Consider the following 72,089-nt stretch of genomic DNA (forward strand, 5'->3'; position numbering starts at 1 on the left):
TATGGCATAAACAGTATCCTATGTCCTTTTCTTGATTCGTAACTCCTCTAGCTTCACTCCCTACCAGTTATCAGCCAAATTGGTTCAGCCGTTCTCTAGTTACCTATAACCTATAAGTAGTGTGACTAACACGATCTTCAAAGAATTTGATTCTAAGACTCATTGTCATAAAAAAGCTCTCTTGATTAAGTACGTTTTCCTATGTCTGGCCCTAAAGTCACACATAAGTAAGGTTCTATACGAGTATATCATACTTACCGGAGTCTGTGAATAAATCTAGTTAAGCATAAACACCATATAAAACTTACCTTTCAATACCAAACCAAATTTAATTTTTAACTGTCACAACATTAACTGTATTATAAAATATTTCTGTTTACTCTGGAAACGTAATAAGGAAAGTTACAAATAAAACAACAAAATTCCAACATCAATCTTTAATTAAATTAATTAAGTCCATTTACAAATAAATCCATACTTTATTTTATGTTTGAACAGAGAAGATTTATGACAAATAAGTAGGTATATTTATTTTAATTCAAAGTAACAACACGTTAATTAATTATTCAAAGTTATTTACAAATATTTACACTTTTTCTCGAGTTTAACGATAAACATGGGTTAATTGAGTACCTATTTACCATTTAATATCTCATGAGGCCATTTGATTAAAACGTAAAATACTTTAAAAAAACATTCAAGTTCACTCTCACATTCTGTACTTGTAGGTAATTACAAAAATAACGCAATTTTGAATTATTTCATGAGATAATGTATACTGTAAACATATTAATATAAAAATAATATCATGAAACTTCCTCAAAACATAGAGAATTAAATAGCCTCAAGTCCATTAGGTATTCGTTGTAAACATGAGTTGGTTTGATCATTTGTGCCTCGTTAATTAAAGTCGAAATGTTTCCAATTTATGTTTCGAAATGGTAGACTAAAATAGGCTTTTAATATAACTTTGAAAGTCTTCAGTTTCAACTGAAAATCTAAATATCTTAGCACAACCTCAGATTTGTATAACAAATTATATACTATCATGAAGATTCATTACTGTAATAACACCATTCATAGATAAATAAATAATCATTATAATTAGTATGTACAGAAATAAGGTATTATAGAGATTTACATAAAGAAATGGAAAACAATCAACAATTTTATAGATGATTCCAAAACGACAGGTCTCGCAAAATCTCTTAGATTCACATATTATAACAGTAATGTATGTATGTAATATATTTAAATTATATCACATTCGTTTAATTAGGGGGCCGAAATTATGAGTCTATTTATATTTACATCTTTTAGATATTGTACAACTTCATGGGTCGTGAAGACTTTATACAAAATGGTCCAAGAGACGGCGAGCTCCACACTCGCTGCTGCACGAATTTCATCGCACAACCCGTACTACTGCGACGAGTATAAGGGTGAAACTCGCGTGGACTGTAAACGCGCTCGAGGTATGGATCATGTTCCTGTAATCCTTGACCTCGTTCTGCGAGGGATGCGTGAAGGTTCTGTCTGTGACTGTCTTCACGAGCTGCGGGCAGGGCAGGGCTTCCACTGGTATCTGCAGTAGCGTCCTCTCGTTCTCTCCCGCGGCGCGCGGCTTCGTGTCGACCTCGTCTAACTCATCGTGGAACTCGTCCACGTCTTCGGGGTACTCCTTGAGGTCGCTCTTGTCTTCGACTTCGTAGAGGTTGGCGCCGATGTTGTTGCGCTCGTAGAAGTAGTGTGAGTTGGGCGGCGGCGGCCCGGCGGCCTTGCACACGAACCTCTCGAGCGAGGTCCGCAGCCGCACCGAACGCGCCTCGTGCCTGAGTCGATGCATCCATGCTAGGTGGCAGTCGCACTCGAAGTCATTGCCTGCAACAATCCAACAATCACAGTCTTAATTACACATTCAAATAATGAATCCTCCGTGAATGGGGAGGATACTAATTGAATTATCGATCCCCATTCGGTAATTAAAGTATCTGTGACTTTTGTTTCCGCGGCAGTTTTTCCATCGCAAAATTTACGTTCCAATAATTTTCGATAATTACTCGGGGCTTTCGAAATTTTCTGCCGACTCGGTTCAATGGCATCTAGTTGCGGTGAGTAATGGGAATATTTATTTTATCAATTTAATGAGCTGGAATTGAAGTTATGTTTGCTTTACAATTTGGTATGCAAATACGTAAATGTTATTTGTGGCATTCGTAATGAACTGTTATTTTAAGAGCTTTAGCTGGTTAGATCATTATGTGGTTTTAATATTCTGTTTAAATAGGCAATTTAATTAATAATTTTAAAATTACGTATTTACTTCACTTCTATTGCATTCTCGAAATAATTTTGTATAGATGTTACAGGAAATTTATGAAACGTGTGATGAATTCTGCAATTACCCAGAAATGTGTGACGTATATTATAAAAAGACTCATTTCCTAGTAAAAATTTATAAATTTCCTAAAACGGAAGGGAAATTGAAATATATTTATGACAGGAACGTATTAAGAGACCTCAAGATAAGTGCAAAACCTCAGCGAGGGGGAGCATGTTCGGTATACACGCACACAGTCTGCACGTTAAAAACAAAGCGTAGCATTTCTCTCCATACTGAAAATTGATGCATAGTGTATCTGATTAGATATAAGTACTATATTATTTAGTTCACACATCAACACGAGGTCGGTTAATACGTGCCCATCTAAAATACCTATCTATACATTTTTAAATCAATAATCTGTCTATATGCATACAAACGCATAACCTGTACATATAAGATACCACCATCAAAAAACACTCACGAGCAATGAAAAAGTTTCTCCTGCCATTGCCGTTCCATATTTTATCTCACTGGAACTTTTCCTTGCTCGTGAGTGTACTTTACCTAAGACGATATATCATAATATACGCACCTTCCAAATAAAGAAGGCTGTTTTGATTCTTCAAGTTGTCGTAGATGGGCCGCAGGTTGTCGATGGTGAACCGCTGCAGCCTGTTGTTCCGCAGGTCGAGGCTCGCCAGCCCGCGCACGCCCTCGAACAGACCGCCCACCAGCGACACCAACTTATTGTTACTCAAACTCAGCTTCCTCAACAAAGAAAGCCCGTCAAATGTCCTCTGCGCCAACGCGTAAATACTATTATAATCTAACAATAGTTCCTGTAAATTCCACAGCTCGGTAAACGTGAAAGAGTTCAACACAGTCAATTGGTTTTTCCGCAAATCCAAACGCTTCAGATTCGCCAGTCCGTCGAAGCACTCTTTCTTCAAATCACTTATGTTATTCCTATCCAACTCTAGATCGACTAAATTGACTAAATGTCGGAACGCTCCGCCTTGTATTACACTAATGTTATTACTAGTTAGGTAAAGTTTCTGCAGCGACGGCAGTTCGTAGAACGTCTCAGTCACTAGTTCACTAATTCTGTTCTCGTCTAGAGTGAGCACAGTCAAGTTCGGCAGATTATAGAAGGCGTGTCGGTTCAACTTCACTATTTGGTTCTTGGTTAACGTCATTTCCTGCACGGACGTCACATTGGCGAACGTGTAGCTGTCGATCTTCTTTATCGCACTGTGTTTTATGTTAAACTGTTTGAGCCTTCTTAGATACCGCAGCACTTTAGTGGGTACAAATTCTAATCCCCCATCAGTTCTGACATTAAACCCTAAGGTCTCAATATTCATTTGCGAGCCGAAGCTGCTCCAAAAAGGGTCTGATTTTTCGATGCCGCCATTGAAGACCCAGCACTCCGTCTTGGTGGCCTGGTTGAGGTCCTGGCTGGTCTCGCAGTAGCAGTGCACCTTGGAGTCGCGGTCGCTGATGTCGCACAGGTTGGGCGGCGGCGGCTGCCGGCGGGCGGAGGCGCCGAGCGTCAGCAGCAGCAGGGCGGCGGTGCGGAGCCCGGGAGCCCGCATGCCGGCCGTCTGGAAGAAGAGGCTACTGTGAGATGAAGATCAAGGTTTGGGATACATAAAAAAATAAAATGAGGATATATTAGGATTTATGAGAGATATTAATAATAATAATATGTGGGAACATCGCACACACGGCCATCCGAGCTAAAACTAGGCAGATCCTATGATATGGGTGTCGGACAGCTGATATATGTAATACATACATAGATACATATTATTAAACGACAACCAGACACAAGGCAAACACAATGCTCATCACACAGATGTTTGCCCTGGGTGGGATTTAAACCCGCGGCCCCAAGCTTCGGAAGCAACTTCATTACCGCCTTAGCTACTTGGCTCTTAATCAGTATGGAGTATCGGCCGATACATAATCGTTGAATGTGCGCACTACCATACATCTCCATACTGATTAAGAGCCCAACCAAACTATCGGCCGACTAAAAGTTTGCAGTCTGCGGGGGGTCTAAACCAAACTACACTTTGGTTTCTCGAGCTATGTTTTTAACTTATTTATTTTGTTCACCTGTGACAAATGAAGAGATGTATATAAATAAATCATCCTAAAGTACATAAGCCTTAGGCTCAAATATTTGTAGCTGGCGGGTGATATATACCTACATTTTCTGACTCTATTGCTGACTGTACATTGACCTTTTTACATACGAGCTATTTACGGATGAAATTCCAGCCTGTGTAATAATGTTCATTAATGAATTTCATAATAAAAGATAAATAAGGGTTTTAACATATGAATATGTTTTAATTTCCACATATATTAAGCATTTATTTTTGACGTTTTTCCTTAGTTATAATTAAATATAAGTAGGCGGTAAGTGAAATTAAATATAATTCAGGAAACAAACTCCTAGAGTATGAATATTTTCGGTATCTTCTTAAGAACTCTAAATGTAAAAGTTCGGCGACTCCAAATTTTTATAAGATAATATTATCTTTTAAATAAAGTTTGGAAACTTTGTAAATATATCACTCTGATGGACCAGGAAGTTAACAGCTGCTGGCAATCTTTCTTCCCAGAGTTTTTAAAATTTGAAGCTAACATTTTTATTTATATTAACATCTAATAGTTACAAAAAGGGCATACACTGCATGGATTAACGAAATATAATTATGTAACAGTCTTTAAGTTTAGCGACTGAAAGGAGGTAAAAATTGTAGTGAAACACACACTATATTGGCGAGTCCAATGTCCATCCACTACAGAAACAAGATTATCTGTTTTTGGAACAACAGCGCCTACCTCAGCTGTCAGAACACCCAGGCTTGCTGCTCCAATTCACACGAGAGCCTAAAGGGCTACTCTATCTTGACAAAAAACTAAAAAACGAAAGATGTCATGTAATGGATACGTTTAATACAACGTTAGTTGACTAGTCGTGGTTAGCGTAGCACCGATCTAAAGCTTCGATTAAACTCACGACAAAAAAGAGGGATAAGTTTAACGTGTGTCTGTGTATCTGTGTGTAGGTATATCTGTCTGTGGTAGGGTAGCTCCTAAACGGCTGAACCGATTTTGATTTGTTTTTTTTTAGGTCACAGATTACCCCAAGTGTTCTTAGCCTTATTTTATGCGACTTTTAGTGTTGAATATCGGAGGTTTTTAACGTTGGTCAGGTTCTTCGTAAGATAGAGTCGCTCCTGGATGATCTAGAAAAAGGGATGCGCACTCACAAAGGTTCCACTCGAGAGAGTCGAGTACGGTGGCCTGCGCCTAAAAGTATACAGGCGGAGTTTTTAAAATAGCGATCTCAAGCTCACATGCTGCTCAAGCACATCCACATAAATACCACTGCTACACACATCACACACAACACGTCCCTGGATTTATAACAGATGTAGCTGGTCCCTTGATCATCAGGGATCGCTATTTTAAACCTCCACCTGTATACTTTTAGGCGCAGGCCACCGTACATAGGAGCACCCATCATGGGAGTGCTGGGGATTTAATAGAAAATGGCTCTCCATTTCTGAGAAGCTTTGTGTTGGAAACCGCAATGAACCGTTATAATGAGGTTAATCGCTGATCAAAATAAACTATGCTGTACAACTTGTACTTATATTATGTTATGACTCATAGATACTTTATAATATGTAGAGACATAAGACTTTATAATATGTAGAGGTACCTATAATGGTATAATAAATCATCATAGGTACTCATACATCATTTGTGCTTCTGTAACAGATGCTTATTTTTTTATTTATACGCAAAAAGTATCTGAGGCAACTAAAAGTTAGTAAATAATGATAAAAAGATAAATAATCACAATATCTTATTTGTATACCTAAACTTATTTAGTACCCTATTCAGACAAACATAAAGTAGCTGGAAATCTAGATAAAACTGAAGTTACACAATCTAGCTTATCCTTAAATGTATCTCCTCGTAGCAAGGATCTTATCGGAAAATTTTAGCATTTGCAATGCAATGCTAGTTGAGCAGGGAAATACAAATAACTATGTTTATTCAAACCACTGAGACTGTTACATAATTTTCTCTTTCTATTACTTTACTACCATCATCTCAAGGGATTTGTATTGCAGCTGGTTTTTCATTACTTTCGTCGTATTCAGATAATTTAATGTAACAAACTCAATAAACTTAAAGCCCTTTCCGATCTATAGTAAGTATATTAAAGTTTGTTGATATTAAATTTTGTTGCGTTTTAGTATCTTTTGGGAAATCCACATGATGATGATGTCGATTTACGGTGTCCATCTATTCACTTCACAAACCGTCTCATTACACTACAAAGACTAGTCACTTGCAGCCTGGCTGAATTAGCTTCGATCGGTCGATCTTAGTGCAGTGAAACTCTCGGTCATGAGAGCTTTAGTCACCCGTGTCACGTTTCATTACTGAATTCCGACATTCCATTTCAGTCCAGATACTATTCACCAGAGTAAACAAAAGTTTAAATGACATCCATCTAAGTGCATCGTAAGACATCAAAATCTTAATTGTTCACTCGTGTTTGTACTGGTATGTGCGAGTCCGCATTGTTTGAAGTTTACAGCGATGCACTCTATGTATTTAGGTATTTTATACCCAAGTTGTCAAATATGGGTGTCCAACTTTTTTTTCTTATATTATTATGTACGTACTAAAATAAAGTCATCAAAACACAGGAAATTGTTCACAGGCGCGCAAATGTTTCGTATATCTTCTGACAACGGCGATAAATTACAAAAAAAATATTATTTGGATATTGTTGGGAGGCGCCAAAAGTTATCATAGTAGGCACCGAGCGCAACATTTGGTTACCAAATATTCCCGATAAATCAAACTAAGAAACACGACTCGGGCAAGCCGATGTGACGGTTCTAGATGTTCCTCGGTTGGACTAAGTTACGAGATATTTACATAATACTTACCAACTGCTGTGCCTTAACGCTTGACCCAAAACTATTGGAGTTATAAGATGCCGTGAGTATTACAAAATTTGTATGTGAATGTATATCTGGACCAGGTTTGACAAAATTGAGATTAGCAATTCTCTGAAATCGCATATTTTTTTAAGCAGTTACAAATACCATTATGTCATTTTATCAGAGACGGTCAACTACTGACAACTAATCTGACTAGCTCGTACTTTCCGACACGCTAAGCAAAAAAAACAATTTTTATGAATATCTAACTTATAACATCGAACTAATATTTTAATCGTTACGTAAGTAAAATAGAAATATATGCACATATATTTTGTCAACAAGACTCAAACCAAAACCAATGTTGGCATTGTTGGCAACCAAAACAAGAAGTTACCATTACCAGGCTACTCTTCTATCACACTCGACCGCTCGGTCCAAGCCGAGACGACGTGGCATCCGCGCCAAGATTTATACGGATAGCGGCACGAATTATCCTCGCGCTGGTGATTAAATACCATTGTTTGCAAAGTGCGACACTTTGCACCAACTCTTGATTAATAATGGCTCATTTGTATGCGCTCTATGAGGATAAAAACTCCGGCTCTAACCTGTCATGTTGCTGACTGGTTCATTTGTTTCAGAGTTAGCTCTTTGAGTGCATTCGGGTGTTTGTTTCAATTTGAGTGCTCTTTTTGTTTGACTGCGGACTAGATAATTAGATAGGTACATAGAGACTCTTTATTTGTACATAAAGGAATAATAACAAAAGTATATACGAAATTAATACAGGTACAAAGGCGGTCTTATCGGTTATAGCAATTTCTTCCAGATAACCTTTGGATGGATAGACTGAGAGATAGAAATACAATCTACAAAATTTACTACTGTAAATGTAGTAGACGAAAGTCCACTTTTCTCGTACTTTGGTAAAAAACCTTTCTTACTATTTATTGTAAGAGAACATTAATAGCAGACAATACAGCCTAACCTATTTAATGAAGATACAAATTCGGCGATCTATTGTACCGCTTACTCGCTCCATCCCTACTTGCTAGACAGAGATATAACACTAACCGTTGTCTAAGGTACAAATTCTATGCAATCTTGATAGAGTCTGGTATAATTTAGGTTAAGTGCCCAGTACCTCGGCAGGAAGGTATTAGAATTCATGCTTGTATTTTGGGCTAGAGCTAGAGATCTTGATAAATTTCCAATTTTAGTACGTTTGCATAATTATAAGTTGGATGTTGAGCAGTTGTAAGAGTTGGTTATGAAAATACAGTGTTTCAGAGTTCAGTTGTTTATTTAAGGTTTTGTTTCACTTATGTTGAACCGTAGGTGGAATAATTATGTTTTTATTATAACAAGGAAATTATTTATTTATTTATTTATCTTTATTCAGAAAACCAACAGCGTTTTACAGTAGTACTTATGAACTAGTTTAGAAATATTTAACAATAAGGCTAATAATAGGTTTTCCTAAAATAAATTAAAATAATTCATTATGTTTTGGCTCGCAAACTTTTTATACCAATTAGGTACAATTTAGATAAAGCACTCTGTATATTGGTTTACAAGGTATAAAGATACAAAGAAGAATATATCGTTGCTGTATATTAAAAATACTTGATTTGAATCAAACAAACTTCTCACTCAGTGACATTTCAACCACATCATAACCACAAACGCTCACCAACACACACACACACACACACACAGTCACACGGCAAACATAAAACACCCTTTATGTTCAGCTAAAGGTTAAAACAGGCAGCCAAGTGCCGTATATCCCCGTTCATATCTACGAGGCGTAATCAGAAGTGTAACAGTTATGAAAGCAGTTAAATAATTTATGCCGCGGCTAACCACGTCGTTTGCGCGCCTCCCGGTCCCTTAGTTACATGCAGGCTGTAACTGTTACAACGGCTAGCTGATTCATGTGTCACGTATACATGGTGTTGCGAAAGCTGGAAAGTGTGACTAAGGGGGTCGTTCTGAAAAAATAAAATAGAAAACATCCAAAAAATGTCATAGGTACGAAAGAAAGAAAAATTACTTGAGTATTGAGTCATTCCCTATAAGGTTACAAAACTGCATTACTGAATTACAGTGCAGTTGACTATTTAAGGGCTGTTGTATTTTGTTACTCAGATGATGAATAAAAGTAAACGGCTGCAGCACCGATTTTGATGAAACATTTTAACGATCTTAGTAATAACATACCTACCTGACACGAAAATACTCATGTAAAATCTTTAACACTATTTTGTCTTGATCGCGTGGCGCATAAAATCTAAAATTTATAACCTCACATACTCCCTATAATCTTTATTGGTTTGATACGGATGCTGCTACATAATAGACGTGAAACGGGCTTTAATTACTGACCCAGCCCGCATCTCCCGAAGGATATAATTACGATCGACATTATTATTACAAACCGTTATTATCGAAAATATCAGTCTCCGGGTTACAATTAATATATCGTTATACAGGATGATTCGGATCGGCTGATCGTAATTCTGAACAACTATTTGGTAAGCTTTTCAATGTATTTTGGAAACAGTCACGTCACAATCAAATCATGGTATAAGCAATATTTTAGTTGCAAGTTTGTATTTAATTGGCAGGTGTCAAAATAGTTATTCACCACCTGCAAAGATTGTTCGACTGAAAATAAAAATTTTGCAACATCCTGTAGGTATTTCCAGACCATCGCAGCGCGCTATAATTAATGATGACAAAGTTGGATAATAACATGGTAGTCGGTTGGTATATCTGCCAAAGAACCGACAAACGACCGCTCTAAAGATCTCAACTATCTCAAGTAGAAACTATGAAGGGGCAGCAATCTGTATCAAAGGCGTACGGGTCCGCACGTAGAGACGGTGATACCCCATTTACACTCTCGCACGAGTGGCGAGGCGAGCGACAAGGCGAGGGGCGAGGCGCGAGTGTGAACAGACGCTCGTGGCTCGCCTCCTCGCTCGCCTCGCCACTCGCGGCGCTCGCGTCCGGAGCGGTTTTTGGGGCACGAGTCAAAGGAGCTCGCGTCGAGCTCGCGTCGCACGCGAGCGGGTGTTTACACTCTCGCGTCCGCTTCATTCTGGCTTCTACATCGTGCCGCGCAGGTTGTGTTCGTCGTCGTATAATTATAACGTAGTGTTTTTTCCTCAGTTGTATAATGGATTGGTCGCAAGACGAAACATTTAATTTCATATAAGTAAATATTTCAATAAAATAATAATAATAAAAAAACACTAAAACGTAAGAAATAAAAGCAGTACTTACCAGCTTAGATATATTAGTACTGTCATATAGAATAGGTCTAAACCATGTCTAAACCTTAAATTATTTCTTACGTTTTAGTGGTTTTTTGAAGTCGTTTTTTTATCATTATTTTATTTTATTACTTATTTATACTTAGTTTATTTGCAATAATTGACAATCAAAATTAAGAAGCAAATGATACCTATAAGTCCTACTAGTCAGTAGTAAACACGAAGTAGTTGCTATATACCTACCGTTGAGGAGTTCCCTTGACTACCTTCCGTTTCCATCATCAGATCAGCTCAAGGTCACCATCATATTTTTTTTAATGTTAAAAATATAGGTAAGTACCTATGTACTTTCTAAAATTCATTAACTACAATCGGTTAATAGGTACCCAAAATGGAAATTCATAGCCTGTTTTAACCCTTTACCCACCCTTGGAGGTGGAATCAAAATTTGAAAAAAATGGGACCACATGGGATCTCAACCCAATACATAAAAAAAAGAATTTTCAAAATCGGTCCATAAACGGCGAAGTAATCGGTGATCATACATAAATTCTTTATTGTTGCGGCTAAAACTTCGACGTCCTCCATCGTTGCTAGCTCAAAGACAACTGAACTCTGCACGAGAGTGTAAACACCCACTCGCGTCACACGCGAGTGGGTGTTTACATTCGCGCCTCCGCACGAGTGACGAGGCGAGCGAGGAGGCGAGGGCCGAGGCGAGAGTGTAAATGGGGTATGAGAATCCCATACACAGATGTAGTAGTTGATAGTTACTTGTAGTTGTAGTATTAGGAAGCACAGTCACAGAAACACTGATCTTCACTAAAGGTAAGTAAGTTTATTATGGCCGAAGTATAGTTACACAGTTTATGAGTGGTTTTGAGCCTTGCCCGCGTAAGTAAGTTGCGAGTTCCACGGTTGATACAAGACTGAAGTTAGGTAATTAGGTCAAAGTAATATTAGTATGAATGCAGTAATAAGTGTATGACGCGTATGACGTCACGCAAGGTGTACGGTTCCGTACAAAAGGCGTAGTACTGCGTTTGAAGAACGCACTATGGTGGTGTCTCTCAACCTCAGATTAACAATATACGTCGTTTATTGCAGACTACAGCTGCTTATAGCAAAGGTACCACTCAATTTCAATTTCACGCAGTATTATAAAAGTTATACCTAGCACTAAACTGTCTTATGTAGGTACATAAAACCTTACTATGTATCTCACCGAATCAATAATAAAGCAATCAATAAATAAGTTTACAAATTGATGTTTCCTAAATCTCTTCCGGCTATTCTAAGCTTTTGTAATCTACAATCATCAGTATACACTCACGAGCTACAATATATACAGCAACATAATGATAGGATACATGATGTTTAATTATAGCCCTTACGTAAATTGCAATAAGGATGACCGTCAGTATACAGACCCTCTCATATTAAACGTTAACATGACCTGCACAGGGCTGATTCTGTTAATAAAGTATTTAAAATCTCGCTCGACACCCACTGGGGCAAAATTGGAAGCTAAATTTGTAACGTTCTTTGCTAACGGGTTAGTCTTTTTATGCACTAAAAATTAATGAAAAAAGTATAAAGTACCTTGTGTAAATTTCTTCTTGGTTGCAGAAAGCGAAATTTGCTTCGTTACTAGAGAAACTGCTTTTAATAGGATAGAGCTACGTACTGTGCATTTTTTTGTAACAATAAAAATAGCTGGATTGATACAGGATCCGTATTGTATGGAAGTGGTACACAAATTTAATAAAATATTAATATTTCTACACATTTCTCTAGAAGACAAACATAGAAAACGTAAAATAGAACTAAATGTACAACAACAAAAAAAACTTAAAGCTTTATCTTATCTCTAATAGAGAAAACTCAACACTTGATTAAGAAATTGAAAACGAACAACCTGAGTACAACAAAAGTGACTTGTCAAAGGAAAGCGAGTCCTAATGCGTCAGACGTAGACGTCTCAAATAATTACGTGAAAAGCATAATATTTCACCCTAATCGCATTTATGCACGTCAACGCTTGAAAAACATTTGCTGTCTCACTTTGTCCGCGTTTTTTTCGTTCAGATGAATGAGACAGCTAAAATCTGCGAGTACGACGTAAAAAGTTAACAGCCACACTAAATTATGAGATGATGTCGTCGCTCATACGACTTGACATGAACGAAATTGATGTTGCTCCGGCTAACACGCTATGGAAGGTTGAATATTCTGCAATAATAAAGAGACTTCGTTCCATAAACTAATGAAAACAAAGTTTCAGGCACTACCTAGGTGTATATTATGAGGAATAACGATCATTTCAGTAAACCAAGATTAAGAGCAAACAAGAAACTCCTGGATCTAGGTAGATTACCATTTCAAACAAGTTTGCAAAATTTTATAGATGTCACTACTCACTAGCATCTCAGTTGGATTTAAGCACGACGAAATAACATAATTGCCTACCAAATAACTGTCAAATATTACATTTCCTCGTGTTTACATGCAGCCCAGTGTTGAACGCATAAAACGGTGCCAATTAAATTCGTAGGTACCTATGTGTCAGTTACGTTTTTTCGCCCATAGTAAAAGTACATACTTACATTCGGAACCCGGGACTCCGTGGTTTAGAGACAAATTATCAACCAAAGCAACATTGAGGCAGAATACAATTGTTTGTTAATACAGAATTGAGGCAGCAATTCTCTCTTATTTTATTTGTTCGCTAAAATAAAATGTTATTCGTGTTCCAATGCGAGCACTCTTTTATGTTCGTTTATTATTTACTTGAAGCTTTTATTTATTTTCGCGGCTATTGGATCATTCGTTTTCTTTTCATTGGCTCTTCTTTAAAATATTAACTCGAAAATGGGAGTGAAAGATGCTTGCAGAGCTGTGCCTTATGTTACTCACGAAACGACGAAAAATAACTACAGTCACATTTTAATCATGAGTAATTAATTATTAGGAATAGTTGCCTACGTTATACAGGGTGTTGCAAAAAGGGTATGCTAAGCCGAAAGGGGATGACTCAGGGAGTTATCCTGAACAACTTTTATTCTACGCGTTTTGAAAATTCACGAAGTTTTTTTTCCTTTTCCATAGAAACTTTGTTGGTCACGTGACTTTTTTACTATGGAGAACGAATATTGTTTTTCTCGAATTTCCAAAACTCGTAGAACAAACGTTGTTCAGAATGACCCCCTCAGTCACCCCCTTTCGGCTTAGCATACCCTTTTTGCAACACCTTGTATAACGTAGGCAACTATTCCTAATAATTAATTACTCATGATTAAAATGTGACTGTAGTTATTTTTCGTCGTTTCGTGAGTAACATAAGGCACAGCTCTGCAAGCATCTTTCACTCCCATTTTCGAAGATTTTCGATTTTAGAAGATTCGCTTTCAAGTTTGAAAACATTAATTTCTACGTTTTTACCATAAAGATTGGAAGAGCATAATAACAAAGAATGCTATATTTTTATTTAACTTGAATCTAGAATATGATATTTTCCCATAAAAACGAACATTGAATTCATAGAATGTTATCCTTCGTGGAACCTGCAATTATATCCAAATAATAGCTTGTTATCCAAACCCAAATTAAAGTTTCGATATTCTATTGACATGAACTTGATAAGGGTCTATACTTACTTACTTACTCCGCTGGCGCAGCGACCCAAAATGAGTCTTGGCCTCCGATACAAGAACTCGCCATTTTCCTCGGTCCTGCGCTGTGTCCTGCCAGTCGCTAGCCTGGAGCTCGCGCAGGTCGGCTAGCACCACGTCACGCCAGCGATACCTGGGCCGCCCGACTGGGCGTTTACCCGACGGCTGACCTTGATAGGCTCTCTTTGCGCTGCGATCCTCTCCCATTCGTTCCAAATGACCGAGCCAACGGAGTCTGTGCGCTTTGGTCTCTCCGATAATATTTGGGCCCTCCACGAGTTCTTCAATTTCAGCGTTTTTTAGGATCCTCCAGCTTCCATCACTACGCTGCTTTTGGCCAAGGATCTTGCGGAGAATTTTCCTTTCAGCCACCAGAAGCTTGTTTTCTTCTTTAAGCGTTAGAGTCCAGGCCTCGCATCCATACATCAAAATTGGTCTTATTATGGTTTTGTAGATACGGAGTTTCGTACTTCTACTGAGAAGCCTGGACGTCAACACTTTATGTAGTGCTGCGCTGCATCGCAAAGCGTTTTGGACACGGATGTTGATTTCATCGTCCCGGCTGTTCGTGGCATTGATAGTGCAGCCCAAGTATTTGAACTTAACCACACCTTTATACTGAATATTTCCAACCTGCAAGTCAGCTACTCGGTTATTTCTGGACCGCGTCATATTGAGATATTCAGTTTTATCGTGGTTGATTCTTAGACCCACCTTCAGTGCTTCTGTTCCAAGGACATCGGCCATAGCCCGTACTTCAGCGCTGGTTTCACCCAGTAAAGCCAAGTCATCCGCGTAGCCTACCACCTTATGTCTACCATTTAGTTTAATCCCGACTTCAAGTGTTAACACTTTCCTGAGGACATATTCTAAAACTAAATTAAAAAGCATAGGCGATAAGGCGTCGCCTTGTTTCAGTCCAGTGACTACTGGGAATGGCTCTGTCATCTCGCCGCCGACTCGTACTTGCATGTTGCTGTCCCTCGTGGCAGCCTCAATTAGCTCGACTAATTTGGCCGGGATGTCGAAATTCCTCAGTATTGCGTACAGGGCTCCCCGGTCTATGCTGTCGTATGCTTTAGCGAAGTCCACAAACAGTGCATGCACGCTCTGGGCATATTCCCATTTCTTTTCCATGATTTGTTTTATGAGGAAAAGTTGGTCGATTGTGCTGCGGTTGGGTCGGAAGCCACACTGATAATCCCCGAGAATCTTTTCCGCGTAAGGTTCCAGACGTTTTAGCAGCACGTAGGACAGGATTTTGTATGCCGTTGGCAGTAGTGCAATCCCTCGGTAGTTTGTGCACTTTTTCTTACAACCTTTTTTATGAACGGGGCAAATGACGCCTGTGTTCCACTCTTGGGGTTGTTGTTTCGCTTCCCAGATCTTAAGGAGAAGTTCATACAACTTCGATTGCACTGTTCCTCCACAATACTTCCATATCTCAGAAGGTAAGCCATCTATACCCGGGGCTTTGTTGTTCTTAAGCCTCATGATGGCTGCGCGGACCTCTTCAAAGCTTGGAGGTTCCACCTCGCTGTCGTTATTATGGTTGGAGTGGGGCACTGGTTCTACCAGTGGAGGACAGTTAAGCAGATCATGAAAGTAGTTACGCCACTGATTCTTAATGTGTTCCTTATCCGTGACCAGGTTCTCGTCATCATCTATCAGAACTTGAGCCGTGGGTTGATACCCTTTCTTGCATGATTTTACCTCCATATAAAACCTCCGAGATTCGTTCGCTCTAATAAGAGTCTCCATTTCCTTTACGATTTTGTCAAGGTGATGTCGCTTAGCTTCTCTAATCACTCTCTTTGCTTCAGCTCTGACTTTTTTGTATTCATCTTCCCATTGACTACATTGTTCTGCCAAGTTCCGGAGTTTCCGCCTTTCTTCTACGATGTTCTGACATTTCTCGTTCCACCATTTCTTCCTCCGCATTCTCTTTTTATGGCCTAGAATGTTTATTGCCCCACTTTTCACTGTGTCCCTAATGCTTTCCCAATTTTTATCTATATCCACTTCCTCCACATTCAAATTTCTAAACCTGTTATTTAATTCTAATTGAAATTTATTTCTACATGCTTGATCTTTAAGTTTATCTATGTCGATTTTCTCTATTTTTTGAGTACGTTGGAGTCGCTCAAGCTTGATTTTAGCTCTAACATTTATACCCAGTAAGTAGTGGTCACTGTCACAGTCCGCTCCTCTAAAGGTACGTACATCTCTGATGGTATTCTTATGTCGGTCGTCTATAAGAACATGGTCTATCTGATTAACAGTTCTCCCATCCGGGGATTTCCAAGTACCTTTGTGGATGTCCTTATGAGGGTGCATGGTACTTTTGATCACCATACCTTTAGAGGACGCAAAGCTAATTAGCCGTATCCCGTTATCATTTGAGATTTCGTGTTTGCTGTGTCGGCCTATTGTCGGGATAAATATGTCTTCTTGTCCCACTTGTGCGTTAAAATCTCCTAGGAGAATTTTAGTATCGTAGCAGGGGAGTTTCTCAAAATTCAGTTCGACGTGATCATAGAATTCGTCTTTGCTGTCTTCGTGTGACACTTCCGTAGGGGCGTAAGCGTTAATAATACAGTAGTTATTAAATTTCCCTCTGATGCGGAGAATGCACAACCTGTCTGAGACCCCGTCGAATTTAATTACACTACCCAATAAAGTTCTTGAGACCATAAAGCCAGTGCCCTTGGTGTGTTGTCCAGCGTCACCACCGCTATAGAAAAGAACAGTTCCATTGTCGACGTTGCATTCTCCCTTACCCGGCCACCTGACTTCCTGGAGGGCTGCTATACCTATATTGTATCTTTGCAGCTCATTGCTGACTTGGTACATGGCTCCGGGCCTAAAGAGAGAGCGCACATTCCATGATGCTAATCTGAGTTCCATGATTCCTCGCTGTGCGTCGTTAGTTTTGGGATCGGATCGGTTATTTTCTTTTATCGGTTTCGTAACAAAGTTGTTTTACATGGGAGGGCTGTTAACCCGCCGCATAACCTCCAAAATGTTGGTGGACCACACCCGTCGTTGGTCAGCGAGTCTATCAGACTTAGCCGGTTAGCATAGCTAGGCTGTACTACCGACCGTTCCCCCATCCGCCACCCGAGGGACGCTCCTCTACGCCAGACGGGACAGCGCGAGGATAAGGGTCTATGGATCATATTAATTATATTATTATTAGAGGAATTTAATAAAGAAATTTGTTAGTGAACACTTATGACAAATTAGATAAAATTCAGGGTAGTATGAAATTCTGTATTGTTTATTTTAACTATTCTGAAATATTTTGTACCTAGCTCATTATGATTCAGGTCTGTGGTGTAAATGTCTTACACGGTAGCTAGTAAGTAATTATTTGTATACAGGGTGTTGCAAAAAGGGAATACTAAGCCGAAACCTACATGTGCAGCATGGTATATCTAAGCCTGAAACTGAAATCAGAATTTGAAAATTCGCGAAAAAAAAACATTTTCCATAGAAACTTTGTTGGTCACGTGACTTTTAACTATGGAAAATAATTTTTTTTTTTCGCGAATTTCCAAATTCTGATTTCAGTTTCGGGCTTAGATATACCATGCTGCACATGTAGGTTTCGGCTTAGTATACCAATTTTGCAACACCCTGTATACATGAAATCAGAATTTCAAAATTCGGGAGATATAACATGCTGTACTTCTAGGTTTCGGGTTAGTATTCCCTTTTTGCAACACCTGTATAGGTATTTTATTCTCCAACAAGTTTTTAAAAGTTACAGAACAGAAAAAGAAGAATCGGTGGGCTTATTCCGAAAAGTAAAATTTTCTGGCTGCAAGTAGGTACTAGGTACAAATAAAAAATGAACCTGTTTATGGGTAATCTAGGTAGCTTAAATCCATTTGCTAGACGTAATAAAAGCTAAAATGTTTGATTTTAAAATAGTGAACTAAATTAGGTGCTTATGGTTTTTCATATATAAAAAGAGTCGTTTCTGAAGCGTAAATTATAAAAAACGTAAAAAAACCTCGTCCTCGAAAATCCTTTAACTCGAATATATATAATATTTTTTATCCCAATTTATGGCAATATTGCTTCCTCTCTTAACCAAAAATATTATTTAACAATGTAAACGCTCTAATGTTACTTTTAAAGGTTTACCCTGACCTAAAATATTCTAACGTGAGAGTAATTTTGTTATAAAATTCATCTCGAAATTGTTATATCGTAGAATTCGTAGACAAAGCCCCGACATTATTGAGGTCATGTAAGTCGAGGGTCGTTACTTTTTGGGGCTACAATATTTTCCTTATAAAAGAAGAGAAACGCATTGGAAAAGAAAACAGTATGGCGTTATATCACAGAATAATAACTAGTACCAGTTATATCGTAGTCAGCCATTTTTAGTTTATAAGGCTTTATTGTATTTATGTAGATAATATTAAACCTGTTTGAGTTAAAATTTGGTATACATATGGCCTAGACCCTGAGAAAGAACATCGGCTAGGTACTTTTTATCCGGGAATTCCCACGGAAAACTTTTTAAGGCGAAGCGAAGCTCGCGGGAACAGCTAGTACGTAACGTTGATAAATGTAGCATACCAAAATAACGTAAGTTAAAAACTGGACAGTCAAAAGCAAAAGTAACGGAATGAAATGTAGAATTATGTGATGAAGTTTGCACACTTTTGTCCCTCTTTTTGAAGTACACACTACACATTGTACTGCAATTTGTTTTTATGGTTATTACTTGTGTACACAAGGTAGAAAGCAGTTTTTTTTTTCAAACATAAAGTGAAATTTCAGGAATAGTCGACTACATTTTTTTAACCTTACGACGAACAGAGGGCTGTATCGTATACTTGTGTGTGTTTCGGTCTGTGGTAGCTTATTAGCTCTTAAACGGCTGAACCGATTTTATTTTATTTTTGGTCATAGGTAATGTTACTCCGGGTGTTCATAGCTATGTTATATCGACATCGTTTTTAGCGTTAGGTTATTTCTTAATCGGTATTGCAATATACAATCTACAACAGATAATGAAAGAGGGGCAGTGGTGCGATCACATTGTTCTGAATTTTTTTTAATTACATAGGTAATATGATAATAATATTTATTATTGCGTAGGTTTGTATAATATTGTATAAATAGCGTCAAGTGAATAATTTTGAATAATTTTAAGTGTTTATTAGTGGAGGATGATTGCGTACAAAGAACAAACTTATGGCACCATTCCTAATCACAGGAAACGGATTAGTATTTTACATTTTTTTATACGTATTTTCATACACTAAGGGCTGCTTTTTCAATAGTCATATATGTGTTATCTAAGGAATAAAATTGTTGCTGTCACATCTGAATGTTTGTATTAGACAATGGCAGCAACAATTTTATTCTTCAGATAACACTTATCTGACCATTGAAAAATCAGCCCTAAGTTGTATGTCTTACCACACTTTATGTAAAACTCGCAATTATTTTCCTGTTACAGTCCAAGAATAAAATATTCATTATTATTATTTAAAAAAATATACGTTTAGGACAAAAAAAAGGGATCCCGGGAATAAACGCTTGGGGCGTATTTTTTCGCACTTCTTACTTTAAATTTGCTCATTACCGCTCCATTCAGAGAAGGAAATCTGTTTAAGAATAAAATTGAGCCGAAATTCGACGAAAAAGAGGCGCAGGTGGCTATTACGGCAACAACGCGTGTATTGAGTAGTTCTCTGTGGGACTATTGCGAAAACATTTCAGGGTGCCGAGGGAAAACTGTGGAGAATATGAAAATAGTAAGTAGGTACTGATGTAAAGGTTATGGTATTGTGACTCTTGTGCCTATGACTTGTGAGTCATAAGTCGTCGTGTACAGTAACTTGTGACTCATGCTGTGATACTTTACTTATAAATTGAATTGTTAATTTAAACCCTGCGAATCAACAAATTGGAAAACTTGGTCTGAAACAATTCTCAGGACACTCTGGTTTTCGGGGATAATAAGGAAGTAGTTCCTGTTTAGATATGGTATATACATATTTCTTTAATACAATACATAAAGCGTATGAAAACACATCGTGTAAGTACTTACCCCAGAAGCAATAAATAAGGAATTACGAATGTATGTTTTTGCGACTCGGCACAATTTGTCACGACAGCCGCCTAATGGGAAATTGATAAGAACAACGTTCCTTTGCTTCGTTGTTTCTTCATATTTTCATCAGATATTAGGGTTATTTATATTATATTACTATTAATATTATGTATAGGAATCAAAATCTTAACTAAGTTTATATTGTCCGATTTTAATGAAACACAAGTTATGTTCAGCTAAGAACAATATGCATATTTCTTAAGTATACATACCAGTCGCCAATATAATCGTATCAATATACATTAGCGAAATACCACCTCTATGATTTTTACTCTATAGTTAAGTATATCTCCACTAATCGGCGGTTTGGTGGCTATTGATTTTATTAATTTGACAAAGGTCAATAGATGGTCGTTGTGAAAGCCCTTTTATTTGAGCTGAAATCCATTGAAATTAATTGGAATTGTTACAATTAGTGAAACTAAATGTGAATTTAATTAGCGTAAAAAGATTAAAATATATCTGTTATGAAGTGATAATTATTTTCTATTCTGAGTGTGACCTATGTACCTAGATATGACATGGTATAGTAACATGACTGTGTAAGGTTTTTGTTTTCAGTAAATGGTGTTGAATTGACCGTGGCAAATGACATTTTCAAAATGTAAAGTACATAATGTGTGAGTTGGAAACTAAATAGGTTAATAAAAAATAAATAAAAAATGAGTGAGTTATAACCTAAGTATGTAGGACTTAAGTTCATGCTTATGTGTATAATATGTAAGAAACTCGTCCTTAGATTCAAGAGATCAAAAGCTGACAAAATATATTTTTCTTACGCAAAATATAATATTAATAGTGTACCTACCTACCTACTTTTTTTAAAGTGAAACTAACGATCTACTACTACTAGCACTAGTTGCAAATGAGCACAATAAATTTACTCCAGACTTGTACAAGTCAGGAACCCCTTCCCACAGGCTCCTATCGATCCCCATTAACTTTTAACCAGAGCCACCTCAAGCAAACTTTCTACAACTTATCAACAATTCCTGCCTAATGAAAGTAAAGCTTGCATTTAACATTAAAGTTCGCCGAAGTCGCAATTCTATCGATGATTACGAAGTAATTAACAGGAAACAGCTTATTCGAGCAGAATTTTAAACAGCTTAATATCTTGCGTTTTAAAGCCTCGTTTGCAACGTTTAGTAAGTACTGGCTTTAAAATATCTTCAGAACGGTATTGTATTTTGAATAGCGTAAATTAACAATTTACTTATTTGTATTTGAACTCGTGACTCAAGTAAAAATTTCACAATTTAATTGATATACTGACTGTAAGAGGTCTATGTTCATTGACCAATAGTCTTTAATTATGGACTGATGAAGGATAATACACATTAGATAGAGCAGGGAAGTATTTATACATTTAAGCTTAGTGTTAAAGAAAAACACACAAAAGTACAGTCACAGTCAAATGACAGTCTAATGTTTCTTACCCAGCTCACCTGGCAAGTGGCTAGAAGAATGTAAACGAGGCTCTACTCTAAAGTCAAAAGTCACAGGGAAGCCCATTTTCTCCTTTATCTCTAACGTGAAGGTAATCTTAAAACGATGAAATGTTTGGAGCAAAAATCGTTAAGATCGAAATCATTTTGTAAAGACTCTCCGTCTTCTCAGAACAAAAGCCCTCGGAATAAGATATGCTTTTGTTATTTTGTTTAATGGCTGCTCATAACAATACATTTGTGTAAAATATTGGACGGCTCTTGATCTATATCGAATTTAGTGAATCAAGTTGTTGTAAGACAATGTTATATTGAAGCTTTGGCTCTATAGATTTTGGAATGAAACGACTGCTTACTTACATTATGCTTGTACAGTGTATACTTACCTACAATATAATACACTGACTAGCAGTGAAAAAGTTCCATTTACAAAATAACGACACCAAATAGGTAATTATAGCCTAAAATGTTTAAAACAATATTTACGTTTTATTTGGTAATATTCTGATGCGCTGTTAATATAAGTACCTAATTATTTCAGACGGCGTCATTAAGCTAGCCTTTTCTGTTTATGACTAACTAGCTGTTCCCGCGCGCTTCGCTTCGCCTTAAAAAGTTTTCCCGTGGGAATTCCAGGATAAAAAGCCTATGTTCTTTCTCAGGGTCTAGACCATATGTATACCAAATTTCATTCAAATCTGTTCAGTAGTTTTAGCGTGAAAGAGTAACAGACAGACACAGTTACTTTCGTATTTATAATATTAGTTATAGCTGTTCCCGCGCGCTTCGCTTCGCTTTAAAAAGTTTTCCCGTGGGAATTCCGGGATAAAAAGTAGCCTATGTTCTTTCCCAGGGTCTAGACCGTATGTATACCAAATTTCATTCAAATCCGTACAGTAGTTTTGGCGTGAAAGAGTAACAGACAGACAGACAGACAGACAGACACAGATACTTTCGCATTTATAATATTAGTCAGAGTTAGATGATTTGTTGCTATTATCACTGGAACTTTATCATTGCTCTTTGGTTGGTAAACGATATTTTGTACACTCGAATTGCTTTTGGCGACGAGGGAAGGGGGGGTACACATTTATATTTATTTCTGACTGTACACCTAAACACGAAGCCTAAATTATTGAGATGACGAAGGTTCTTTAAGTGGATGTCGTCCGTTTTCATTACAAGAGATCCCTTTGGAGGCTGAAAGGCCCTTCCGAGTTTGTGCCAAGCCTAGTGTGTGATAAGTTTATAACATATCGTCATATAACATCGTTTTAGTAGTATTATGTTAATATAAAATGACATGTAAATAATATTATACTACGTATAGAGAAGTATAATTTTAGTTTAGCGAAAAATTTGCACTGTGCATGTCATTGCGAAATTGATGTACGATATATTAGTCTTGCCAAAGAGACATATCGTCTTTACTTTATAATATTATCATATATTGAAATTGGCAATAAAAAGTTAGGGCATAATGTTGTATGTTATAATTATGAAAAGTGGCTTTTTTATCAGAACTATGGCTTTATAATAGAGCGGTGGTAGCTCAGTCGGGTAAGCGCCCGCTTCTCACGCCAGAGATGCGGGTTCGAATCCCGGCGCTGACATGTACCAATGAGTTATTTTCTGAATTTAAGTATGTATACCATCGCTCTTATGGTGAAGGAAAACATCGTGAAGAAACCTGCATATCTAGATTTAGCACATCTATGAGTATGCAGAGCTGACCGCCAACCTCCAGTAGTGGAGAGGCACTAGAAGAAGAAGAAGAAGATATGTGAACCCACCAACCCGCAGTGGACCAGCGTGGTGGGAAATGGTTTAAGCTTAGGAAGGCAGTTTAGACCTTGGGGATATGCACAAAGGTTCCATTCGAGAGAGCCAGGTGCAGGTACTGTTACCCCCACAGAGAATAGAATAGAATAGAACAGAACTATACTAACTATGAATACTAAATGAGCCAAAGTCAATTGTCTCTATTTACTATTTAACTTACGAAACAGACCAACCTCATTCTGCGTCAAAGCCTTATTTACACGACAATATTCGTGCGTAAATTAGAACACGTTTCCGTTTCCGCCCATTACCTTCACGCAAATCTACTTTCTAATTACATTCAATTAAAAGCTAAAGCCGCGTGCCAATCATTCTCTTCGTTAGGCACCGATACTTTCCCACCCGATATATAAGAAACTGTCATTTCCGCGTGCGGTTCGCGTCTACTTCAGGATTTTACATGAAAATTCCGTATAGTGTTCAGGTATATGTATATGTAGATGTATTTTGTAGGGTTGGTGAAACACAAGTGTAAAAATTTACATAATTTATGCGGTATTTGGTACGTATAAAATCAATTTGAAATCAACTTAATTTGGTACCCGCCCCAATCAGAATATAATGAAATCGAATCGAATTTGAATCGAACCCAGGACCTTCGGCATAGCAGTCAGGGCCACTAACCATTACGCCATTCGGTAAAATTGTTAATACATAAGGGTTTGTCCTGGTCTATGGCAGAGTCATTGAAAAATAATAATATACTCGTGTGTAATAGCCACATTTTTCAAAAACATTCAATTTAAAATTAGAACAAAACGTTTTAATTTGTTAACGTTTTTAGTTGGTAATATCCTGATGCCATATTAAATTTAATGTACTAAACACAATATTGCAGAAGGCGTCATTAAGCTAGTCCCATCGGTTTAGGAGTTATTTGGTGCTATTGTCACTGGAACTTTTTCATTACTCGCGAGCGTAATAATATTATTTTGTACCTATCTTTTACCAAATTAGTTACCAAAATCTGTGTAAATCACGGATGGATTGAGACAATAATAAGAGAATTTAACATTACAAGTATTATACATTTATCCTTCAGTTGATGGGCGAGTTAATAATTGAGATGTCTTTGAATAGATTTGCTCGTGGAATCAATATTAATACGCCAAGGACAAATTTAAGAAGATTAAATCTTCTTAATTTTATTAGATCAAACAATTTATTGGCAAAATGATCTACGACTGGCTTTCCCGTGAGCTTTAGATTTTCTTTATCTGTTGTTTTTGCGTTATATAATAACATAAGTACGTAATAACAGTCCTACATGCTCAAAAATGTTTATCCTTTTAAGGCGGAGGCTTACAGAATCTGCTAGCAATTATTCGTTAAGCATCTGTTACTTACAAAATGATTCTCGACTTGAAATTCACTATAGATCTACACCTACATCCTAATCCTCACTAATATTATAAATGCGAAAGTCACTGTGTCTGTCTGTCTGTTTGTTACTCTTTTACGCCGAAACTACATTTACACTACTACATCTACACTACCTAAATTTGGTATACATATGGACTAGACCATAAGAAAGAACATAGGCTACTTTTTTATCCCGGGATTCCCACGGGAAAACTTTATAAGGCGAAGCGAGCTCGCGGGAACAGCTAGTACACAATATAAAGCACAGTTAAAACGCGGAATATGAGGGTCCCTGCAAAATGGTTCATGTTTTAATGAGAACAAAGGAAAATGAAATGGTCCTCATGCAGTCCAACTAAAAACTTAAATTTTCTCGGTTTAAAAACTACTGGAAGCTATTTTTTTATATAGTAAAACGCAGTTAGTATATTACAAATAAAATACTCTACGTAGGTACTTATAATAAGGATGTATCGTCAATATTTGATAGGAATGAATACCTATATTATTATAAACATTTCAACAGTCCAAGATATAAATCTCTGCTAAGTATATCAAATTCTTTTGACATTTAACTAAATCACGTTGACATTTAAATTTCAATTTGTGAGAAATCTGATATCACTTGAGATTATTGAGAACGACAATAATGAACAATAAAACGTATTAAAGAAAAGCTTCATTATTAATGCTCCATAGCAGGTTACGTCACTGCGTAATCATGATCTATGATATATTTTTTATAAAATAAATAATAAAAAAATAAACTTTTTAACAAACGAAACTTTATTGCAAGAACACCGCTAAATAGAAATTAACTACTTAGAATCTAATGAACTTGTTCCGAAATGCGAGCCGACTTTCTTATCGCCTTAAAAACCCATGCAAAGTAGTAGTAATGGCCGCCGTTTCACCCCCCCCCCCCCCCCCCCTCCTGCGCTCTTGACTGTTTCATTTAGTACTTGCTGAAAGAAAGCCGGGTAGGTAGCGGCACTATACGGATTTCTTAACTTCCTTCCCCGGGATTTTAGTAAATAAGTGCGCTGACCTGGATAAAAACTGCCAACCTGAATATTTCAATGGCTACACGATTTTTTCTCACCGAAAATGAGTTCGTTAAAATTTTCAGTAGAAGTACAGTAGCTACTCGCGTGTTCGTCAGTTGTAAAACATCTTTTCCAAGAATTTTGAGGCTAAAAGAAAGCAATTAGTTTTTACACTTACCTACTACATACTACAAAAATGGTTTTTGGGTAAATTCCACTGTCTTTTGTGATCCTCCAGGACGTAGGTAAATACCGAGAATACCCCGAGGATAGATTTTGCCTGTTGTTTTGGTAATAGTTGAAGCGAATAGTGAACCTACCCTCGGGGTAATATTGTAATATACGAATTTGGGTGAATAATGTTTTTACTACGAACTGTCAAAGACGGCATTCTAAAGATCAACGTTTATTTCTGAAAGTTATTACAGTTCTATTTACTTTTGTCCTATACCTATTGGACAAGCTGTTACTTGCTACTTGATACAGATACAGTCATCAAAAGAGATGTATAATGTATATGCCACCCCAGTGCAAACTGTTTGATCCTAAAGAGTAGTAAGTGGAATCTCTGTAGGTTTAGTGCCAATTTCTCCATAGTCGGTTATCTAACCGACAGGGATTGATTTATAAATTAAACGTCATCTCCATATAAAAGTCATGACAGATGTGTCAAAAGTCAACCACTTCTCCCTGGTTATGCTCTAACCGACTATGGAGAAATTGGCACGTCTGTGGATCATAACATTAAAGTGCTAGTGCTGGGGTCGCCTACATGTATATTTTGCTGACTGTACCTTTATATTTTTCTTCACTAAGATCTTAATTAATGAGTAAAAGAAAGACGCAGCCGAAGTAAACAAAAATATTAATGAGGAAAAATACAAGGAGTGAAAGTATCTAAGTCTAAGTCATTTACTTTGACTTAGATACTTTCTGAAGATACGAGAATTTTTAAAATTTGATTATTTTTATGTATTTTTTTTAACTCCTATGTATGCATCTCAAAATAAAAGCGCAGAAGGTAATGTTGGTCTTTACGATAGTGTCGAAAATCATTCGATTCCAGATTCTTAAAACATTATTATCGCGAAGGTCTAACGAAATAAAATTTACAATTCATTACATTTTGAATCTGAAAATCTTTGTCAAAAATTGCAGTACACTGTTGAGTTAAGAACAGACTTAATTTTTTCTACCTAAGTATAATAAGTGGAATATATGCCTTTGTTGATATACCTAACTTATACTTTGACTACATACCTACCTTATATTATATTAGTGCCATATAACATAAATAGACGCAAAATAAGCAGGAAGTACACAAAATACGATGACTCCTACAGAATATTAATAATAACGTCTAACAACTTAAGTCTCTGTCGACGACGAAGCAAATTGGACGGAATATCAAAGCACAAGATATAAGTAATGAAATGTCCGGGAGAGAGATGCAAAAAGAATTGGAACGGAAACGAGCACGTTAATGTTTGAGCAACGATTCAAAGATAACGTTATAAAATATCCGTTATATACCTAAGTCCTTAAATCACACAAAATTTATGTTTTCATAAAATGTTTATAGTTTTTAAACAGGTTTCTTTGACATTCAATATATTATACAGATTAGTGGTCAGGTAAATATTTTTTTATTGCAAATTATTTTTTTATTAAAAATAAACTAAGAAATCCTAGATCTTCCGTATAACAAGAAAATGTTCTCTTTTTAGGCAAACATAAACAGTAAAACTCAATTTTATTTTATTTTGCAATGTTTCTAATAAAACGTTACTAAAAACCGCTGATTGTATCGTAAACAAACCAATGATTAATAGAATCAACCCTCCCGATGCAGGGCTTACAATTTTAATTGAACAATGCGTCAAAAAAAGAGCTGACTCGAAAAAATGTGGCATTTTTAGCAAAAATAAATCAATGTCAGTCAAGATCGGAGTCGGAGCGATTCCGGACAAATTTGTGAAGAAATCAGTCTTCTGAAACCACAATAAGGTTACGTACTCTTTTGTGCCCTCAAGTACTTTTCATACCTCGATTTTTTATTGTGAAAGAAGTTCCCTTAAAAAAAGCTTTTGTGTGCTTTTTGTAGATTTTGAGTGTCTTATCATTTTTTAACAAGATCTTTGAATGAATCTAAAATTTAGATCTTTTGTTTCTTTCATTGATTTAAATAATTCAGGATCTATTGTTACCTATCGTTATCATCATCCCGTAGTCATCCACTTAATAATAGTAACTCTTGGTATATCTAAGTCTGGTTTTCATATCTGTGTCTTGTTTCCGAGGGGCGGAGATAAAAGACTATTTGCATAATCTTAATTAAGTACCATTTACTGCGATCTAATTCAAAGCTTAAATACACAGGTTCATTTTTCAACTTGGTAATGGTGAAAAATATAGCCGGAGATAACATTTTGTTCAGAGAAAGGGTGCCTAAATGCTCTAATTAATGTTTATGGCAACAGCTATTAAAAAGATGAGGTTTCTTTACATAGCGTTTATGATAATTTATTGCGGTGTTTTATTTAACAGTTATACGGCGTGAATTTTGTCTCTGACTTCCTTGAAGTGAGATGAGGGCCATAGAAGTGAGTTTTTGGAGGTATACAGGACAAAGTACATAAATACTTATTATGTATGTATATGCTCGCGATTGTAATCCCGAAGGGGCAGTCAGAGGTGACTCGCAAGTGAGACACCCGCTACTCGTTGTTCAATTCGCACTCACATCATCGTTCGCGAGCCTCATTGCTCTGGGTACACAGTTAGGTTTTCTTTGTCGTAAGACCACGTGGTATTATTGAGATTTGAGCTCTTAACCATTACTACTACTGCTACAGCTAACACAGAACAATGTGATTTTTATTATTTTATGTAGGTACTAAAACAAAGAAACTTTAATTAACATATGAATATTTCTTCTTTATAATGTTAAATTTGGGGAAATCGGAATGGTTGAATCTAGTAAGTACAAAGATTTAATATTCATCACAAAAATGCCGTTAACATTCTATTATTTAGCTAGCGAGATTTAATTACATATACCTAAAAACAAATGCTTATTATGCCATACATAATAAACAGAACAAAGTACGAACTCCGAACAGAATAAAACAAACATAGGATATGATAATGGTTGTCCAAATTTGCTCTGCAGTATAATTAAATACGGGATATGTGGACCCCAGCGGTGGCGCGGCCGGGGGGTCACTGTGGATGCTGATGCTCTAAACATGACTTTGTCGATAGAAGGAAGACGAATTTTGCCAAAACATTGAAATAAAACCATATAGTTTCTAGCACAACATTGAAACATTTGGATTTTAGGCTTGATAGACATTAGCTCTTTTTCGAACAGAGAGTAGTTTGTAAAAAAAATACGTTCATCAGAAAATTTTATGTTGTTTTGAGGAAATTGCAACATTTGACTTTGACTATAACCATTACCAGCTCCTTGACATGGGTAAGTCATCGCTTCCACTCGTTCAAAAAGCAGACAACTTTAACGATTTTACCTACCTATATAATCATAGCAGTAAATACCAACCAAGTAAATTTTTGAAAAGTCGTTGCTTTTTTGCCAATAGCATGGCAGCTCTCCAAAATATAGTGTTTGCAAAGCCAGAGTAAACCCCCCACTCCAGTTCCGCGGTCGAATCCGGAAGATTTGCATTTAATACTTTGTACATTTTAATTTGAAGTTTTTAATGGAGTTACCGATAGAATGCGCGCCGGAAAGCGAATGTTGGATTAATGGATTTGCTGTGAAATATTGCGAAGTAATAACGGGGTTGGGACGCAAGTTGCGAAGCGGGGCAGTTTGGGACAAGTTTTTAAGATGTTTATGTTCATTGTGTACCTATTTTGTTACATCATTATTTTATTAAATTTATATGTTTTGGGATAAGTACAATAATGTGATATGGTTCGCAACCTATCACGTGAGTACAAAAATGTGCTGCGAAAAGTGGGTGACTCGCTTATGAGTCACCTCTGACTACCCCTTCGGGGATTACAGTCGTGAGTGCATAATTGTATGTTTGTATGTATATGTATTTATTATGTTGTAAATTCTAAAGTTAATCCAAGGGACTTTAGTTTTTAAGACGTTTATGTTTAATTAAATAATTATGTTGTACCTATATTCGTAACTTTTATAAAACTTAAAATGCAAGTGGTATCTCGAACAATGCATTTTTATTACAAACTAGCCTATCTAGTCTAGTAGTCTACTGAATACTGATATATTGTATTTTCATTGCAAGTTAGTTGTCAAAGGTGCCAAGTGACATACAAGTACGAAGCACGGTATAACAAGGAGACTATCAGATGCACCCGACGCCCTCTCGATACTGTTATTGTTAGCGTGAAGATTTGCAGATCCACTTTAGACGATAGAGGATGGAGATTTTGTATATACGAGTATGATGTGCAAGATCGGATAGCGTTGGATTGTCTAATGTAGATCCAGCTCATTACAATTAACAATTAGGTAACCACCACCAGTGTACCACTTTACAAGTGTGACAAACTAGATAATGAAGCTGCTTATAACTAGTTTTTACACATTAATGGTCTTCCCCCGGTGACTGTCTTACCCCACCTTACTATAATTCTGCATATCATATTATTTAAGTTCCACTTATCTAGAACTGGTCAGTTGCGAAACCGTTTGTTAATTTCCTGTGAACTATCACCTGCATTGGGGATGATACTCCAGGCTAACCAGGTCGCTTTCTTCTGAAAATCAATGCTGTTTTAGGATTGTCTTTGCTTATGTGACGGTAGTCGTAAGGCAGCTGTACATTTTCTTGCCAAACAAACTCATTCAATTAGCACGAAAAGTAAGGTTTGAAAGCGCAAACGAACGTTCGATAACAAGCTTCTACTCGGAAAGAAACTTATAGAAATTTCTCCAGCAGATATGCATAACAGAACGAAACTTGGTGAAAATATAAACATGCATACAAGTTGGAGACGGCGAAGGCTCCCGTTCAGCGCCGTGCTAGTTTCAGAAATTCTACCAGATGTTCCGCTGAAGAAAAGACGAAGGTAAAATTTTGTGTACATTGGAAACAAACCTTAACGTTCAGAGTCACAGTTCGAGTCACACTCTTATGACATACGAAATACGGTAGAGGATTTACAGTATTAAGCGCAGATAGTTTCCTACTGTACTTACATTTTAAAAGTGAGGCAGCAAACGAAAAGGTGTTTCGTGTTTATTTTAAAGTGCGAAAAGAACACAATGCAAAATATTTTATGTTGTTGTGTTAGATGTTTACGCTGAGGAAGTTCAGATAAAAAATATACTTAGGTAGTGCGTTGTGCATAATATTATGTACAATCATCATAAAAACTGTAAATAAAATAAATATAGGTATATCTTATTTTTTGTTTCATATGGAAATTTGTTCCGTTTGACCAGTAGATCTTATTATGGTTTTATTTATCGGGAGTGTCACTTTGTACCTTGAACACCATGTATACAAAGCTGTTACATACATAAATATGCTTTCTAAAGTACCTAAATCAATTCGAACATATCCCAAAACTACTAAACCGAATGTGTTACCTATACCTGGCCTATACCATTAACCCAGTAGCGAAATGTAATGTTCTACCCGTGTAGACTTGGAACAAAAAACAATTGAATGTTACGTACCCTAGGGGCTTACTCTGGCTCTCTATCGCAAACTTGTTTGTATAAAGATTTTTGTATTCAAATTGTATTGAACTCACACTAATTATTTCGTGAATGTTACTTCGTTTTGACTTCGCGAAGACCCCACTCGCGATGACAATTTTGAGCTCGATTGCTAAATGTGCACATAATTATTATATGGGTAATGGTATTTATGTCGCTTTGCAGAAGGAAGGACAGACAATAAGCCATGCACAGACCCCAAAAGTCATTGTAACCCACGAGTGCCACGATACAACACAACCAACCGTATCAAGCGATCCTTTCACTTCATATCACTCAATGTCTGTCTCGATCTTTCGTTTCAAAGGAACGATTCGTAACCATTTTACAATAGGGAGGTAAATGTGCTCTTTTTGTTAGCATAGAATAAAATAAAACATAAGTGATATGCTTATGCTTTCGGTGACTTTCTTCAGCGAACTTTGGTACTTTCTTCGGGTTTTTATTTTCTGCGTTTACAAACAGAATAAATAAATACAATATCGTGAAGTCTGAGTCAGAGTGCGCCCACAACGCACTAAATGTGCGGTAGTTAGGGAATATTCCCGCGTTACAGCGCCCCCTGGCGAACACGGTTTGGCTCTCTCGAGGTAATCACCTTCCCACCTTGTCTCAGTAGAGCTGGGTAAGTGTAAGAAGTGACGGGAATACTTCCGGAAATTATTGGCAGTTTAGGGAACGCTCCCAAGTGAAGGATATACAGATGAGGTTTTTGTCTGGCGATTTATGTGATGCCATATTTTTTTTATTTTGTTCTAATTGTATTTTGTAATGCTAACTAAAACTCTTCCTTCATTAGAAGGAGACCCGTGCCCCAGCAGTGGGGACGTGATGGGTCGTGATGATGAATAGGTAATTCAATAATTTTGTACTGCAATGTTTGTTATTTACTTACCTACATCTTGCGTGTAATATGAATACAATTGTGTATAAAATTACACTCAAAATACAATTCGGCATCAAGTGAACGGAAATTTTCCGGGAATTTTCTCGGCAACAAATGAACAGAGCTAGAAACTTTAAACCGAGCGGATCAGTAGGCGCACTATTGTTCATTTCATGCATATTTACTTCTCCCGCTAATGGGCATGGAACTGGGGCTCCCAAGTAGCTATTCACCGTTCACTGTATTCACGCTTTCCACTGAATTGAGCGATACAATGTAGCGAGGTACGGCCGTACATTATTATATTTCGTAAGTAATAAATTATAGGGCTGATGTAAAGTATTGTGGAACATTTTTTGTAAGAAAGGTTGTGCGTAAGGTACTCCTAATTGGGTGGGCTTTATTATGGGTTGTTGTTGAAAATAAGTTGTTAGTTATGGCTATTTTGCATGAATATTATCGTTCGAGGAATAATTCGAGATTTTGTATGAGGTTTCTAAACATAATTTATATATTTTTGTATTTTATGATTTAATTTAGGTACGCATATAGGTACCTAGGTATGTAGTAGTTTACAAATGTCTATTGCGAAGAATTGTGCTATTTCTCAACGGTCAAAAGTATTTATATTTGGGCAATGTTAACATTATCTCTATAATAATTATGTATGCGTATTTTTAACCCAGTCTCTAAAATACAATTATTTATATCAACTAGGAAACTATAGAGCTTCCACTATATTATTGTATTTTTGACGTTTCCATATATCTGGTAAGTAAAGTTGGTTTTCCTTTCCAGTCGTCAAATATGTATGGGATTTCGAATGTCAAAAAACCAATAATATAATGGACAGAGTACTACTTTTCTGCGAGTTTTGCTTACACACCGCTGCGTACCTGTCATTTCTTACAAGCACAGTCACAGGAGGTGTATTCAGGCAGATTAATGATTCCATTCGCACGGCGCGGCGTGCGGGCGGAATACTTCCAACAGAGTTCCCCCAACGCCTTGAATGGCGGCCACTCGTGCTTGCCTTTCATACAACTCTATACAGATTGACAGCCGCCAGTAGAGAGCGCTCGAGCGCTGGAACGAGTGAGATGTCGGCGTCACCGGAATAGGTACACTCCGCTGATTGGTGACATTCAGCCGATGCGTTGAAAATTCTCTGAGTAAATTACCTACTATGGAAATATATATTACTAGTTCCCGCGAGCTTCGCTTCGCGTTAAAAAAATTTCCCGTGGGAATTCCGGGATAAAATGTAGCATTTGTTCTTTCTTAGGGTCTAGACCATATGTATACCAAATTTCATTCAAATCCGTTCAGTAGTTTTGGCGTGAAAGAGTAACACACACACACATACTTTCGCATTTATAATATGAAGTTAAGATGTTCCGAGTCGTTGTAGGTTGGGAACATAATCATTAATAGATAACTGTATCTATATTATTAAAGTAAAAAATATAATTGTCATAGAAAATAGTTTAACTAATGTGCAAAAGAAATCTGAAGAAACGTTAGTGGGTCAAATAAGAACGGAATTATTTCTAAATACATACTGAAAAACCATTTATACCGTACCTTTTTCGAACTAACATTGCAAACCACATAATTTCACTTTCGAATTACTCAACAACGAATAGATTTCCAATTATCTTGCGCAAGGCTGCATTCATTCGAACGTACCTATAGCGTTTTGAGACGTAGACAAAAATAGGGGAAAAATCGTCCTATGGTTAGCGGAAACCAAATAGATCGTCCTAATGAAATTCTATTGGTGGCTTGACGCACGGGCTTCGACTACTGCGCCTTAGAAAAAGTAGGCACAATGCCAAAGCTTATTCATTTATTCATCTAGCTATAAACTGGTCTTACCAGGTTCATATTAGATCTGACACAGTTTCTTATGCGATGGATATTCTAGGGGTTGAAGATATTTTAAGTTGGTTAAATTTTGTTTGAAATAATTGGTCACATGCGTGTATTAACGTTTCATGGCATGATGCGTATGTACGCTGAGTAGTTACACATAAAACCAGTTTAGGTATAAACAGAACGAAAATTATGATAGTAATGTACCTACTTATGTAAGAAGATTATGTAAGGGTTGTTGTAAGTATGATAAAATTTGTTTTTAAATTAACCCTCACTATTTTTTATTGTATTTTCATGGCAATATTGATAAAGATTATAATATACTCTATACTCTATATTGCACACGAACCGAAACCGTTTCACAAACATAGAACAGAAAATTTATAATATACTAGCTGTTCCCGCGCGCTTCGCTTCGCCTTAAAAAGTTTTCCCGTGGGAATTCCGGGATAAAAAGTAGCCTATGTTCTTTCCCAGGGTCTAGACCGTATGTATACCAAATTTCATTAAAATCCGTTCAGTAGTTTTGGCGTGAAAGAGTAACAGACAGACAGACAGACAGACACAGTTACTTTCGCATTTATAATATTAGTTAGGATACCTACTTACAATCGGTGGAATAATTGAAATATTATTTACAAAATAGCCAATTTTAAGCAAACTTAAGCAGAATTTAAGCAAACTTTTACAAACTCCACCAGATCGCTAGTCCTCCAGAATCAGCATCCAGCACATTAACTATTCTGCGCGGGCGGCAAGCCCCGTTTATTTCTATGTTTAGGCGCACTTTCTATTCTTACTTGTACTTCAGTAATAAAAACGTCCTGCTCTTAGATACTTTACCAATTGGGTTACTCCGCCTAATGCTTTGCCGAAGATCAATCTATGAATAAACTTTGTAGGTACAAATTGTTTTCTGGGAGAATGAAAGAAATCTTTTGCAGTGCACCCTGGACAATCTTAGGAAAGTTTATTATTTTCCCGTGAATTTAAACCTGATCTATTGTGCATTTCGGTATGTAGGTACAGATGATTTTTTAAGTAGGTATAGTCAATTAATCCATGACCTAATACTAGCATCCTGAGGGTAGTTTCTTTATTACTATCAGTATCAGTATCTTCATTGCTCACTGAAGATACTGATACTGATAGTAATCTCACTGAGAATTTCTTTTAACCTGCTATGTTTCATTGCCCTGCTAACGAGTCAGAGCTTTACTGATAAAACTCCTCCCTAAATCGGTAATAAAGTCATAGATTATTAACACTACTCGTAGAACCACACACCACATATCAAGCGTCTCTTTGAAACTGATTTACCTATCCCTTCCCTGACAAATTTATTCCAAGCTAATTGTAAATCAGTGCTCGTATTTTGTGTAACACAATCTCCTCCAAGCCATTAAGCCTAATCCACATAAATATTCATAAGTAATGCGATAGGATAGTCTGAATAGATTTGATATTAATTCAACAACAATCTACCTTTTACCTAGTCTGCTTATAGTCGGATGGCTGATATTCAAGCTCATTTAATATTTATTTAGCAAACTAGAACATGCGTAATCGAATATTTGCAACAATATTGGAATAATTAAGTGACAAATCAGAGAAAACTCTGGGAATATTTCCTTTTACTTTTTTCCTGAAACTAGATGTAGTATTCAACTTATAACTTATGTATCTTCCTAATGCTAACTCAATTAACCTTTTGCATCCCAAAGTCAATAGATAGGTTATGTATATTTCACGATACATAGTCTAGGTTTTAATTGTGCCTGATTTCACGGGATTCAACCGCTGAAATCACAATATACCAAGATAAGCCAACACATCACTTAAACGCCCAACACCCAATTAAATAACTACTTCCTTAACACGTTTCCAATCTTAAAAATATACCACGGACACTTACCAAGAATAAATACAGGTATAAGTGAAATAATATCAAAGGCAGCCTGTCGATACGCCGACCACTAGATCAAAGGTGCCGGCAACTGGCTGTGACGCCAGGTTGAGATATTGGAAAACGTGCCATCATGAGGATTATCTCTTCACAAGGAGCCTCCTGTCTTGAGACCTCAGTGTTGCCACAAAAAATAATTTATACCTAATAAAATAAAATAAAAATAACGAAATCACTGTTTAAACCATTTTTTGTTGTTCCATTTATTATAGTAATCGATAATCGATCTAACGGCACCACACTAGGTATGTAGGAAAAAATATTCTGATAACATATAAATTGTGAAATACTTATAGCAAAATTATGTGACAAAAGAGATGACTGTGTTCATAAATATAACTATGAGTATTATGATGAGGTAGGTACCTGTATGTATATTATACTTAGCGAAAAGTTGTGTAAACATGCCAACATCTGAGAGTCAAAAAGTTCATCTGGAACACTACGTAACATTATTTAACAAATGTAAAAATTTTGATTGTATTTTATTTTACTATGGCAACACCGACGCATGTCATCTGTTTTTGACCGTAAATCGTGTCTTTGAAGAATAAAAAATTTTGGAATTCCGGACACAAAATCGTGGCCCAGTTTTACTGAAAAGTTTAATTTCACTATTACGTAGGTACTTTTTTTTACTATCCACGACTCTAGTATCTACTAAGAATGAAATAAGTAATGAACATTCATTAGTTATGAGTCAAATTCTTTGAAGCAGATGGTACCTATATACCTAAATAAAACATACAATTTCTTGGATTTTTTCTCCATGTGCCTATGTTCAAAATTAGCAAAAAATCAAATTAGCTTACATAAAAACACTTTACGTAATTAACACAACATTAAAAATAATTTCTTCGTTATTCATGTCACTGTTCTATTCTTCAGATACGTCCTCATTTACATACAAAACCTTACACTCCTCTTTTGTTTCAGGTACGTTCGTAAACCACAATCACACTCCAACATCAATCCGGAGCATTCATTTAATTAGACATTTAAACATACTCGAGTGAGTACCAACCTTATTACGTAGAAAGCTTACGAAGAGTCTACCCTAATCGCCTTACATTTGAACTCCCTTCATTTAGATTCAACCACATGTAAAACGAACGCCTCAAGATAACCCTGCTTGAAACGGGACTTTAGACGACTTGTGCTTTCATTGCCGAGCTCTTGAGTACGTATCTACTTCACAGTAGTAGTGTAACCGCAATGGATTGCGAAGATAAAGGAAGTGTCGTTAGGTGAGAGGATGTGAGGTTTTTCTTTTGGAAGTGATGGAAATTTGGTTCTGAAGTGCTCGGGTGAAGGTTGTTTTAAGGAGGCGGGTGTTTCGTGATTTTTAACGCGTCAAGGAATAGAAGAATGTTTTTTTTTCTCTTGTCCTTTTTAGTTACAATAATAGACATATGTATTTATTAAGTATCTTTTAGTTTTTTTTTTATTATTCATAAATAGATATACCAAAATATAGCTTGTAGAGCAAAAACTTTGAAAAACTTTCTTTATTTACTTCTATGATCTCTACCAAACGTAAACCACATGACCAGCGTATTCCACACTTGAAAATTTGACGATGAGTTTCCAAAATGAACATACGGAAATTTATACAGCACCTGGTTTTTTTTATCTAAAACTTTAGAATTTTTACAGGTTATCCATCTAGAATATTACTTTCATATTGTATATCTCTCGTACATAACAATATATCACCTGTATTGTATATAGGTACAATACAGAAAATGTATGAAAATCCGTAATTCTTTACAATTTCTGGGAATGAGTGCGAAAAAACAATCGAAAATATAAATTTAAAAATATTACCATTAAAAAGGTATAATCTTCCTTATACAGAAATAATAACCCAATTAATTTCAAATTCGTTACGCGATTCATCAGAATTTCCGTAGCCAAATATTTTATAGGATTTCATCGAACATCCCAGGTCGACCAATCCTGATTTAATATTCCCGGACAAAGGCAGATAATAGGGATTTCCTACCGTCCTATTCAGCTTACGCGCCGGTTCACTTTACATTGTCCCTTTAAAAATGTCATGAGATTCATTGTAAATCTTCAGCGAAGCATAAATAAATAGAATAAACTGTTTGAGTGTTTATAAACATAACTAAGTATACAGTTATTATAATACGTTTTTTTAGGGCTGCATAAAAAACGTAAATCGCTCGTTCTCTGTTTCATTTATTCATAATTTTAAAATCATTGGTTCAGGATTGGCATTGATACATAATTATGTGTAGCACGGAATCAATACATAGGTACTTAAATCCGTAGTAGCGCTGTAGTAAAACAATATGCGTATTTGTATTACCTATAGGTAAGTTAAGTACCTATTGATGAAAAACATTCCTCGCTTTCGGGGGCTTAGATTTGGGAGTCAATCTACAATGAACGGGTTCCATCCGTCGGTTCGCTATTCAATATCGTATCATTGGCTCTCATTGGTCCATTTTCCTTCGCTCTTTTCTGACATATTTTTGTCAGTTCCACGGTACCTTCCTTTCGTCTGATAAATATATTTTATTTGCGATCGGCTCCTTTCATACGCAATTGTGCGTTGTTGATTTGATATTTATATTTTGACAGTGAGCTGACGGGGCGTATTGGATAAGATATCTTAATCGCGCGGCTGTAGGTTCAAATCTTGGATTGGGTAAACAATATTTTCTTGAATTTATAGATAGGTACCTAGTTAAGAAGCTGCATAAAGTGAACTGGATAAATAAGTATGAAAAATTTACAGTAAACTTACCTACAATAGACAGTGATACCACATAAGTTTTTATTTTATTTTCCCCGCTTTCTCAGGTCTCGCTTTGGCTTGTCAGACTCTATTCCATCTTTTCCTAAGGTTTTTCTTGTAATCCTAAGGTTTTTCATTCTTGTCAAAAAGTATGCTGCTTATTTGGAATATATTGATAAAAGTAAATCATTTGTGAAAGAGTATTTGAAAACGTTTCGTGGAAATGTAATTTGGATTCAGGCTTTTATTAGAAACCGAAAATCAGAAGAATTGTAATTACCATTGAGTATATCTATCTACACTCGAATCCACATGATTCTATGAGGCTATTGAGGGGTAAGAATAAAACTCAAAATATGAATTTAAAGATATACAAGAGATGGTGATATATTGACTCCCACAATAGGCAATGAGTAATCTATGTATTTACATCGTTGTGGGTTTCTAACTTAAGATAGGTTATATATAGCAACTTAGCAACCCACATTAAATACCCATGTTTAACATAAAGCTATTGTGTGTGGGTTAATTTTTCTTCATGAGAGAACAACTAGGTTGATTCGAAGTAATCCTGCGTGAACTAGCCCTATTTGGTTCTGATTAGGTCGAAAATAGATTGGTTAGTTAAGTTGTAATATTTTACAATGCAAAACAGGCACTTTTGGTTTGAATAGGAATAAAAACACATAATATATTATAGTTAAATAGGTATCAATAAATCAAATTTTTGATGAGTTTTTGTTGTTGGTTGACTAATTGAATAATGTAGGTATGACTGTTGAATACTTACAGAATTAAAAAGAGAAAATGCAATATAAGTAGGTACAATCTATAGGTACCTAACAGCACTATATTTTTGGTAGGGTTATAATATGTATGACATTCGTGTATCTATTGAATCTTAACTGTATCATTGTTTGCTTGTCCATAATAAGGGAACTTTGAGTCAAAGGACAAAGGTTGTTTACTGAGGCACATTCTGACTTTTGCCTCGTTTCTAATTGTTTTCCCTAAGTACATACCCATTCGGTCGAGCGGTTTTGAGGCCGTTATTGACGCAGACTCCAAATGGACGTCACCCTAGTGGCTGAATATGGAGTCAAGTTTTCTAATATGGCATTTTCAATAACATCTGAGACTGTTTTTCTGGAACTGTCTTTGGGTATATAACATAACTGCGGGTTCCATTTGTACTCTATGAGTCAAAGTAATAACTCACATTTTTATATGTATACATTGCAATTGGAATGTATACATTGTATACACGGTAATTATTATGTTTATATCAGTGAAATCCATGCTGGCCCGATTTCAAAATATTGACTCGTTATAATAACGTTTTTAGGCGCAGAATTGACTTTTTGTACCTCTACATCTATCTGATTGACAAATACCCAGTTTATTCCTCCTAATTTATAATATTCAGGTAGGTATATATTATATACTTTGGATTTCAAAACGAAGCAGATAATCAAATGGATCATAAATACGAGCTATTTATGTAGGCTCTCATTCGAAAGTCATTAAACACGGCAAAGTTTTGTCCCCGTTCAAAGTCAATCTCGCCTTTAGATCATCAATGTGCCTAATCTTTCGGGACGAAGATTATCTACAACATAAACTTTGATCAAGGTTTGCTACCCTGAGTTTATTGGCTTTGGCTTGAATTGGTTCTTTGACTCACCCATGCTTTGTCTTCTATGAACATTGTTGCAAATAACTCAGAGAGGTTAAACTTAAGTTTGGTCTTGGGCAACTTCAATATGATCCCTTTGCTCTTTCTTATGGAACCTCTGCGAGTGGGAGAAACAAAGGTAAGTATATGTTGCGATGTCTCATCGCAGTATCTCTGCATATGCATACCCTGGGTATTCGATGACTGACAACATCTGATTGGCTAATCCTTTTATCAGGATGACCAGCACTCCAAGAAGCTATGTATTAAATACACTGAGGAACCTAATTTGTGTCAATTTTATTGTTATTCCTATAGCTTTAAATCTGACATATAGCCATACCAGCTAACGCTACACAGGTTTGTTATGGACGTAGACAAACGTCACTATATCGCTAAACGAGTTTATCGATGTTTATAACGAACCCGTGTAGCGCCGATCTATGATTGCACAATAAGCACCTAAAGCCATACTACCACCCCTATTTTCTGATAACAGGTTAAGTACTGGACAGTTTCCGTCCCCGCTGCCACTGCGAAGACACAGAAAGACATAGCACAAGATCAAACAGAGCGACAATCCGGCCGAGTGGCATCGGCTCATTATTTCTTCGACACAAAGAGCCTTTGTCTGCTGCATCAGATAATGAGTTGCCTCAAAACACTCCCTAGATGGCGTTGGACGGAACAATCGCTTTTTGTACCGGAAATAAATAGGTAGAAACGTTAGTCGATATTTTGGAGAGGTATTTCTATCATGTACTTTCATAAATATATGTTAATGTAAATATAATAAGTACTATATTATAGTACGTACAATATTAACATATCCCCAAAAAAAATTGCAATACTTACGATCCAAGAGGACTGAAATCACGAGTAACATCGGAATATTCACTCGAAGCGCGTTCTTAAAGTTTTGTGAAAACGTGCATTTATGGTATGTACTGGACATTTCTAAATGTGTCTACAGGTAGATTTCCTAAGTCATAAGAGGGATGACAAAATACCTACTGGTTATAGATTAGTTATCGATAAAACCTAATAGTAGGTGTCTTAAATCAAACATGCGTTTAAATGATATATTTGGTCAGAGGCGGCGTCGTAACCAGCCTAAACTACTTGCTCTCCTGGTCTTTCTAGAATATCTTGCCTTTAATATTAATATTTTATAGACGTTTTCAAAACCTCATAATAATATTTAGGTTTAATACCATGAACCATTATTAAAGTACCGATCTTAATTTGTGAGTCATAATGGCTGAATTTGAAAGAGAAGACTCATCCAAAATACAGAACCTCAAAATCCCTTTAATAAAATGAATATTTGGCTTTGATTTCAATAAAATATATTATTAATACGTGGTATTATAACTGTTTCTGGACCTCGAAACTAACAAAACAGCAATACAACCCTGTCGGTGTTATTTATGTTCCAATACTGAAATCATTTTTCAAATAGGTATTTCCCTGAACCTAAGTCTACAGGGACACTAGACGGTACCTATGTACTATCGGGGAATCAACCTAACGTGTTGCCTTCCTTGAAAGTTAAAACCACTTGAAACTAGCCCATGTGTGTTCACTACAAACCGGCTACAAACGCAAAAGCATAGATTTCCGCGATGGTACCTACGGGTAGACGTTACGTAAAATTGGGTTTCTTTTTGCCGTAAAACCCACAAAATATATATACTAAGGCTTAGCTTAATCTTCAATAACTCAGCCGTTTTTCTTACTTTTCGATAATGCCGTAAATTCATATATAATAGTTTTGGATATTCGCGAAAAATACCTATATTAAGTTCTTTAGTACCTACCTAAGTACAAAAAAGTCACGTTACAAACATTGTAAGCAAGAAGAGAAGCTTTTTTTGCTATAGAAAAATCGTAAAACATAACTTGTAAAGAGTGACGAATTCCGTGACCCGCGGATCACAATACAGTTTCCGCAACACCCTGTATAATTAGCTGAAAGAGCTAACTGACGCAAAAGTCGTAACTCAAAGTTATATTCACGAGTCACATCTCCTGACAGACGGGCGCACAATTACTCCAGATTAAAATTAATTAATTCCACACAGCCCCTGCCGGGTGAAATCCACAAAAATGAAGTATTCAAATTTAAAACTTACACCCTTATCGCAGTAAAAATTTGAATTAAACGTGACGTTTTTGTCGTAGCTCTTCTCAGAGAGCGGGCGTTTAAAACTTTGTGTTCGCTTTGAAAATGCTTTATCTATGCGTTACGTAGAAAACTCACCTCTCAGAAATATGTAACTACAGTTACAGGTTTGAATACTTAATGATTAATGAATCAGCTCATAAATTTGGGTTTTTACTTCGTATTTTTCTTGATTTATCTTTTGTTTTTCACAATAAATAGTGATTCCAAACTCCCAATGGCAAACGTGCAGTGTGCACTTCATCAACAGAGTTCCCAATTAAAACCCACAACAAATGCTATGACGTGCTTCGTTCGCAAATGTATTAGGGCGTGCACACAAAAATGGCAACTAAAACCGTAGACTAGCAACTATGTCCCTCTCGCAAACAATTTGACAAGTTTCGTCACTTTACTACTCCCGGGTGGTCCCGACTTTATTGTAACAAAGAATTGCCTCAAACAAACTAACTAAATTATCTGTTTCGTTTAATAACTGCGCAATGCGGGGTTATGAGCATAAACATATTTTGTTTTATTTTACTAAGCGTTCATAAAAGGTTGGCAGTAAAAAAGGTTGACGACAGCTGAGCCTGTGATGAAACGGAGGACGTATTTGCATTGAGGTTGATTGCGTACGGATTGTGGATCATTATGACGGTGCCATTGGGATGTATACTAAAGACTTCTTCATTAAACTGGACTTATAATTACAAAACTGATGCGCGAATACAGATTAACTATATTGATTTCGGGTAGCAAAATAAATTTTAAGCAATTTTTTGAAGCGTCCGTAGTCGAGATGGCGTCAGTGATCGTAACTGATCACTGACGTTCAGCAACAACTGGCACGGTCCGCCATTGGATGGGTGACCGATTTCAAGTAGTTCTTTTCTGGACGCTTCCGTACTTCGGACGGCACGTTAATCCGTGGGTCCCGGTTGCTGCTTCGGCAGTAGTCGTAAAGCCTAGTCAGAGGCCTTCGGGCAGCTTGAAAACATCTGATAGTCGGGTTGCCCACTTACGCGACGACTTCATTGCATTGTACTCATTCAAAAACGGCGATACGGCTCGCGACTTATCACGTGAGTACAATTTTACAGCGAAAAGCGGGTGACTCGCGAATTTATTATAGAAAGGGTGGATTGATCCACCCTGGATTGACGTAGATTTAAGATGAGAAGCTGATCCAAATTGGCGATACAGATAAACTCGATAAAACAAACATAATAATATAACGATTACAACCTACACAAGAGTAGCTAACTGAACTGAGCGACTGAAATGATAATTAACTTATCTAATGACAAACATAATAAATTTACTTGATACTTCACCGGATAATGAAAAATTATGCAATGAATCAAAACATTTCCACAGGGAAACCGTTAAAAACGCCTTCATAAATCAATCTTAAATCAAATCGATTCGATTGTGTTTGGCAAACGAAATTGAATCGGGTGCGGCAAGGACTTTTATTGACATTTCTAAGCAGTTGAAAATAAATGAGAAAACTTATGCCCTGAAGCTGGTTTTTTCATGAATTACGGATTCATCCAAGTCAATGTCATCAAAACGAAAGGTTTCAACAACGATTTTCCTTTCTTTTTCGAAGCCGTTTTTCGTAGAAAGCTGTTAAAGAGCCTTAAAATTTACAGTTTTTGGGAAAAGAAACGTAAAAAAGTAGATGCCTCTCCTTGTATTTTACTGTCTTTTTTTCGTTTTGATCGTCCATAATTCAGACCAGAAAGATCTAAAAATATAGAAAGTTACGTAATTTCCATAAGTGCTGGTTTCTATCTGAGTATTAAATTTCTTCATACTCGTATATTTACTGGTATTTTATCTTCGGGCGTATATTATTCCACACTTGCTTTTTACGCATGCTGTGCATCGCATTATTAGAATTTCCAATATAAATGGTTTTTCAATGCATTAAATAAAAATAATAGTACTTAATATTATTATTATTATTACGTGTAGTAAAATATTACAGAAATCATTATGACCCAATAGATATACTTAACTGGTTTTAATTATTGTATTTTCATACCAACTATGCTACTCTTTTTAGAATTTTACCACCGTATAGATAAAAATAATGCTTTCATTTCAATTATGAAAAATATTGTTGACATGGTAATTATTGTATAAAAATGAAACTTTTCACATATTACAATAAAGTACTTATAACTTTTGTTGTTATCCCGGAAAACAGTATATACTGAAAATAAAATAACAAAGCTCAGTTTAAAATACAATCCATAATTCTCCATAATTTGTAAATTTCTATTAAGTAACGTCAAAAATGTCAACTACACACAGAATGATTAAATTTCCCGGAGAAACTACTCGTAGTTTGTTAACTGAAAATACAATGATTGTTTTATTCAATATTTTTATTTAATGAAAATGCATGTTAACCATCGTAACTTCGGCCTGTGATTATTATTAATTCACAAACATACACACCCGAGAATATTCCAGACAGACAGGTGCAGGCACCTACACCCCCACAGAGAATAGAATAGAGCCACAAATTCCACGCTTGGCAGGTCTTTTGGACACATTTTGTTTTAACCCAATTCGCGAGATCATTATTTATTTGATACTAAACAAATATTAAGGCCAGGGATTGAACCCAGGCCCCTCTACACAACAGCCAGAGTCACTTATCAATATGCCATCCGGTCATCATTGATACAAGACAATAATCAGTCTCCTTCATGTTCTGCTATTAGTGTTGTATAATTAGGTAGTTTTAGGAAAATTCAATATCTACGAATATAGTCTGTAGGTACATGCTGTAACCCAGATCCTATCATGAAGAATATAATTATTATGTCGTTAACAAATTCTAGTCAAAAAGGTTTTAAAAAAATATTCATTAACGTTCTTGAGAAAGTAAAAAGAACACTCTTTAATGAAAGGTAAATGAAAGCTTTCTTGAAAAATAAGTCAAAACCTAATAATAAGTCAAGCCGGGACAACACTCATAAAGCAGAGGCTGGTATAGCGAAGACATCTGGCATTTTAGTTAATTATTTTGTGTTTTGGCAGATGGCTCCCGACGAAGACTATTTGTTCAAATCACAATTAGGACTCCCGAGGGGAGCACGGGAAATGTCGCTTAGTTAGACATGAAATGTAGTGCAAAATAAAGATTTGAGTGGTAGAAATATTGTATTATGTCCTACCAGGCGGTCTAGGTGGTTACAACGCCGACATCAGTGCCCAGGGTCTCAGGTTCAAATCCCGGCACTAGCAGATATTTGTTTAGTGAGTGTAAGCATGTACCTATAAGTTACTTTTACAAATTTCCTAATTTCTGATGTGATTTAATTTTGATTTTAATAAAAAAAATATACCACAAGAATATGTTCAGAGTTCTAAACTTATTTGAAATATTACAGCAAGACGCATTGGCCGGCGGATCAAAAGTGCGAGGTGAGAAGTTATAGAAATTCCAACCTTGCGTCGATGATTGTTGAAGGTTGCGGGGAAAAAATTAAGCGTCAAGATTATGATGAATTACCTCCTGAAATCTCATAAGCAGGACAGTTCAGGGTCAACGTTTTTGAGGTGCATGCGTACTTGGTCCAAAAGTGTCCGTCAACTATTCAAATACATAATTTTTCTGTATTTGAAATTGAATCAAAACTCGATTTTTTACAAATAACAAACGTCAAAAACATAACCTACTATAGCAAAAACATAGCAACATAACATAATAAACAAAAGTAATAAGTAATAACACTTTAACGTAACAAATTTCTCTAAGCGGGTGGGCAGTTCCTACTAGCAGCAACTAATACCTACTAGCAAGAACCTTCAACCTATTTTCAACTTTACCTCCTACGTTTTAACGACGAAATTGTAGCAAGAGCTACAAATTCGCTGGGTAGCCAAAAATTCAGGGAATTGCTGAGTAACTTCGGCAATACAAATAAGAGAACAGATTTCGCTAATACATTTAGACATTTTTATGGTTATCTCAAATCTCTCGTACTATCTGGGTAGTAGGTAAGGTAGTCATTCTAAAGTTTATTGTGGTTTGACTACTTTGTATCTAGTCGTCAAAGTCGAATTTTGTTACTATGTGATAAATTTAATATGTTACATACATATAGTTTAGTATGGTGGCCATATTTTAAATAATTTAATTTAATTTTGAAATACTTACTTACATATAAAAAAAATATCTAGTCTACAATGAGATACGGTGTGGTTGAATAGTCTAATTTTTTTTTTTTTTTGTTGAAAGCCATATGTCTAAAGCAGTAGATGATAATGATGGTCATAAATATGATCGTGTTATCAAAAAAATTCGATCACCAGTCAGATGCATCTTCCTTGAATAACAAAATGAAGGTAAAATCGTATTCAAGAGATTACAGTAGCCGCAAGACCGTCTGCTCTCGTGCTTTCTCGACGTGATGTGTGAAACCGCATTCGCTTTACCCCTTGGACTGTAGGGTTGTCAGCGATTACCTATTCTTAGCTAAAATCTATCATTTTCTCTTATCAGTACCAACTATGGTTTAAGTACATCGAACTGCAGATAGCTTGCTTGCTAGTCACCTCTGACTCTCGGACTACTCTTTAGGGGATTACAGTCGTGAGCATAAATTATTAGGTATGTATGTTGCTAGTTCGTAATTAGAGGGTCGTAGCCCTGTTTCCAAATTTACTCCGAATTATCAATACAACGCAGGGTACAAAGCTAAGGCATAGCACCTATCTAAAACATTGCGCCATTACGGCCTCAAAACTCATTACCTAACAATTAAATTTAACCTAAATACATAAACTTACTCGGCTAGCACATTTCGCCACACGTTCAATTTATCGCTATATTAGACCTGCGCCAGCCCTGCCTAGCTTATTTGCATGACTGTTTGTTTTACTGGGTTCGACCTGCCCCGGTCCTTTATAAGTACGGGCGAAATAGTCACGGGAATATCGTAAAATATGTGTAATTTATGCGCTAGCTTTTAGCCTTTTATGATTAATCAAGTAGAAGCAGCCAAAGTTATGAATGCTAATCATATGCCACCAGATGCGACATAACAAGGTTGCCTGGCCTGTGCATTTGTTACCTTTTGTCACTATCTCATCTCTACCTATTCAAATTCAAATTCAAATTCAAATGGTTTAATCGACGTAAAATTTTACAATTATTTGTCGATAGTCATCTACCACCATTTCACAAAGGCCCCGTCATTGAGAAGGAAAGAAATGGCGAAAGAAACTCCTCGAGCATCTTTTCAACTTTTTCCTTATAATCTATTACAATTTTTACTTATATCTAGTACCTACAATTTTACTTAAGTACCTATATCCATTTCATTTTTTCAATAGCCTTAGCTGAGGTGGACAAGACCACGCGTTTTTGTCGTTTAAATAATCATTTATACTATAGTAAGCTTTACTACATAATGTAGCTTTAACATAATTCTTAAATTTTTGCTCAGTAAGGTTTATTGCTTCATTTGATAATTTATTATAAAAACGTATGCAGTTCCCCATGATCTATTTACTGTTTGTCAGATCTGAACTTTAATCAGTGTGCGATAAATGACACGTGCTCATAGAATAATTGATCGCATTACGTAGCGTCGTATCGCGTCGTTACATATTAACGAAGTAGAAATCGAACTAGAGTATTGGATATTGGAATGTCGAGAGGCAATTTAATTATTTAGTCTACAGTCTGTCTTGAGAATACTTGTATTTTACAATGTAATACAGTATAATGTTTTGTACCTAGTGTGATGATAAAATAAATACGTTGATACATTTTTAATCACCGAAGCGCATTGTGTTTTCATTTGGATGCTGTTTTATTTAGGGTGGTGACTAATATAATTTGCCGACTAAAGACTGTGATACCCGGTCATGTCAAAATAAAATGTACATTCCATTTCTGAGCTACATACAAAAATATGTGGCTACAGACTAACAGACACTCGTCAAAACTACAGCTCTTCTCTACTACAGTCAGGTTTAAAACCAAGTATTCATTTGTACATAAATCTATTGATATTGAAGAGCAGACTTCGGGAGTACGGACACAGAAGCAAGAAGTTCATACAAGTCGGTAATCAATTTACCACCTCCCGTGGATCATTTGAAGCTCAAACGAAGTATTGAGGAGTTGCTCTAAAGCGAATGAAAAAAGAGCCAGCAGAAACGGAGCTGCATTGGCAGTCTCTAGGATTGTAGAGGTATGATGTTGATGTGCAGAATTAGTTACAGGGATCTTGCCATGTTATTTTTGATTGAGCTATAATGCTACATTATTATAAGTGTTCTTTTTATTATCCCATTATAATACCATAGAAAATCCATTGATAATACGGTTCGGCACTGTACTTATCCAATATATCCACGAGTTCAATGCCAAAATACAACAATAATTCTAAACAAAAGCTCGCCAAAATGCAATCTCTTCGAATGTAAGCATTTCAGCTAGTTCATGTTGAAACAAAATGGTCTGTCAATAGTAATATTGCCGTCCCATTACCCACATGTTGTAGTAAAACCGTGATTTATGTTCATGTGATCAGATAGACGTAACGAGAATTGACGGGAAATGACTGATTCCGGAACGCGGTACATTTTTTACGAGATTTTTCGGATGAAAAATTATGTGGGATAGCATTCATCGTTCTTTTTAATATTAAAGGTAACAGACTGCAAGTAAGTATAAAGTAAGCACCATAAATTGTTATTATATTTTTCTTGTTAGGTACATAGGTTTGAGTTACATTGTATTATGCTTGATAATTTGTATTAATATGGAGCGGTGGTAGCTCAGATGGGTAAGCGGCCGCTTCTCACGCAAGAGATGCGGGTTCGAATCCCGGCGCTGACATGTACCAATGAGTTCTTTGAATTTAAGTACAATGTATACCAATCGTTCTTACGGTGAAGGAAAACATCGTGAGAAAACCTGCATATTTATATTTAGCACATCTAGATATGTGAACCCACCAACCCGCAGTGGACCAGCGTGGTGGGAAATGGTCCAAGCTAAAAAGGTAGTTTAGACCTTGGGGATATGCACAAAGGTTCCACTCAAGAGAGCCAGGTGCAGGTATTAATAATATAGTGTATTCTGTACTGGTTATAATGTACCATTTCTTTAAATAATGACGAGCAGAGCTGCTGTATAAATGTTACCGACTATATACCGAAGTTTGTATACATGGTAAAAAGAGAAAAAATATTAAACGTAATTCCTTCTATGTACCTGCACATTATTTAATCATATCCATCTTGAATGTTTGGTTGTACCAACAATTGAGTAGTTAGTTAGAACAGAACAAACACTGCAGCTCAGGGCAGGTATAACCAAATCGGAACGAGCGGGGTCATTTTAGCTTTGTGACAACTGTATTCGTAGTGCTGCTATGCTAACCTCGTCTCTGTCTCGTTATTTTAACAGACTGTTTCCATCAGTTGGTTTTCCTGTAGCTAGAATAACCTTTTTAGTGAGTCAAGCTTCGAGGCTGTATACAATTGAATTTTGCAAGTTTGTCAAAACATCTTAGCAACAATACCGAAGCGGAGGTAATGCAATCTCTTTAGGACTTTAACCTGTCTAGTAATTGACAGATGATAATTTATTATACTCGTGTAAATTGCAAGCGATTTTAATTTAATGAAATTAGGTCATCTATGCATATTGTTTATCTTGCTCGTGATAAAGAAATAATTTGGTCAGGATTCTTAGAAATAAGTACCATGGATGCATTAATTTGAACTCACCCTCGTTACAATATTAATAATAATTGTAGGTTGGAGTAGTATTTTTTCTATAATAGCCTATTTCAGTTTTAGGTATCTGCCATTTCTAAACTTATAAACAATCACTTACATTTCCTTAACAGATATTCCTTTCAAATAAAAACTAAGGGTTATCAGGGTCAAACAGTATGCTAGTGCCGCGACGAGTGCTAGCAAATCCGTTACATTTAAATTTCAAATTCCGAATGGCCAGCCAGGTTCCAACGCTTCTTGTTATTTCTGCTGACATCAAAAATCGTGAAGCGCTTTCTTCCATAAAAATCCCCTACGCTCCAAATTACTTTGTGTACAAAAATCAAATCTATTTAGTGATGAAGTTAAAAAATCTTTTAAGGGACATTTCTGCTTTCCACTAATGTCGTGACGTTAAAAGACACTCTCACGGGAATAAATCGCTCTTTAAAATTACAGCAATACATTTTAAAGCAAGTAATTTAGTTTTGGAGTCTCTTAGGTATGGGACATGTACCTAATCGGGTATTTACTAGGGGACCAATTCTAATATCGCAAAAAATATATACGTGTCTTATAATATACAGGGTGTTGCAAAATTGGTATACTAAGCCGAAACCTGCATGTGCAGCATGGTATATCTAAGCCCAAAACTGAAATCAGAATTTGGAAATTCGCGAAAAAAAAAATCCATAGTAAAAAGTCACGTGACCACAGTCTCTATGGAAAATGATAATTTTTTTTCGCGAATTTTCAAATTCTGATTTCAGTTTCAGGCTTAGATATACCATGCTGCACATGTAGGTTTCGGCTAAGTATACCCTTTTTGCAACACCCTGTATATTATTATCTACATAATTCATTAAAGTAGGTATATTTTTACAAACAAAGAATTACGGTACCTTAAAAACCGCATTAGTATAATAGTGTTAAAACACAATACAAGTAGTTGCATTCGACCGTCGCACGAACTTGGTACTTCCTGAGTGTATTGTAAAAGAGCTTGAAACTCGACAGACGTACAGAATGTACCGGGATTTAGGAAATGAGACAGTATTGTCAGACGTACACCGATACGTACAAAGTATATATGAGTACATAGAGTCTGTATGTGACTGTACATCGAAAGCGCCAATTTTGTATATTGTACAAGGAGTTTCCGAAAACGTGTAGGTAACTTAAGGATGTTTTGTTGATTTTTCGCATTTCTATACCACGATCGAAAATGATAGATTTTACATTTCTTACTTTCTTTCTAGTTACTTTCAAACGATATTGAGACATAAAAATAGAGATACGAGATATAGAGTCATGAAACTGGCGGTTAAAGTTGACTTGACTAAGATCATTTATACCTAAAAACAATGTAACATTTAGTTTGAAACGAATAAACATAGGTAGTATCAATTGTATCGCGTACCTACATATAGAATATTTTTATTAATATAAACATACTATTTTCAATATTTTTTCGATAAGGTTATAACATTAACCTATAAACTGTAAACATCAGTGAAAACAAAATTCCCGTTAACTGTATAACTCGTATTTATAAACGAGTATTTCCATGATGTTACAGGCACGTCTTTCAATACTCGGGATAATTCCATTAAGTCCTCCTGTACACTCAATTGAAACAAACAAATTCAATTACTATTAATATATTTACAGTGAATTGGATTTCCAATAACATACTCCTCTATTGTAGAGGTAGGTATTTGGTACAGTATTTTCATACATTTTATGTTTTTTATTATAACATTATTTTATTATTGACATCACATTCATCCATGAAATATTGTCATCTTACAGGTTTGTATGGCGCGGAGCTAGTACAGCTACTTACCGCTAGGTGGCGTGTCTACTGCGCCATACAAATTTGCGTTTCTATTTCACTTATCGATAGGTGAAAAAACTCGCACTCGAGGCCCAGTAGTCCTGCTATAGTGTCTGTGGAAAACAAGTTAAGTAGAATATTTACAAATTGGCATAGATTGATAAGGAAACTATACACCTTCATAGCTTACCTCTAATAAAACACTACAAACTTTATATTTGTTCGGCAATTATTCAAAACAGTATCAATAGAGCCAACTTGGCAACTAACAGTCTTGTATAAGTTGCTGCGCAATTTCACCCCTAAATCATACGAGATAAGGGTGTCAACTGTACAGTTTTATCGATGCAATAACTTAATGCCTCCAAGTTTCTTAGAAATTGTTGATCTAATAGCTTTTGGTCACACAATATTGTTCGTTGGGTCTCTACATAAGTCTGTCGGCCGTTGCTTTTGGATACAATATGGGCCGTTTCGAACGATCTTGTAATATACTCGTAGTAGCCAACGAGCATTTGCAATGAATGGTGTTTGCAAAATATATTAAGTATAACGTATAGTATAGTCTAAGCGATTTTGGTTGTACGGTGGCCTGCGCCTAAAAGTATACAGGCGGAGTTTTTAAAATAGCGATCTCAAGCTCACATGCTGCTCAAGCACATCCTCATAAACACCACTGCTACACATATCACACACAACACGTCCCCGGATTTATAACAGATGTAGGTAGCTGGTCCCTTCATCATCAGGGATCGCTATTTTAAAAACTCCGCCTGTATATATATATGTTTTAGGCGCAGGCCACCGTACATTCAATTTGTGCTTAAGTGATAGGTTGCAAACCGTGTCGCCGTTTTTCACAAAACACAATGTCATCTAGAACGCAGCATTACAGTAAATATTGTAACTAGGTATACATATTATTTCTTTGTTTAGTTTTTACCTACATAGGTTGCCTGTAAGAGATTGCTCTTTGCGATAAGGGCGCTTATTACACATTGCTTCTAGTTTGTAAGTAGTATATTTTTTTAGTTCGTTTTTAAAGTTATATTCTATTATTTCGTTGTGTTACTTAGGTTGTATTTAAAACTGTCATATATTATGTACAACTACTCTACTTCAAAAGTTACTTCCTACAAAATAGTAAATGTTGAAAATGTAACTTTATGTAGTACAATGTTGGTGTAACTATGTCTTGGATCGTGCCGAAGCACAGACTCGAGAGCTTATGATTTATCTGCACTGAGTCAGTCAATACATGTACTATAGCCGTAACATTGTACACTATGTACCTATTTACAATTTAACCCTTACAAAGAACAATGCACCACTGCGATATAAAACGCATTACATCCAAAATATTATACCTACTTTCTTGTCTTTGATAAATCAATTTCGTAATACTGAGATCGTGTAAATCTGGCTGCAGGCCTTTGGTCTGCTTCAAATGCTTCATGTTCAGACAAGAAGTCAGTTGGTAACTATCAAATTGTTTGTTGATTATAGTTGATAACTGACTAATTAGGTACGTGAGTTAGTGAATCGTATGCTTATAGATAAATCTCATAAAATTTAATATGAAAATGTCACGTTTTGTCAGGCTGAATGCCTGAATCAGTGACAGAAACTACAGAACTCATCGCTCATTTCGACCTCATTACTTCATGCTTATTGCACGCTTGTAATAACGAAAATTACTTCTACAAGGGCACTTTTACAAGCACTACATAAATTCCCCATTAAGTTGGCGAGTCGTCTCTGAGTCCTCACTTTACACCCCTGGGAGGTCATTCTATATTACGAAAACTATATTTCAGAGCGCTGCTGCACGAGCCACGGCTCTATATCGTTGTATTAAACGTGCCGCTTGCACGACAGCTCTCGTTCGTTCGTTTTCGTCAGAATAGAGTAACCCTACTGCTTGCCACGTACGTGGCGCTAGTATATTATGATAATATTCTATTTGCTGCTTCCTCCCGCTAGGTAAGCTACTGCTGTCCACACACTTTAGTTGGAAACTAGCGCAGCGCGGCTCACGCTGGTATATCCGTTGTAAAGTTTCGATTTATGGAATCAGAGCCGTGTGATGAACAATGGCGCTTGTTTCATATTTGTGTGCATGTTTGTGACTAACACGCTCTTTTCTTGCAAATTGACGATCATTATAAAACTATAGTAATGTCTTAATGACTTTTGTATATGTTTAACATCCTATACCTATATGTATTGTCGTTCGTTAGCTTTTATGAGTTATTCAGGTTCAGCTATTTAGGTATTATCATCGACACATAGCAATGCTGTCTACCGTAGGAGCCAACCTAACCTAACCTAACCCAACCTCATTTTTCCTAAGCAGGTCAAACCAGTTTTTTTCTGCAACTTGCACTATAAAAAAAAATAAAATTGCTTAGTCACGTCAGCCAGTGTCAGTTGCCAACACAATTAAAAGAAAAACTACAGTTTTGAAAAAGGAACGCTCTGTTTGGCACTCGGCTCACTAACTTTTGAGTCCCAGACGCGACGTGCCAAAGAAAAAAGGAAAACCTATGATTTGAGTGAAACCCTTTTGTCAGCTGACTAAAACTTTTGTTGTCATCGTGATTGGTTATGTTTCTTGTAAAATTATTTGTAGTCGTACATAAATATAATGGTTTTGGGAATATTTTATATTTTGTAATAATATTATAAGATGAGTTATTAAATAGTCAGTCAATTTTATATTATGCTATTTATGAAGCCTATTTGTTTTAGACCTTTTTTGTAGGAGAACCTAAAAAGTAAATATAATAAAAAACTAAAGATAACATAGGTCTAACAAGTTTCCACCTTTAGGTAAAATATTATTAAAATAATTTTAGGCCGATAAATTAAAGGTAGAGTTTCTAATAAAATATATCGGGAGTAGGAAGCTCCTACATGACAAGAGCACAATGATCTAAAATTGCTACCACCGCGACCTACAGTCGCTTCATTTCCGCACATGCGCTACGGACAAGCAATAGATTGGACGTTTTAGGACGTATATTTTCTCTTGTATCTGTCAAATATTACTCGAAGAAGGGTTATTTTATTGGAATTTTTGTTTATTGCACTGGTATATTACATAATAATATATATGAACCTGATCCAGAGAGAAACAAGATAAAACATAATTAATTTCAATGGTCCTGAAATTACAACGTAGTTATAATTATGTATGAAACCGGCGACCTGGCTCACAAACAAGTTAGGCATACCTATCTCTGACGACCGAATGGCGTAGTGGTTAGTGACCCTGACTACTGAGCCGATGGTCCCGGGTTCGATTCCCGGCTGGGGCAGATATTTGTTTAAACACAGATATTTGTTCTCGGGTCTTGGATGTGCCCGTAAAATGGCAATAGGCCCGCCCCCTATTACATTGGGACTAACATACACTCTGGCGAAAAGTGGGTGCAGCAATGCACCTCTGCCTACCCCGCAAGGGAGTACATTAGTACAAGGCGTGAGTGCGTGTGTGTGTGTGTGTGTGTGTGTGTGTGTGTGTGTGTGTGTGTGTGTGTGTGTGTGTGTGTGTATCTCGTGAATATAAACGTACTCCCACTACTCCATCGGGGATTACACTCGTGAGCATATTACACAACACATTTTGCATGCATAATAATTGTAAATTTTGAACAGTCTCAACTTGTTGAAGATTTAACCGTCTCCCTTAGTTTTCAGAACAATGATTCCCTCCCACGAATAATATGCAAGAGAACAACTAATCTTATGTGAGTAACTTGTTACCTTCACTAATTTACAAGTTAAGCCTGAAGTTGGAGCTAGCGGAGCAGCCTCCAGTGGGTACATGAGGAGGCGCTAATGAAGGATTAACTTAAAGGATTATAGAGTAATTGATGGTTTTATAAAAAAATATAGATGACTTTAATATTACAGCATTAAAGCAAACATTGTATGGGATTTGAAAAGGTGTCTGTTTATTACATAGGAATTTTATTAGCTTCTACTCTAACTGCAGCAGTAACAGAAATTCACTGTTATGCATTGGGAATTTAACAGCGATAGTAGGTATTAAGTTTGTTTTATGTGTGTCTAGTTTTGCAGTAAGACCGCCACGAGCCATGAACTTAAATACTAACATTCTTCAAAGTATTTTCACACAATACTCTACTCTCCCCTTTTCTGTAGTTTCTTAGTTATTACTAGGCTTCGTAATGTATATTTTAAAAGACAACGGGCTTTTATAAATATCCTTTGCGATGGTAATTCTATGAAACGGGAGCGTTGCCTCAACCGCGGGGGTAAAGCCAGCTATCTTGCTTATTTACTTACAAAATAACAAGCTATGTTTATTTAATACTCGCACTATTGCTTCAGTTTAGTTGCTCTGCTGAAGTTACTGATGTGAAGTTATAGTGAGGAAAATAATTCATACCTATTAGCATAATAGTGTTAGCAATTCTGTAGGTAGGAATTTCGATTTAGACACCTATTATGGTTGGAATTTAAAATGACGTTTATTTTTTGTTTGTATGCGTGTGTTTTTATGGAATATTAAAATGATGAGATTCATGATGTTAGGTACTGATCCTACGGAACTATTTAAAAGTCAGTACCTAAATAGTCGGAATCTCACCTGATTGAATACACCATACGTCAATATGTCAGTTTTAATTATAGCTAAAACATCGTTTATGTAAATCATGAAGGCATAGAATGAAATTTATGTCAATTCAATTTCAAAAGAAAGGTTTATAAAGAATTTCTTTGCAATAACTTGGCAATGTTACTTTATATATATACAATTCAGAGGAAGCATTGGAGTGAAAATGTAGTTCAATTGTCAGAATAAAATAATAAAAGTAAAAAAAAAAACATGCATATAATTTTATTTAAATGTAGTCAGTGCCGCGAGCACAGGATTCGAAACCTCCGTTTACGTTGCGTATCGTAAAATGTCAGGCAAAGGAGAATGGCCATTTCTCTATGGCGCCATGACCCAGAGCGGCCATTGATGAAACATACACTGATGTGTAGTCCGTGACTACAGCATATACTGGTATTAATTTTATTATTATGAGACATGGGAGAACGAAGATATAGGTGCTGAACGATCAAGTCTTTCTACTGTACTAGATGTTACCCTCGAGCTAAAAATTGATTAAAAAGTGTTTCCGTGGGAATTCCTGGCTAAAAAGTATTTTATATGTTACTTCGGGATAACGGGAACTTGAATAGAATGAAATAATTTTTGAAATTGGTCTCTTTATAAAAATAGGTTTCTGAGTGTGAAATGTGCAAAAATAATTATGATATTATTTGCATAAATAAAATCATGTAATACATTTTGTGATCCGCTATGAATTGGGAATCCCTTGATTTAGATTATAAAACTTATTTGTGCGTGTACCATTCAGCAAAATCTTATTTAACGAAAAAAATATATTTAATTAATTTACTTTTGAACCCTAATATCTCAAGAACCCCATGGTTTAGATTTTTTAAAATATTTTTCCCTGATAAAAGACATTTTTATCAATAACTTAAAATAGGTTTGGTGAGTGGCTGCTAACTTTTGCAAAGCGGGTCAGGTTTCGCCATTCTTCTTTGTTAGTTCCAAAAGTGGCATTTGTTTTTTCCATGTTAAGTGGAATTTCACAAAACGCTAAACGTATTTAGTAGCCTGTCATAGTCTGTCAGTTAGTACAAAATGTATTTAAACTTTGATGTATCATTATTCTTTTCTATGTTTGTGAAACTGTTTCTGTTTGTGTGCAATAAAGAGTATTTTATCTTTATCTTTTAAATACGTTTAGCGTTTGGTAAAAGTGCCCCTTAGTGTAGTTTCGAAAATAGTATCAAATCCTGTGCTCGCATCTCTGTTCGCAAGGTTTCCCGCGAGGCACGAGGTAAAATATGTTTGGGCTTATGGTTTTAACTATTTTTATTAAATACCTATATTTGGAGTGAATTGGCCGAAGTCGAGCTAGCTTCAGTGATCGTAACTGATCATCGATGTTAAACAACACATGGCACGGTCACTCATTGGATGGGTGACCGATTTCAAGAGGTTGTTTTCTGGCCCCTTCCGTGCTTTAGGCGGCAGTTTTAAGCTGTGGGTCCCGGTTGCTGTTTCCAGTAGCAGTCGTAAAACCTAGTCTAGCCTTAGGACAGCTCGACAGACATCTAGCAATCGGGTTGACCACTTAGCCGACATTTCTTTCAGGACAAGCTTGCTTGTGTTGAAGTCTACCAACCCACACTAGGCCAGCGTGGTGGACTAGCCCTAAACCCTTCCTTCAAGGAAGGAGACCCGTGCCCCAGGAGTTGGGACGTGATATGGGTTGTGATAATTATGTGTTCTTTTTATTTTCATCGAGTAGGACTTAATGTTTCACTTATTGGTAAGGGTGTACTTAGGTAGGTTTTTCAAATGAGAAACAGTGCCTACAAGTAAGGTAAAGTCATTAAAGTTATTATTGTGACGATGTTATTATAGTGTTACTAATTTTATTATAGTGCTATCAATTTATCATAATAAATGGTATTAATTGCTAACCTACTACTTACTTACCTACATATTTTGGTGCGGTCCGATCCAATACATTTTTGCCGTTCAAGCCTTTTGCCTCTCATAAAAAGCATTTTCGTGTACTAAAAATGTACAAAACTTAAGCTTATTCATTACTAGCTGTTCCCGCGCGCTTCGCTTCGCCTTAAAAAGTTTTCCCGTGGGAATTCCGGGATAAAAAGTAGCCTATGTTCTTTCCCAGTGTCTAGACCGTATGTATACCAAATTTCATTCAAATCCGTTCAGTAGTTTTGGCGTGAAAGAGTAACAGACAGACAGACAGACAGACAGACAGACAGACACAGTTACTTTCGCATTTATAATATTAGTTAGGATTTTATACAACAAGTACGAATAGAAACATTTTAAATTACTTTCTGTCCTGATTCTCGTTTCCATTATCCTCCTAAGTAATCCCGTAAAACACTTGAACCTTGTTAGGGCAAGAGCTAAGTAAATAAATGTTAACGATAATTGAAGTTGAATTACTCGCCGAAAGCTCTGCCTTAATTGAAATAAATTTATTTACCCACCACAGTACATACATACACATATTATACCCTAATCCAAAAGTATTACGTAAAACTTATAACCATAACTAAAACTACGATGTAGAATCACAATAGTAATAAAGTAACCGACCAAGTCAGCAATAAGAACAAAAAAAACACAGAAAAGAAAATTCCAATATAACAAAAAAATAACAAACGTCAAAAACCGTCACATTCCAATTTCGAAATCAATAAATCACTCTACTCACCGGATGATCAAAGTCACATAACAGTCACAGCACTTTAATTACAGACGGTGGGAGGGAACAAAAAAATTCGCGCGGCTTTTCTCATGAAACCGGGCGAACACACGACCGCACTTCGCCCCGGTCCGAGTGAAACTGGGCTGTGCGCAGTCTCGGAGGCACTGCCCCGCTATTCCTTGCCAATTATTATTTTGAATAAAAACATGACAGATTTGGCCCGACCTTTGCCTGTCAAATCCGTTATTGAAGCCGCGATGGCCGGTCGTTTGCCGGTATTGTTTAGTTTTGTTGCTTTTGAATTTGTCGCTAATTTTTTGCGTGCGTTCGATAGTAGCGGAGTGCAGTTGCGGTGGTCGCGACTTTTTCTATTGTTTTGTGATTCAATTTGAAAGCGTTGCAATTTTTGTTACTGAAACGCGATTTGTATTAATTCCGTTGTTATTCTGTGTTTGAACTGCGTAATTGAATAGAGTTTTCTATTATTATTCATGAAGGCAACGTAGATAGCGGAAAACTGTTTTGTTCATATGATTCTTCTTTTAATTTTAACTCCTCTGAGTACTAATAAATATACCTGTAGAAGAAGAATCGACGACAAAATTACCTACATACTTTAAAAATGTATTTTTATTTTACCACCATGTTATTATTGACATGTAATATCGTTGTGGATTTAATAATTATAGTTAAAAATATTATGTAGTGCGACTCCTTACCCACAGTCAAACCATATTAACATTTGGTTTTGTGGGATGTATGTAATAGCATAAGTTGTTTTCTTTGAATAAAGATTTATTCTATTCTAAAAAAAAAAAAAAAGTATTTAAGAAATGTATTAAATATTTAAATCTTCCTCCTGTATAGGTATCTAATTTAAGAATTATCTCACTAAATATCAAACTGACAGCAAAGGAGACATAAATATAACGGGAATACGTGAGCAGCATCAATAAGGGCATATATTATTATTTTATGAGCCGGAAAGCAAGATGGCTGCGAAAAAAAGTAACGTGTATACGTTTCACATATATTTAATATAACATTGTGAGCTTACATTAAGGTTGAAAGGAGCTTCTTAGAAAATCCGAAAGGATAGATTTTTTCTTATCATATTCACGATATAATATTTCATATTGCTCAAATCTAATATACATAATATATATCACCTATAGTATATATAAGATTAATTTGTGAGAACGTAATACCTATTATGTTTTTGAAAGTGTTGTAAAATAACAATAAATTATTTTTATCACAGTCTGGATGTTTTTGTCAAAAAATAAATTATAAAGCCAATTGAATGATTCACTGCAAACATTATGTCAACGTAGGTAGGTAGGTACCCAAATATAGTTCTATTACTATAATCTGACGCAGCAAAGTTTTTTCTTGATACAAATTTAAGTTTCAACAAGTTGCTACAAATATGCTACGAATGCTACAAATACGCTACGGACGCTACGAATACGCTACAGACGCTACGAATATGCTACGGACGCTACCAATATGCTTTGGAAACTACAAATAAGCTACGGACGCTACGAATATGCTACAGACGCTACAAGTATGCTACGGACGCTACGAATATGCTACAGACGCTACAAGTATGCTACGGACGCTACGAATTTGCTAAGGACGCTACGAAAATGCTACGGATGCTACGATTACACTACAAACAAAAGTCGGTCAATATTTTGAGTCACTATATTATTTTTTAAATTCGTTTTTTTTACAGGCAATGTAGTCATGTTATTTTCATAGTGACCAGCAGTGTCGTTGGGACATGTCGGTCGTCTACAACAACCTCTCGTCTCCGACTGCCAATTTGCACCTTTATGCTAAACACAGCAGTGGGAGGTAATACAGTTGTATACGTAATGCCCACGTCATTCTCTACGTCTGTTATGGTCAATTTAGCGGATTTGAGATACATTGTACGTAGTTGAGACCATAGACGTGAATACATGTATTGAATAGTCTTCACACAAAATTTGAAACATGGGAAACCAATGTTTAGTGCCGGGAAATAACTTTTAAATTTGAGAAAATCGTATGAATCTCGTTTTGTTTTTTACTAATTTTGATTTGAAGTGGTAATTATTGACTAGAAGGTTGACAAAGATTTGGTTTCTTACGCACAGAATAGCGCGAAGATTGGCGCACTTTAATGTCGGAGGCCAAGATCTACTTCGGGTCGCTGAGCCAGCGGAGTAAGTAAGTAAGTAAGTAATTATTGACTATGAAATCTCAGTTTTTAAGGGGTGTTTCTAAATTATTGGAAGATTCAATATGGGTAGGCGTTTTTCTTTCATTGCGTCTTATAACGGCTATTTACTAAACAAAATTATTAACTTTCATTCTGGTCTTAACCCAGAAGTAGCTTTTACCTTATTGAATATTATTTATAGGTTACATCAATTTCCTTATTAGATAAAGTTCTTAGTAACATCTTATACTTAACACACATCAAAAGCATATTTAATAAATACAAATTCCTAGAAAACCCAAAGTCGTTTATAAAATCTTTTGAGGAAAATGTATTAAATAAATTTATATTAGCAAATCTGCATCTCTAAATATAGCCCGTACTAAACTAACGGTAAACATGTTTACAAAGAGTCGATGAATGAGCCAACAAGCGTAGTATGCTGGACCAATGACCGAGGTAGAGGTACGCTGATAGAGGTTTTTGATGCTCCTTGTGAGATATCTATGTCCAATAAAAAATACATATGCACTCACGACTGTAATCCCCGAAGGTGGCTCACAAGCCACCTACTTTTTGCTGCACATTTGTACTCACGTGATAGGTTGCGAACCATATCGCCGTTTTTGGAATAAGTACAATGCACTAAGGATACACATCTAGAATCTAGATGCGCAGGTTTCATCACGATGTTTTCCGTCCCCTTAAGAGCACGTGGTATTATTGTACTTAAACTCCTTAATAGAAAACACAATTAAAAGAATTCATTGGTACTGGCCAGGATTTGAACCCACGGCCCCTCGATTGAGTGGACGAGGCCTTATCCATTACGCCACCACCGCTCTAAACCAATAAAAAATATCTTTGCAAATTATGACGTCAAGGGTGCCTGGACAGAAACCGTCTGTGCGCTGCATCTAAGCGCAAACGCTTCTAACATTTTTCTCAAAGATTGCTCAATAAATCCCCATTGTCACGTCGCTTATTGCAAATACCGGCGACTTATTACCGCCCCGAGCACTGATAATGAGAGTTTAAGTAGGTTATTTAGTTTAATGTTATGTTCAACTATTTGACCTAGAAGAATAAATAAATAAGATTTCATAAATATTATTTATTATAAGTTACCAATTTATTAATTGTTTTGAGTAGAGCAGGCGAGGAATATCCATGGAAGTAATCAACATACTTATTACGAGTACTTCCATGGGAATATCTATATGTAGTATGACATGATTAAGGGACATAAACAAACCCAAAAATAGAGCTTTTTGACCCTTTACAATAGGTTTTAAATTGACGTTGTATTATACGAATTTCAACTTTTTCAGTGACGTAAAGAGTCGAAACTCGTGTGTTTCAAAGTCAGTTTTAACCTTGTTTTTAACTTACAGTACGTTCTATGAAATTGAGGTTTAGTATATACTACATCTATGGGAAATACGAATGCCATTTTAATATTTGTAAGATGCAAGTACACAATCTATATGTACTCTCTTACAATTATGTTTTCATTTGAAACACTGAGCCAGATAAATAATGAGATATCTTTCAATTAATTAACGACAATCCCAACTCAGAAAAGAAGAATTTCCTTGAGATAATCATGTTTTAAAATGAAGGATAATAAAAATAAAAACATCGAGCTACATTTATTGTGAATTTAAAATGGTGCTGTAGGCACTGCAATTACATTGTCGTGTGATGGCTGGTATTGTTTCAATCGCTATACGATATAGCAATCAAGCTGCATTTGGGAAGTTTCGTCACATATTGGCACCCGTGAAAATTAAAATGTATAATTTGCTTTTAAACCAGGGCATCCTGCCGGCAATATCAGCCTTCTTCTAAGGCTTTCAGTGACAATCGTTGGATCTACTCGATGTACCCATAAGTTTATTCATAATGGGTACATTATTTTGAATAGCTGAGGACATCAGTAAGACTGTTACCTTTAAGTAATGCACCTTGGAAGATACTGATCAGCAGATAATGCTTGAAATGATGATGACTGTATTGACTATGGCTTTTAGTAGTAGGATTTTTTTTGTTTGTTTTGGAAATGGAAATATGTATTTCGTATACATATACTGGAACATTTGGTTTTAAAAGCATTTACTTGAGAACCCTAAAAGAGCGACCGACATGAAAAACCAATTAAGACTAAGACTCTTTCGCGTTTGGTTCTCTCTTTGTGATAGATTTAAAACCCATGTCCAATACCCAAGCTGGTTTTGACCCACCTCACTAAAGAAGATAGGACATATAGTTGTAATTTGTTTGTCAATCCTTACTAATATTATAAATGCGAAAGTAACTGTGTCTGTCTGTCTGTCTGTCTGTCTGTCTGTCTGTTACTCTTTCACGCCAAAACTACTGAACGGATTTGAATGAAATTTGATATACATACGGTCTAGACCCTGGGAAAAAACATAGGCTACTTTTTATCCCGGAATTCCCACGGGAAAACTTTTTAAGGCGAAGCGAAGCGCGCGGGAACAGCTAGTAAAACATAAATGTAAGACTGTCTAGTAGATATTGCTCTTAGAAATAAGGCCGCCTATTTTACATTGTTCCTAGTATGTAGGTATTTATTTATTAAAGTGTAGATGATAGTACTTGTAGTTTTACACTAAATTACTCGCTCTTGCGTCGGGTTCAATCCAGGCCGGGAGATAATTGATTTAGGACAAAATATTAGCTTAGTGGTCAAAGTTTCTAATGTGTGTATGGTTTGTGTTTGTGACGTGTGAGTTGTGTGTGATTAATGTCCATACCTTCATAATATATTTATTTATTATTAAAGTATATTGTACTAGATTCGTTTACACGTGAAAATGACAATAAAACTTTTTTGCCCTTAGAATAAGACCAATAGACTCTAATTGCTAAATTTGATTACGACTTTGATCCGTCTTCATTTCACTTTCAAGTTAGAGAACTGGCTTATTATTTATTCCTTTCTCACTTTAGAGGGCTTTCTATTACCATCTCTGTCTATTTTTCTGGTCGCACTGTGGGATAATTGATTAGATGTACATACCTCAATGAGGATGGATGAGCTTTGTAGGTACTTACGTGTTTGTTTTTTTTTAGTTTAGGTGGAAAATGTATGTGGTAGTTTTACGTTGGAATTAAGTAAAAAAACTATGTTTACCTCTAGTGTTTGTCACTGACATGCATAAAATAAAAGTACATAATATATAATAATTATTGCACGAATATATAAACCTAACCAAAACGTTAAAACCTTAGACATTTAATAATAAAAGACACAATCTTTGAACGTCTGAACCGATTTTCATGAAACATGTCTAAGAAAACATAACAATAGTTTAATAAGCAATGCAAATGCCCAAGCTTTAGTTGAAAGACTTATAAATTCTAACGTTTCCTCTCTATTTTTATTTAAGCTAAGGTATATTAAATTGTGTGGCAAAATCTAGTATGATTTATGCTTATAAGCGTGGAAAGTCAGACATGTAGAGTGCCCAGAGAGAAATGTGCATTGCATTGCTTTGTTGTCTAAAATAGACTGCCTATTCTAACACCGAAGTGGATTCAGCTGAGTAACTGAAAGGACCGTTGCAATTTTAGCACTAAATATAATCTCTATTTTCTTAAGACTTTTTTTATTTTGTCATATTAACCCTTAATATGGAATAACACCTTAAAAAATCATTGGGTTTCTTCCTTAACTAAATGGGGTCAAGTTCAAAACGATATGGGATATTACCACCATTTTGCGCAATTAAAGGTTAATCAAAATATACCTAAATGAAGTTCTAGTATGTATGATAGGCTTCGTTATTGTTTTTGTGTTCTTCGATCTTTTAGGTGTGCAGTTTTTCGAGTTTACAACCATGCGGCCAAATTAACAATTAACGTTCTAAAATTTCGAATGGCATACGTAAAACTTGTGCACGTGCATTTATAAGCCTATGCGTCCAACAAACGGGAGGCCACTCTAAGCCTTAAAGCCAGCTTTTGAAGTCATGCATTTTGCAACATCTTCCAACACTACGCTAAAACAGATCAACAGAATGTCAGCTCAATTCTCTCCTATACAGTAGGTTACAAAAGTGGTATTGGAAGTAAACTGATGATCTGAATTAAACTCCTATAAATACTATGCTCTGAAAATTTTAATTAGTTTTTCTTAGTATACCCTTTTTGCAACAATCTGTATTTACTCTGTCGTATGCGCAATATAGTGTTATTAAACAATTTTCGAGTAGGGAGTTTCATTGTGCTAGCTTGTATAAAAAGGGATCTCGTTAACCCTTTGTTTTGGTTTAAAAGTTGAAAACAAATATCGATGCTCCATTAGACTGCAATTTCATAGCAGACTCCAATCCCTATTTCAGGTGTAAAGCCGGCACTCAAAATCATGCATTTTGCAAGATCATTCCGGAGCTCAGAATAATCAAAAATTCGTCGGTTCAACCCCCACCTGATGGAGTGCTCTCAGCAACAAAGAGGTTGGCATCCTTTTTAGTTGTAAACCTTTGCCGCAAATAAGTTTTTCTTTTTTCCCGCTGACTTGAGTTTTTTTTCTCTCGCCTAATATTACCCGGCGGCGTTCCGAAGTACTTTGTTGAGACTACGTTAGTCTTGAGACTGGGTTGAAAGTAATAATTTATGTTTGCTGAAACGTGACTCTTTATGTAGGTAGGTATATAAGGGTTCCAAAAATATAGCTTGAAAAGGGAAGCTTTCGAAATACATACATATACATATGCTCACGCCCGTCTCCCAGAGGGGGTAGGCAGAGACTATGGATCTCCACGTGCCACGTTTCAAAGTAATACTTTTAAATCATGTATTTAAAATTTAAACAGTCTAGATTCTTCTAATAATTAACATACATACATTTTTAATTTACAAGACATTATATATAATTATGAATAAAAATTGCTTACGTTATTTATTTTGATTAAAAACTAAAATTAGACATACGAATAAATAAGAATACTATGTACTCTTCAAATTATGTTTTTTATTATAGTCAAAAGAACCTAAAACACCTGTAAAACGTATGTGTAGCAATTTACTGCCTACTCTGACAAGGATTAGTGACTCCACTGTATGTTATCTTCATCCTAGCTTAACAGTCTTAACATAGCAAGTCCATAACATGGCCATTAAAGTAATTCTTCACATTCACAACGCAACGTTTCGCTAAAAGTTACAGCTATTAAACACGTATATCTAACCCGCTTATGTCCGTGGGTTTGCTTTAAGTTATTTTATCCATGCTAATAGTGTTTATGCAACGTATTTATGTGACATTGAGAAAGTGGCTGAAGCTACATAACTGGATGAGTGTGGCATAGGACCGTGGGACGGAGGAGGCCGATACCCAGCAGTGGGTAGACATAGGCTGAAGAAGAAGCAGAATTGTGTACATTATTTGGCTTTTTGAAATTATTCATCATCACGACCCATTACGTCCCCACTGCAGGGGCACGGGTCTCCTTCCAATGAAGGAAGGTTTTAGGCCTTTAGGGTTTTGAAATTATTAAACAACCTAAAACTATAGATAGAGTTTTTGTCAACGGCTACTTACGATGAAGCATCCCTTTTAGTGAGTAATCAAAATCAAACATAATAATAACATGTAACGTAAACTGTGGTGCTTCTGATAAGGACAAGATCCTGCATTGGATGCTGGATCTATAGAAAGGTTATATTTTTTTCTAAATAAAATACTGCGTTAAATTGGTAGCATCATAGATTACTTTGTATCGTGAAACTCCCACGAGATAACCTTTAAGGTAAAACGAAGGAAGCAGGAAAAAACTTCTATTAATTTAATTAATTAATTCACCCTCACCATAGTAGACTAATAAATTTTATTGGGAATAATCCCCCTAGGGGCCAAAGTGAGTAAAATATACACAAATAATTTCATAATTATTTTATTTTAACAGCTGTATGGTGTTATAGCTTTATCATTGAGTGCCCAACTAGCACTGTAGCGTAAAAAAACTCCATAATATATAATTTGTATAAAAGTCCAAAACTGCAGAAGAGCGTTATAGATTCCTTTAACTTACAACCACGAAAGAGGCCCACAATTTTGAGAGTAAAACGGAGAGCCTGTAAAACGGTGTAATTAAGGTGCTTAATTTATAGAAAGCCTGTAGTACGGTGTCATTGAAGTGCTTAAGTTACTATAGAATAGCGTTTATTCACTCTCAGCGAGAACTTTTAGCGGTATAGTTGTAGTTGTAGAATGGTTATTTGACATCCTGACTCTTATTAGTTTGGTCATCTTAGAATACTTTAATAGAATGATGAAGTTTACTAATTTTAGACGGTTAACCCTAGTCAATAAATAATAATCGGCGTAAAGCAACCTCTATGTATTTTTTGGTAAATAAAAATAATTTCAGGCAGAACAATAAATTAAAACATAACATCTTGATACTCGTACCTACCACCCGTCACAAGGTAAAACAATTAAAAAGCTTATTAATAAATAAGACTTACAAATTTCTAAGAAAGCAAGCAAGTAAATAATTTACGACATTCAAGGTAATGTAACCCTCGTCTAGGGGATAAATAAAGGTGATGGCTATTTAAAGAATCACTAAGTATATATTTTTCCACTTACTACTTTGTAATTTGAAATGAAATGAATTTCAGTAGCTAGCTAAGTGATTCACGCTAGATAATCCGCTGAAACTCAGGCCAAGCCCTGGTCCACGGGTTTTCCCAGTGATGTATTAAGGCGCCAATACACTAGCGGACGCTTCTGAAAGCTGAACGAATGTATATTTGATGTTTACACTATTTCCTCTACATCAAAATTAAACGTTAACCAGTGGCAGAGTGGCAAAACTCTAGTTCCTGGCTTTTCCTATAGTACCTACCTATTTGTTACTGACGCCCTAAGAAAATAGGCAGACATTAATTTATTCGTCTCAGCGGTGACTAATAAATTATTAAGCAACTAAAAGTTGGATTTCGATAAACTATTGGCACGAGTCTAGGTGGCCGCAAAAGCCAAAGACGACATTACAAATTCAAGTAGTTAGAATGTACGTAAAGGCCGTTAGTTAATTTTATTATGTTTGCTTACTCAGAGAATTTATGAGATACATAGATATTTGTGTAATACAAATATGTTTTTTGTACCCCAAGCAATATGAATTAAAAGCGTTACAAATCCAATGCAAAGATTTTTAATTATTAGATAGTAAGTTATAAAGTACCGTAAATATATAGGCACATTTTTTATAAATACTCATAAGTTTTTGTTAATAAATATAGTTATAAATAGAATTTGCAATACTCATTTTTAATAAAAATACGAATAAATTTTAGAATTGCAACGTTATTATCTGTATCATAACTAATATTATAAATCCGAAAGTAACTGTGTCTGTCTGTCTGTCTGTCTGTTACTCTTTCACGCCAAAACTACTGAACGGATTTGGATGAAATTTGGTATACATATGGTATAGACCCTGGGAAAGAACATAGGCTACTTTTTATCCCGGAATTCCCACGGGAAAACTTTTTAAGGCGAAGCGAAGCTCGCTGATGATATGAGTTTTGATGAAACCAGCCATACTTATTTAATATTTTTAATGCTATGTTTGTAAGTTTATAACTTTTACCAGCATTAAATGATTCGAAAACTATCAAAACCTCTAAGATTAAAATGAGTACAACATCAAAGGCAAGTGAAGAAAATTGCTTCACTTTAATACAGCAGTAGCAAAATCCGGGCAGCCTTTCTAATGCAAAGTAAATAGGAATTATTTAAATAACCATTAAAATGAACAGAAAACCAGTTTCTACCATAAAATTACGCATGGAATATAAATTCTGTGCCACTCTCGTGGCGGTATTAAAGTGAGAAAATTGAAAAATATAAAATTTCTTTCCTGTGCGGTACTCAATAGAAGGAATTAGAAACGCGTTTATAGTGTGTTTAAATTCAGGGTAAAATATTTCAGGCAGGTCAGAAATTTTGTATTTACTAAGTATCCATGAGCCTAATATGAATATGACTAAATCAAAGATGTAATCCATGCAACGCAGTGCAATTTGTTCCATAATACCTAATTTTATTCGCGTTATTTCAATTGTTCATTATATACTTAGTACTTTTATTTTTATCTGTGATATTTCCTGGAACTTTATAAATAATATAGTGGTTTTCCTGCAAGCAGAATTCTAACATATATATAATAATTTGATATTTTCGTTGTATTTTTTGATACTAATACTGCTATGCAAAATTCTTGAAAATAACCATTCTGCAATTTTGATTTTATTTTGATGTTTATAATTCTGATGAAAGGAAGAGTTTTTCAATAATAATTTTACGTGACCGCGTAGTTTTACAAAGGTAAAAAGGGTTGTGACTCATTCAGGGGACTGATTTTAAACGAACGTTATAGGTTGCGAGCCGTACCGTCGCGTTGGAAAGAGTGAATTACACTTAGTTTAGTTAGAACCTAGATGTGCATTCCTCACGAATTTCCCTCCGCCGTAAGAGAACAATAATAGTTCAGTTATTAAATTTGAAAATAATTTATTGCTAGATGAGGTTTTCTCCAATCGAGTCAGATGACGGGGCGTTATCCGTTACGCTACCGCCACGCCACGCCGTGTTTTTTAAATTTACTGATTTATGATTGCTATTTTAAACTAAACATAATGTTTTATAATATTCAAGATGAAATTACAGTTTCACTTAATAGAACAATCATACCTTGACATCGCTAGATAATGTTCTTTAAAAATATTATACAAAAATCCGTTTTATCGTGGACCCTTCGTATGGCAAGGCTATCGAGATCCTCCCTCTTATTAATTCAATTTCAGATAAATTGAATTGTAACAAAATTATTCCCTAAACACAATTTTCAATGCAATTAGCGCTTGTTAATGGACCAAAGTGATACGGTTTACTTTCAAACCACAAAATTAATTAAAACGTCCTCTAATAATAAAAAAAAACGCTATTAAAAAGGATGAATGTGTATTTAATAGGTCTACACCAAAGTTTTTTCACTTATATGTTCATTAATTCTGCAATTTACTAGACTAGACCACATACTAATGGAAATACAATATGAACACACAATATTTTTAACTTTAACATTTATTTTCTTCAATTTCTACGCACAAATTCCACTAGACATTCGTAGAAAAAAGTCTAGTGCTTCTCTGAGTGTAGCGGCAAGTGGCAGTGTTACCAAACAAAGCGTAGTGGAATATAAACGCCGAGGTCGCCACGAGAGGGCGCTAGGCTGTTGAGAACTTTCGCTAGCTCTAGTACTGAGCTAGGCTGCGTACCTAGCATGGGACTCCCACATCACGCGGCGTCAAGAGCAAGCGCAGTGGAGAAAAATTTCTGACCGTGCCATGTGTTGCTTAACACATTGGGCCTAAGTTGTCTATTTAAATAAATAAATAATTATTGTTATTATTAACTTTTAGTGTCAGTTACAATCACTGAAGCTAGCTCGACTACGGACGCATCTACTGCAAGGTACTTTCATTGAATAGCCCGCAATAAAGGCAGGTTTCTCATCCTTTATTTTAACTGCAACCCGTGCCGGGTAAGCGAAGCGAAACAAAAACTAAGTTAGTTGAAAGCACAGTCAGATGCATAGTGAAACCGCCTATCCATTCAATGAAACATTGACAGTTCGTCAGTTTGACAAGGTACAGAAGTGTATAGCTACTTATGCAGCTGACCGTACCTAGGTATAGTGAGGAGAACTCATGTCTAGTGTAATAGCTACGAAACCGTCGTTTTTAATTCGTTTCCCGTACGAATTATATT

At 35.9% G+C, this 72,089-nt stretch overlaps 1 protein-coding gene across 1 annotated transcript; it reads right to left on the reverse strand.

Annotated features, from left to right (window-relative positions):
* Nucleotides 1–430: 430 nt before the first annotated feature.
* LOC105385088 (connectin) lies at nt 431–60,207 on the reverse strand. Its single transcript, XM_048627162.1, has 3 exons — nt 60,076–60,207; nt 2,919–3,930; nt 431–1,881 (listed from the first exon to the last, which is right to left on the reverse strand). The coding sequence occupies exons 2-3, from the start codon at nt 3,919–3,921 to the stop codon at nt 1,406–1,408; spliced, it is 1,479 nt and encodes a 492-aa protein (XP_048483119.1). The 5' UTR covers nt 3,922–3,930; nt 60,076–60,207; the 3' UTR covers nt 431–1,405.
* Nucleotides 60,208–72,089: the final 11,882 nt, after the last annotated feature.

Source organism: Plutella xylostella, chromosome 18 (genome assembly GCF_932276165.1).
Source record: "Plutella xylostella chromosome 18, ilPluXylo3.1, whole genome shotgun sequence".
Classification (NCBI taxonomy): Eukaryota; Metazoa; Arthropoda; class Insecta; order Lepidoptera; family Plutellidae; genus Plutella; species Plutella xylostella.

Bases quoted from the DNA above. Each gene is read 5' to 3' on its own strand.
- LOC105385088 (XM_048627162.1), bottom strand. From the start codon at position 3,921: ATGCGGGCTCCCGGGCTCCGCACCGCCGCCCTGCTGCTGCTGACGCTC. The intron at 1,882-2,918 runs GTGCGTATATTA...GGATTGTTGCAG, and splicing joins CAGCCTTCTTTATTTGGAAG to GCAATGACTTCGAGTGCGAC.